At 41.5% G+C, this 71722-nt stretch overlaps 4 protein-coding genes across 6 annotated transcripts in view; 2 read left to right on the top strand and 2 right to left on the bottom strand.

Annotated features, from left to right (window-relative positions):
- The window catches only part of LOC117263352 (CMP-N-acetylneuraminate-beta-galactosamide-alpha-2,3-sialyltransferase 1-like), a 12213-nt gene extending 11880 nt beyond the window's left edge, over nt 1-333 (bottom strand). Inside the window, exon 1 of the mRNA XM_033636627.2 lies at nt 228-333. The gene's annotated coding sequence lies outside the window, so the exon portion shown is untranslated. The remainder of the gene's footprint in view (nt 1-227) is intronic.
- A 9482-nt stretch (nt 334-9815) lies between these two features.
- LOC117264028 (CMP-N-acetylneuraminate-beta-galactosamide-alpha-2,3-sialyltransferase 1-like) lies at nt 9816-25435 on the top strand. 2 transcript variants are annotated; one of them, XM_033637821.2, is made up of 7 exons: nt 9816-9925; nt 13822-14094; nt 15887-16083; nt 16235-16405; nt 21011-21056; nt 21175-21294; nt 24620-25435. In XM_033637821.2, the coding sequence occupies exons 2-7, from the start codon at nt 13843-13845 to the stop codon at nt 24785-24787; spliced, it is 954 nt and encodes a 317-aa protein (XP_033493712.1). In that variant the 5' UTR covers nt 9816-9925; nt 13822-13842; the 3' UTR covers nt 24788-25435. The 2 variants fall into 2 exon arrangements, with proteins under 2 accessions (XP_033493712.1, XP_033493713.1); XM_033637822.2 differs by lacking the exon at nt 9816-9925 and having other exon boundaries at nt 13692-14094.
- Nucleotides 25436-34611: 9176 nt separating this feature from the next.
- On the top strand, nt 34612-49816 carry LOC117263325 (CMP-N-acetylneuraminate-beta-galactosamide-alpha-2,3-sialyltransferase 1-like). The gene is made up of 8 exons (XM_078175713.1): nt 34612-34712; nt 35751-36030; nt 37832-38028; nt 38517-38684; nt 43490-43529; nt 43670-43789; nt 44370-44539; nt 48606-49816. Exons 2-7 carry the CDS (start codon nt 35785-35787, stop codon nt 44535-44537), a joined length of 939 nt encoding a protein of 312 aa, XP_078031839.1. The 5' UTR covers nt 34612-34712; nt 35751-35784; the 3' UTR covers nt 44538-44539; nt 48606-49816.
- Nucleotides 49817-55122: 5306 nt separating this feature from the next.
- LOC117263240 (CMP-N-acetylneuraminate-beta-galactosamide-alpha-2,3-sialyltransferase 1-like) lies at nt 55123-68814 on the bottom strand. 2 transcript variants are annotated; one of them, XM_078175623.1, is made up of 7 exons: nt 68676-68814; nt 65099-65373; nt 62149-62345; nt 61749-61916; nt 58719-58758; nt 58459-58578; nt 55123-56137 (listed from the first exon to the last, which is right to left on the bottom strand). In XM_078175623.1, exons 2-7 carry the CDS (start codon nt 65345-65347, stop codon nt 55970-55972), a joined length of 942 nt encoding a protein of 313 aa, XP_078031749.1. In that variant the 5' UTR covers nt 65348-65373; nt 68676-68814; the 3' UTR covers nt 55123-55969. The 2 variants fall into 2 exon arrangements, with proteins under 2 accessions (XP_078031749.1, XP_033492351.2); XM_033636460.2 differs by lacking the exons at nt 65099-65373; nt 68676-68814 and adding an exon at nt 66635-68646.
- Nucleotides 68815-71722: the final 2908 nt, after the last annotated feature.

Raw genomic sequence — 71722 nt, 5'->3', positions numbered from 1 at the left:
AAATTATAATCCACACTTTAGTTGCCTCTTTGCCAGAAAACTAGACGATGACAGCGCAGAAATAACTCAGTAATTCAGAATCAGATCAGAACTTCATCACAGCATTTGAGCCTTCAACATATTAAAACAACAGGCATCGTATGCTACCTTCATTTTTTTTCTCCAATTATAAATCAGTACATCACCATCAGCTGAAATATATCATATAGATTTCATTTTTCCCTTACCTGAGGAGAGAAAAAAACAAGTAGGTGAGAGAATAAAAGTAATCCTACAAACACCTTGCAGTTGATGAAGCTGTGAGATATTCACAATGAAATGAACTGATTAATGGCAGGCTGAAGAACCAAGGAGGACGTGGTGACGGTTCGGCATCAGTGCCAACGGGGTGTGTCAGAAAGACTTGGCATTGCTTCACAGTGATACAGGCTTTGTCTGTATTTTACATGACAAATGTTGCAACAACATTTGTATTTCTATTTTAAGTTTTTAAAATTGTCCATTGTCACCCACTCTGCCCACACTTCTTATCTGTATCTGTTTAAAATTTTATTATGTAAAACACCTTATCTCCCTTCTGTGTGAAATGTGCTCTATAAATAAACCTCCCACACCTTGCCTGTATTATTAATTTCACATCAATCTACAGACATAATTATAAACCTACTAGTCTAATACTTGAGTTCAAAGTTACATATTGTTTTCCTTTGCAGTTATTAGTTTAGTAAATGAAATAGAATATTTCAGTAAAAAAAAACATAAAGTTAGGTTGAGTGTGGCAGCCTGAAGTACGATAATCCCAGAAATCTTCATAATCAGCTTGCCATACTCTTGGTCACGCTGCATAAGTGATGTCAGTTTTTGTAATTCCTTTTGTCTGTGCTCGTCTCACCGGTTAAAGCGGGTGTGTCTCTGCACAAACCAGACTTAACAACATATGAGTTGCAATGAGATGACTGTTTGGGGAGTGTTGCTTGTGTTGAGAGGCTGCATCTAATCTAGTCCAGCCACAACCACTTTGTTTTTGTGTTCAGCTCTTAAAAAACAAGCGTCTTAATATTTATTGTTATACACAAATACTTAAGTTAAACTTAAAATGCTTTTGTTAAAATGTTTTCATCTAGTAGCACGGATTCAGCAAAAGTAGGTAACTGAAGCATCGTCTTGTTTTGGTAGTTTATTATAACTCTGCATGAGCAACAGCTGTGGCCAGAGGTAATATGTATTCAGGTCATCTGTCTGTGAGTCCATCCGTCTGTCCCGTCCTCAGGAATGCGACATCTGAAGAACACCTCAAAGGAATTTCCTCAAATTTGGCACAAATGTCCAAAAGTCAAGGTTACTATGACATGTCTCACTGTCTCATTCTTGTGAACATGAAATCTCAAGAAGACCTGAAGTGAATTTCTTCAAATTCGACACAAATGTCCACTTGGACTAAAAAATGAGCTGATTAGAATTTGTTGTTTATAGGTCAAAGGTCAAGGTCACTGTGACCCCTTCTGTCTCATTCTTGTGAATGGGATGTCTCAAAAACACCTGGAGGGCATGTCTTCAAATTTGGCATAACCATCCACTTGGACTAGACAATGTACTGATTAGGATTTGGTGGTTGAATTGTTGTTCCGAAGTCCGTACCGAAATCATCATGATGCCCTGTGGTTAAGGTCCGGTTAGGTTTAGGCACAAAAAACACTTGGTTAGGGTTAGGGTTAGGAGAAGATCATAGTGTGGGTTAAAATGAAAAAGAAAGTGACAAACACATAAGCCGTGAGCCTGCTTCGCCTCAAGCCTTTCCCAGCTGACCCAGAGCCGGTCGCAGCGCACCATCAAGGCAGAAATACGTCCGCCGGGAGCCGTTCAGCACCACGGACCGTCAGACTAATGGGATGTCGGACCAGTGGGCTGTCAGACCAATGACATGGACCCTTTCTAGCTTTGATGTTGAGAAATAAAGTCTCTTTGAATGCAAAGCACCTCATGGAACCGGTTTGTAGGACACTCGACCACATTCATGCATGGAAGCCTACTTATCTATCACAGAGCTGTTCAAGCATTGTCAGACCTTTGTGTCCTTTATATACAGTACAATAGGCACTGTCTGATAGATAACGCTGTATTTGCATTCCTACTGCAAAGAGCACTGTGCCTCACTGTCCTGTCCTGTGAACAGCACCCATGAGCAATACCAACCCAGATGGAGTGATTCACCATTTTCTGGCAGAGAACCATGGCCTCAGACTCAAAGGTACTGACTCTCTTTTCCGACCACCTCACACATGGCTGCAAACAGCCTAGTGCTTGCTTGAGGTCAAAGTCTGATGAAACCAACAGAACTTTTTCGAGGTCAACCAAAAGTTCTTCTTCATGGCATCCCCAGTCTCCTCCAACCATCACACCTGCGTTTTTGCTGTGGCTGCACCATAGCCGCAGCCTTTCTGACCAAATGACGTTCGTCTGCTGTCTCAGGGGCCTCAGCCAGATGTTCCCACTTCACCTTCACTACACATTCGGGTTTTCCAAGTCTGTCCGGCAGCTTTCTCCCACCATCTGATCCTGGAGATCAGTTGACAACTCTGCTCCTCACCTGAGCGTCTAACAAAGAATTATTTATTTAACAAAAGTAACTTCAGCACATAACTGAACATAAACGAGATGTGGAGTGGGACTGTCGGTGGAATCAGTGGTGTAAGGTGTGCGTGAGGGATGAGGCAGTGTGTGACTGTCGTAATGTAACAAAAGACAACTGTGTGAAATGTCTTTAGCATCTCTGCATTGTTATAAACACATCGAGGCGGCACATCACCATGGCAAGATTAACTATCTTACAACTGCCTAGTGGAATAGCAATGTTGATTGACCTCACATGCGAGCCCTCACCTCAAGCAAACATGCGACTGTGTCACACACAAAGGCAGTGGGCGGGGAAAATGAAGGTCAACAATACACGCTCCAGATTGGGTTGCGGGTACCATTATAATTAAGTGTAATGTGTAAAGGAGATTATAGTGAGATCATAGTGTCCTCTAATCTAGTCAGGCAACACCTTTCCCACACAGAAACACCCATTTGATTTACCACTATGAAATTAGGAGGTTAGCAGGTATGCTAATGCCAACTACACAAGACATAGATAAGATAGCTAATGTTATGCTAACTGAATGCTACAAAACACTGTCTAATCATGCATAATTAATCTAAAGCAGAATGAAACACGTACCGTTTGCCTACTTTTTTGTATGTGACTGTATACTGTAGCCTATATACTACATTTGGTGTTTTTGCATCTAACTCACTGAGTACTGTTTTGATCTGTACTTCCTCCACCTCTGCATTAGCTTAAATTCATGTGTGGACAGCCCCTAATTAAACTTGATTCCTCACCTGAAGAGCTGATTTTCAGAGCTACGACTCACTAAGCAATATCTTTTTATAATGATGGGGCTGTGAGTTGTTTAGCTCGTTTAGGATATTTCTCGACCTGAACAACAACTTTTTCTTCCATCCAAAGTTCAATTAATATTTGTTAACATGACCAACTTTGGGCGGCACGGTGGTGTGGTGGTTAGCACTGTCGCCTCACAGCAAGAGGGTTGCATGTTCTCCCCGTGTCAGTGTGGGTTCTCTCCGGGCACTCTGGCTTCCTCCCACAGTCCAAAGACATGCAGGTTAATTGATAACTCTAAACTGTCCGTAGGTGTGAATGGTTGTTTGTCTCTATGTGTCAGCCCTGCAATAGTCTGGTGACCTGTCCAGGGTGAACCCTGCCTCTCACCCAGTGTCAGCTGGGATAGGCTCCAGCCTCAAGACCGACCCTCAAGAGGATGAAACGGGTAGAAGATGAATAAATGAATGACCAACTTTTTCTCAAAGGCAGGCACTTTTTCACTAAAGTCTCAAACTTATGACAGGGTTCAACGCTAAGGTTTTTTTTCACTTGCCCGAAGTCAGTTTTTACTTGCCCTATAAAAATTGTTTAATTTAAGCGGCTATCAAATAACAAAGACTGCAGTTATTTTTATGTTATGTAATCTTTATTCACACTGTATTTATTAATTAAAACAACATATGTCATGTATTGTAGCTTAATTCCTACACAAAAATGACAGTGTCAGGGCTTAAAGTGAAAAATTTGTCAATCGTTCTCCGTCTATAATTTTGCGCCCTACTTGAGCCATGCCCACCTCTATTTATTTTTCACCCCTCTCTCCAGTTCTGCTGTATTAACGCTGGGTTTAATATATTTTGCTTCCATCTCTCTGCCCTGCTCTACTGTACTTCAACGCTACTTAGCTCTCTCTCTACTCTACCAGTAGACTACCACATCCACCTGTTGCACAAAACGCACACAGCAGTGTTTCCCCTAGGATGGAGTTGTAGCAGTGGAGGTGAAGCACACGCATGAAAAATAATTTTCACATGCGTGAAACTTTTTTGTATGCTTGCAAAGCACAGCCTGCTGGGATGTGTTGTATATCTACTGGCACCAGAAGGGCTCTTTAGGACTAAGTACAGTACATGTGTGCACAGTAATGAGCAGGTGAAATGTCTGTCTAGCTTACATATGAGGTGTCTCAAGATTTAGGAACATACAATTGTATTGAATATAATAAAAGTAAAAAGTCACTTGACATGCTGCTGTTTTGTGCTATGACCTATTTAAGTGTTGGAAGTTGTTATTTACGTGACAACGTAAACGCAACGTGAACGCAACACAAGTGTTTGTCTGTGCGTAACAGCAGTCTGTTGGTTATTTACACAGTGTCCATAACAATAACTTTGTCAGCTGACAAACTGCGCCGGGCTCGGGGTCAGGTTTGATCAGGAAAATGCGGCCCGAGCCGCTCTAGCACGCTCACCTGTGTGTGTGGCAGAACTCCGCCGTGCGTGATACAGAGAGCAGAGCAGAATTGTTAACGCGTGACCATGTAGAGACAGAAATGACACGATGGCATAACACCATAAATAGTATATTGTTATGTTATTATATGAAGCGTCTGTCACGCAAAATAATATCAATGGGAGCAGAAGTTTTAAAATACGTTTTAAAATACATTTATTTTATCAATTAGTTAATAACTTTTACTATTTTTAGCAACTTGCCCGATTGGGCAAGTGAGTTGTTAGTTTACATGCCCCGGGCAATTGGGCAATCCTTATTGTTGAGCCCTGTATGATGTCACAGAGTATAAAGTCTGGAGCTGCTCCACAGACAGTTAATGGGAGAATGGTTTTATTAATTTCATACCCAAATGAGCTTTATTCTATTGTAATGTCCCTAATTCTGAAACAGGAAATGTTCCGATATACTCAGAGCATTCCCCTGGGTGCTCTCAGTTTCATCTAGAACAGGGGTCGGCAACCTTTACTATCATAAGAGCCATTTTTGACCAAAAATAATTTTCAAAAATCTGTGTGGAGCCACAAAATATATTTGAGACTTTTAATGAAGGTAAAAAGGCCTATTAAGTCTAAATCAGCCTATACTAATAGTCTAAATGATCATTCATGTCTTACCACAAGGGAGCGACTCTACAGGGCACTGTTCATGATTATTTGGTACTTTATCTTTGCAGAGCTGGCGGTGGAAGCAAACAAATCTGTCCGCACACTACTAAATTCTCTATTTGATTCTGAGACTTTTACTTTTTTTGATCTGGCATCCATAGCTAAGCAGCTAGGAGGACTCAAGACGAGCCTCTGCTGTGGAGGTTTGGCACAATTTCAAGGCAAATGTGTCAGGCAGTAGATGTGTTGCGCACATTTTAGTTATTTTCATTTGGTCTGGAGGCTTCACAGTTTTACAATTGGAGAATGCAGGAGTTTCTTTAGGCCTACAACACTGATATATAAAAAAATAAAATGTTAAAAAACATAACCATTACTCATTTCCATGTATTTTTTTTTTTGTCAAGGAGCCACTGGAGAGGTGCTAAAGAGCCACATGTGGCTCCGGAGCCTCAGGTTGCCTACCCCTGATCTAGAACATCTTTCACCAATCATTGTCTATGGAGCAGGTCCACACTTTATACCCTATGACATCACAAATTGGAGTTTTAGCACTCTAGTTTTTGGATTTGGGGGAGAGTTGTTCATGTTGACTAATATTTTTGGACTGTCTTAGACCATACTAATAGCATATAAATTTTGAAAAATGGCCGTAGTTCCCCTTTAATACCTGAAATCAACTGGACAGGACTGGAGTTGTTAAAGTTACAGTAGTGGCTGGACTGGAAGTCTAAGTGGCACAATGATGCAGTTGCCTTGCAATCAAAAGATGCCTTGAAACGTTCGTTCAATCCATGGCAGCCCTTTCTGTTCTTAAGACCAGGTAATGGGGAATAATTACAGGCTCAGTCTACTGCACAAAAACCTGTACCCCATGAGATCTGGTCGTCAAGGCCTTGAAGAGTCACCTGAGATCCACTGTCTTGAAATAAACAGCACTTTATGGACATATTACACATTCCACAAGGAATCTGCTTTGTAGAAGATAATCATCTAACACTATATGATCGGTGCAAAGTTTTTGTAAACAAAACATAACAGACTACATACAGTATTTAATGCAGATTGCATTGTTTTCAATAGGCCTTCGTGCAAAAAAATAAAAAGCCACAGCAGAAAGAAACGCTTTCAAGAAGCATAACAAACCCGCAAAGACAGATATATTCCAGGTGCAGCGTGACTGAAATGATAAACCTCTACCTAGTTCAGCCTGTCTGTTCAGTTATATCTCAACCATGGCATATTTGTTCCCCCCTCAGAGCAAAAAGGCACCAGGACAAGATTCAAGTTCAAGTTTCTATTGTTATACAAGAAGTCGTTGGCAAAGACCTCATTGTGGAACTGGTATTGCAGGGTTAGGTGTGCGGGTACAGATTGTTCATAGATTATTCATAGATCATTTCTGAGGCTGTCTCTGTGGTGGAAGGAAACATCACACAGAATCATTTGAGCTCCTGTTTTTAGAATATCTTACTGATTTTAAAATGTCCTAGTGAGTAAAGTTTGACCTGAGATTGTCATTGCAGTCAGGCGATGGTGATGGGCCAGAGACTCGGGTGTGTTACGCTGGTTGTGTTGAGATTCTTTTTTTATATGCAGACAAACGCTGACAAAGTTAGTTTTGGCAGTTGGTCAGACGTCATGCAAAAAACATTCACATACAGTCTCTAAAAATAAACGCACTACATCAGCACAAAACTGCAAATTGATGTTTTTTTTTCCTTCTCTAAGGAGTTTGGCTCTAGAATCTTATGGGACGTGAACACTGCTCTCCTGGGTAAAAGTTGGTGTTTGTGGGACCCATCCATCACCCCTCCGACCCGCCACACTTGGACTTTCATCAGCTTAACTTTCGTCCTTGTCCCGCCACGTTTCCTCCTGACACCGCTGGATGCCATTAAAATATAATATAATAATATATAATAATATAATGGTCGCGTATCATGCCAACGTTAAAGGATGCCTTTTTTCTGTTGGTTTCTGATGCTGCAAGTCACTGCCCAAGTGTCGGATTTCGAAGACTTCAAAGTGAGACCAGGCTCATTAATAAGTCAGATGTGTTCATCTTAACAGGTAAAAATATAACATGTTAACGTATCATCAGCACATTTCTTGAAATTTTACGTTTTTTTTGTTTAGGTTGAAATGCTATTAATAAGCTGATGGCACACTAAAATGTAAGTGAATTCCACCAGAGATAAAAACTCATAACTGTACCCCTCTCATATGGTTTTAAGAAAACTTTGATGAAATTGGCCGAGCGTCCTGTCTGTCTTCCCCACTTGAGAGGCCTCCGACTAACGTAACCACTCGTGTAACCAACAGGGAAATCAGTTGGCGAAAGAAAGAATATTGCTATTACTGATGCAGCTTCATCCTGAGCTAAAAAGGGACAGGTATTTTTAGTTTGCCTCTAATGTAACATAGGCTATAATGTTAAATGACAACACAGCATCCAGTTGCTAACGGTTAGCCTACTGTAGCCTAACACTGCCTGAGCCTCTGTATTATCTGTCTTGTTTGTTGCCAGTCACCAGTACTATCTAACGTTAGCGTTTACGTTATATTAAACAACTCATCAGTCATCACTGACCCCAGATAAGTTTCAAAACTCCGGGGTTGCGTTTGACTGTGCAGGACAGGTAACGTTATGTTTAGTTTGCCTCTAATGCAACATAGGCTATAATGTTATATATGACAACACAGCATCCAGTTGATAATGGCTAAAGTTAGCCTACTGTAGCGTAGCCTCTGAAACACTAACATTATCTTCCTTGTGCGTTTCCACTTACTAGTAACGTGAATGCTACTATCTAACGTTAGCACTGTAACCTTATTCTAAAACTCATCATCACTCGTCATCACTGACTCCAATTGAGTTTTACAACTCCAGGGTTGCGTTTGACTGTCTTGGTTATAACGTTACACTCACTCTCCTCTTCTGTGTATCTAACGTTACCATGCCAACGCCTAAATCTATCATAGACGTAATGAGGACGTAACGGAGGAGGGGGGAGTAGGCCTTTGGAGGGAGGTGGAGTTGCAGGAGGAGGGGGATGGGACTTTGGAGGGAGGCGGGAGTTGTGGATGTTCAATTTTTTTCCAGGTGCTGTGTGAAATGCAAGAAAGGTAAGAGTTGCTTTAAGACATTAAACATTTACATTAAAGAACATAGAGCTTCCATGCCATTGATTGGCATCAATATACCCATTGATGTAGGGACTGTGTTGGACTCTGATTTGCCTATGCTCTGGCCTAGTGGGCTCTTATTAGTGGGTATGTTTTTACCTACCTATCACATGCTAGCTAAGTTGGCTGAAAAGTCTATTTCCACTTCACAATGATGACTAAAAATGTTGCCGTCTGTTGATCTTTGTTGAGGGTTACTGCTAGAATGGATGGTCAGGAGGGACAAATCCGCCTGTCCGGAGGGTAGGGGCATAAAAAGTCCATGGAGGCAAGTCGACAGACCCCACTGATGTCCTGCTCTCCCTCTGGTTCTTCTAGCAGAGGAGCAGAACACAGCCTGGGTCAGCGGGGTTAGCTGGAGGCTCCTTAGGGGTTAGAGCCAGGCTGCTCGTCAGGCGGATTAGTTCCTCTGGACCATCCATTTTAGCATTAATCCTAGTCAAAGCATTACCAGAACACAGCATTTTGATTTACCATTGCTGTTGTTAAACATGGTTCCCAGTCAATCAATAAATCAATGTATTTGCCTTTGTCTGTGGAGGCATGCAAGAAAAGTTTCTTAAAGGTAACACAGCAGACTCACTGAAATACAAATGGTCATTGTGTGGGTGAAGTCTTCCTTTAACTAAAGCCATTGTGTGTAGCTGTCAGCAGCCTTGTTTCTTCAGAGCTAAACACACAAAAACCAGGTTGATGTGGTTTGATCAGATAAAATGCGGCCTTTCAACAGAAGCAACACTCCCACAACAGTCATCACATTCCAATTTGAACGTTGTTAAATCTGGACTGTGCAGAGACACTCCCACTTTAAACAGGTGAGATGAGCACAGACCAAAATAATACATAATTATCATAAGTATATAATTCAATATAATGACTGGGTATTAAATAATATAGACAGTATATTTATAGAGCACATTTCATACACAAAGAGGAGTCAAGGTGCTTTAGACAATGGACCATTTCAAAAAATTAAGACAAAATGTTGTTACATTTGTTTTGTAAAATTCAAACAAAGCCTGTCTCCATTTAAAGCTATGCCAAGTCTTCCTGACACACCCCATTGGCACTGACACCAAACCTTCAACACTTCTTCATTCCTCAAATCCCTGGTTATCATTACATTGTGTAGGCTATATGTCACGGGTTCATCATCTGCAAGGTGTTTCTTTTTTTCCTCTTGCTTCACCTGCCTGTTTTTTTGTTTTGTTTTTTTTAATGTCTTCAGGTAAGAGAAAAATAAAATATATTAACACATTTCAGCTGATGGTAATTTATTAATTTTTTAATTTAAAAATATGAGCCTAGCATGCAGGGACAAAATGTAGCCTGTTGCTTTAATATGTTGAAGACTCAAATGCAAAGCAGAGAAGATTTGCCTGTGACGTTATTTTTAGAATGCTTTATTGATGTACTGTGATCATGCAGCAAAGAGGCAACTAAAGTGTGGGATTGTATCTTTTAATAGAAGAAACTAGCAGAAGGTAAAACACTTTATTTACCGTACATGTGTGATTTTAAGCTCATTTATTAACTGAGTAAAGCTAATTATTGTGACTATAATGCTCAAAGCACCCATGATTAAATACTATCTCTCCTGTCTCACACTATCTGAAATCTAACCTGCTGAACTAGTTAAGCTGTGTGTGAGTTTTGGATGAAGTAGAGCAGCAGGGAAACATAGGACCTATGTATATATTTTTAAACTGTAATGTGAGGTTTAGTGCATTGCGTTTCCTCTTCTTTTTTCTTTTTTAATCTTCTTTTTTAATCTTTATTATTTTGTCAGTTCACACCCTCATAGAGACTTCTGTGTTCAGATTGTATAAATATAGCATTATACTTTTTAGTAGAATAAACTGGTAAAAGGTAGAACACTTTATTGGCTTATTCAACTCACATTAAAATAAAAATGGTGTCATTTGCTGTGGGCTGAATGCCCTCAAATACAAATCCATCCCCATCAGGATTTTCTTAATGTTGTCTAATGTGATTAAATGATACGATCCGGTAGCTAGTTTTTAGTTTGCTCCAGCAAGCAGTCATACCTGTTGAACATAAAAGCAGCAGTATGAAAGGATGAAAGAGAAACTAACAGGAGAGAAAGCAGCAGAGCTCCCCAAACTAGATTCCTTTGGATTTTGTTGTCAGTGGGGTGTGTGTGTGCACCTTATAACTAGTGACTATAGTAGCATTAAGGCCCATCAAAAAAGCATGCAAGATAGACAGATAGATAATAACTTTGATTTGGTTCTGGCATTCATGTGGATACCACCTGACGTGTTCCACCCACTCCCGACATATACGGGACATTTGAGCCGTATCTGTCCTCCTAAAGGGCGACTAGGTTTTCCGTTTTTGTTTAAGACACTTCATCGTTACATCCCTAGTCTGGCATAGGGATGTAACGATATGGAAAATTTGATATCTCGATTATAGTGACCAAATTATCACGGTAAACGATAATATCGCAATATTTTTTTAAGCGCTGTAAAATGTCCAAAAAACATACATTGAAATAACTTCACTAAATCCAAACGCTTATATTAAAATGAAACTTTCACATTAAAGGGGAAAGGGATTGGCACAGCAACAGAAAAATTTATTTTAAATGAACAAAATATGTAAACACATTACAGGAACAAAGCTTATTTGTCTGGTGCTTTTTAACAGTCAGCAAAATATGTAAGCAACTTATATGTTAATTATTTATTTATTAGCACGAGAGGAAAAATATATATAAAACAAAACAATGCAAGAGTAGAACAAAAGACATACAATATATAGAATAGATATCACAAATGTGCAGGAGAAACCAAAAAAACCCTAAGGGCAATGGTCATCATTACACAGAATAATTCACACATTACTAGTGTGCATGTGAGTCAGAGGATTACCTGTATGAGAAAAGGAGTGCATGCTCTCGTGTGTGTGTGTGTGTGTGTTAGGTCAAGACTATGAGCAGTGAATTTAATTAACCTTATAAAACCGAGAGCCCCCATTATGGCTCTCGGTCAAAGGTTAACACGGCAGCGTTTTATGTTGTTTCCTTGAGCTTATGTCGAGAAAGCATAACTGGCCGTCTGTATCGATTCTAGCTCGCCATACAATCACCATAATCACAGTGATTCAATCATAGTTGATCTCAATTAGCGTTACGTTATGTCGGTTTCTCCGCTCAGTGTTTTCAGCTCCGTTTCGTTTTGAAACACTTAGCAACATAGCTGCTAATACGGCTATTAGCTACTCAGCTAGTTTCTTAAACGAAAATGTAAAACCTAGTCGCCGTTTAGGAGGACAGATACGGCTCAAATGTCCCGTATACGTCGAGAGTTACACATTATGACAATCTTAGTAAAACCGAAGTCCCTCCCACAATAACTAACATTTGCATGGCATAACTTGCATTGGCTGTAAAGCTGTGGATGATGGTCACGGAGATGAGCCAGCAGATTTGTAGTGTTGCTACCCTTCGCAGCAACTTTCTTTCTGCATGTTCTGCACACAGGATAGTTGTCCTCCACCAGCTGTCCCTCAGCAGTCTTCAGAAACCCAAAGTACGCCCAGACCTCAGACTTTGTGCATTTAGTTGGGGGGGAAATGTCCTGAGTGCCGCTATCACCACCTTCCGCCATGTTTTCATTCTTTGTGTTTACACATGCTACGCATTCACGCAGCGCCTGCATCGCAAGACTTGAATGAGGCTGTTATTACATATCCTGATAATCCACCGCGATAATGTAATTAATTTAAACATAAACGGTAATTCTTACCGTGTAAAAATTAACCGAGATTTACCGTAATATCGGTAATCGTTACATCCCTATGCCAGACACAGCAGGACATTCCCAGAAATCCTGTGTCCATGCCTGGTCAGGTCAGAGCCAAGTCCGATCCAAGGAGGCCCCACCTTGAATTAGGAGTACATCTGGGGTACCAGCACATCACAAGAATCCTTGAGCAGACTGGGACCTGGGAAATTTAGACGCCAGGTCGACACCTTGAGCTTTTTGTCACACTCCACGGGACATTTCTAAACAGTTTTTGTAGTGTGGCGTAGTGCATTATCCTGCTGTGGGGCCATGACGGGGGGTACTTGGTCTGCAACCGTGTTTGAGTGGGTGGAACATGTCAGGTGTTATCCACATGAATGCCAGAACCAAAGGTTTCCCAGCAGAACAGTGCATTGGAACAAAATAAAGTTATTCACTTCACCTGTCAGTAGTTTGAATGTTTTGGCTGATGGGTGTATATGATGTGAGGTTATTTGCTTATTGCTCTTCTTTTTGTTTACTCCTTGTCTTCTGTGTTCAAATTGTGTACATATAAACAACACGTGGGACACAAATATGTCCACAGAACAGTCAAATCATCGGACACAGCAGTTAATATGCTGCTTTAAGTAAATAATTGGGTACTTTTTAATTGATTTTATTGTTATACTTTCATCTTTATTGTCAAACTGCTCTATAGGAGTCTTATCGCTTCATCAGGGTCAAACACAAGTCTCTCAAGGAGGCTGATATTCACTGTAGAAACAGGAACTGCCCATTGGTTCGACAGCCCATTGGTTCGACATCCCATTGTTCCGACCATATTAAACCCATTGTTCTGAAGTCTGTTCCGAAATCATCATGATGCCCTGTGGTTAAGGTCTGGTTAGGTTTAGGCACAAAAACCACTTGGTTAGGGTCAGGAAAAGATCATGGTGTGGGTTAAAATGAAAAAGAAAGTGACAAACACATAAGCCGTGAGCCTGCTTCGCCTCAAGCCTTTCCCAGCTGACCCAGAGCCGGTCGCGGCGCACCATACGCCCGCTTTGAGCCGTTCAGCACCGCGGACAGTCGAACTAATGGGATGTCGAACCAATGGGCTGTCGGACCAATGACATGAACCCTGTAGAAACATGACTGTAAATTTATTTTAAAGTCTCTTATCCGCCCACAGCTATAACCCAAGGCTCTATGGATAAAAAAAAACAAGTTGGTTTTAGATAGGAAAATACAGTGATCCGTCTGTTGGTTTGATTTCCCTTTGATGTCTTAACAGTCTCATCCTCAGGCACATTCGCACATGTATATGAAGTGACTCACCTGTGTGCCTCATCACATTTTGTATCCACAGATTGAACGCCACGCTGCTGAGATGCTTTCAACTTTGGGAAAAACCAGAATATTCTTATCCATATTGTGCATCATTGGCATTGGGCTGTTGTCTAAATTTTCATGGAAGTATTGGGTGTTTTCTCTGGATGGTCAGAGCTCAAGTTTTAATACCTACATTAACAAATGTTTGCCAGAGGATGATCCATGGTTTACGACGCTTATCAATGCAGCCCCTCCACCCTTTTTGACAAAAAACTATACACCCTCGGAGAGCGATTTCAACTGGTGGAAGGTAAGTGTCATCTTATCAGCAACTATTTTAGGTTCTCTGCACTTTTTCATGTTCCTTTTCTAAAAGAGAAAGGGCTGTTTGTTTAACTCTAAGAGGAACCTGTTTAGTGTCAGTGGTGTCTCTGTCAGCTGAAACAACACCATTTTTGACCCATTGGAACATATGATTGCGAAACAAGTCATTAAGGCTGCAACTAATGGTTATTGTCACTGTTGATTATTATTTTCTCGATTAATTGATTAGTTGACTGTTTTATAAAATGTAAGAAAATGGTAAAAAAAATTAAAAAATGATGTTGAATATTATTCCCTTTGTGGCAAGCAGGAACTGGACAGCACCTCACATTTCAAACGTCACACCAGTCCTTATTCACCATAAAGCACACGACTCTTGCCGTTCTCTCACTAGAGTCCTCTGCTCTGTCAGAACAGCATACAGAAAAAGAGCCATCTGGTTAAATGGCGCTGTCCAGGATTTAGCCAATAGTCAGTGAAACAAGGGATATTACAGTCCCTGATAAATGAAAACTGATATTTGCATAGAAATCATCAAAGTTATTGTCCGACGCCTGTACAATGGTTAACAGGATAGGTCGGTTGGTGCCCGTCTTCTCCGTCTTTTCTAAGCAGACGTCAGACACACTTAGAGACCAGCTAGTGAACGCAGTCAAACATTGAGCATCTTAAGAGACAGATATTCCTCAGGAGCTGGTGGAGACCAAAAAAAGAATTAAAAGAATAACACATTCTCACTCCGGCTTCATCACATATTAGCCCCTTTTATGCTGCCAGATTTTCTGCGAATGTTGGCCCGTTTTGCCGGCCAGCTGTGAGCGTTTATACACACAGAGGCGGAATGGCGAGTTGATCCAAGGTGCCCAGTTTTCCGCCTGGTAGGGTAGTCATATTGGCGGAACCTTTTTAGTTTAAACAGACCGAGGCGGCCTTCCACAACGGGAGGGATAAACGGGAAACAGCTGATAGCAGGAATTAGCGAGCAGCTAGTAGCAAGAGGGAAATTCAAACCTGACAGACACTGTAAAGATGAGCAACTGAGGAGACAAGGAATTGCGCGCCCTCCTTGTCCTCGCAAACGAAGAGGCCATTAAGATGACGGGGACAGTGAAGAACGGGGCGATTTACGAAAGAATTGCCGCCTGACTATAGCCACGGCTTCCCTCCCACGTCACTGTTTACGTCACACGCTGAGCTACATGTTTTGTTACTTGCCCACGTCCCCCATTGCCCCAAAAAAGGTGCATTCTGTATAAACAAAAGTAGGTAGGCGGCATTTTGCTGCACTCCCCGATTTTGTTTTTATACTGCCAATGCTGAAAAAAGACTGATCGGGCTTTCCTGCAAATTTGCACAATTCCTATCTAAAAGGGATATTGACATTTTGGTCATGGACTTTCCACGTCCACATACGACATGCAAGGTACCCTGGGTGTGTTGGTTGTTGGCGTTCTGGGACACCGTGTCAAGTTCTGCCTGTTACATGCATTGTCTGTTTTCAACATCCACTTCCGTTTTCACAGGAAATAAACCCACTACGTCGGTACAACACCGTGATTTTTTTTTTCCTTCAACAACAAAGCACGTGGTTAGGTTTAAGAGAAAAGAATCAGGTTTGGCTTTAGAATCTTACGGGATGTGAACACCACTGTCTCTGCTGAAGGTTGATGTTTGTTGGAGAACCTTGAAGATCATAGTTTTAAAAACCACAGCTCTGGTTTGTGATTAGATATTGAACTGCTGCTGGAATAACTTTCTTTTTCTGTTATGTGTGTCAGCGCTTACAGGGGGAAAAACGCAACTTCACTTTCTACAAAACAACAGTGGACAGCCTGTTCAACATCTTCCCACCCATTTCAGATATTTTAGAGTCCAGCCCTGTCCGCTGCAGGACTTGTGCTGTGGTGGGGAACTCTGTTAATTTAAAAGGATCACACTATGGACCTCTCATAGATATGCACAATATTGTAATAAGGTAAGTCATTACTGCTAATGTCATATGCCATATACAGTAGGATGAGCAACATTTTGATTCAGGATTTCCATGTAATGTGAACACTGATCACCACATCATTGTTCTTTAACTACATGACATTAATGAATATGTATTCCCCTGTATCCTTCAGAATGAATCGTGGCCGTACGAAAGGCTTCGAAGAGGATGTTGGGACCAAAACTACTCATCATGTAATGTATCCTGAGAGTGCCATATTTTTGGACAATGACGACATCCATCTCGTGCTGTTTTCATTCAAGATAAACGATCTACTGTGGCTCCTCAAGAGATTCGATCCAAGGTGTGTGTGATGAGGAGCCGCTGTAGATACAGAGCTGTGATTGAGTGAATAATTGCATTGAATAGATTTGTTTGTGTGAAATCTACATTTTGATGACGAAGTGTTGTAGCTGACTGTGGGAAAAGTACACAGTGACATGGTCCTCACAGTGAGCAATAGTTTCTCCTCTGAGTAATAAAAATGGATTTTTATTACAATCCAGTGGTAGCTCAGCTGTTAAACTGTCCTCAGATTCACTAACAGAGAGGCAAATACCAAAGAGCCGGTGGAGAGAGGTTCTTGGTGTGAGGGTGTGACAACAGTCTCCAGACTTTCTAGGACTTTTGCTCTTGAATTACTCATTTTTGCTATTGTATTTAGAGAGATTCACTTTGTTATCACATTAGCATACCATTGTTTCTTTAGAGAGACAGAGCAACACTAGCATTAATTTAAAGTTGTGTTTCTGGCCATCCAATTAATATACGTAAGTAAATAATCTGCCTCTTTAGCTGCTAAAGCTAATTGCTAACTTTATCTGCTCATTTCGTGGTGGGAGGGTGGCCCAAAATGTGTTTATTAGTTTGGACTGAGTCATACGATTAATTGACCTATGGCTAAGCCACGCCCCCTCCACTCACTCGGACAAACTATCAACATTCAGTGACCGGCGCTATGGCAGGTGTCACAGTACACGGCATTTCGCAGGAGGCAATTGATGATTTTTGGAGACATAACGATCAGATGTCATTGAGAAATAACCAAAAGGGCCTAAACTACGCATTGGAGGGATATATTCATCATTTTATTGTTGAGAAGGTCGATGAAAAGCTTAAATTACAAGCCAAAATTTACAGGTCACAGTGTACGCTTGTGAACCGCATCTGGTTGCCGTCACCATCAAAGACAACAAGTTAAAGTGCCACTGAAGTTAAGGTTTTTGGCTCAGAATATGAGAAAAGGATAACGGCCTTTTTACCATCTTTACCAAGAGTGTCTCTCCGTTAGTTTGGTGCTACAGTATTTACACTGAATCATTCAGCATAACGTTTGCCAACCTTTGTTATCGCTGCCATTACAGATAAGTTAATGAAGCTAAGCTCCAGAAGTTAACGTTAGCTTAACTAGAGCCCTTTGGACAACAGCTAACAATGATGTACGATCACCAAAGTACAAAACTAGAACAAAATAGGCTAATGAACTCCCAGCAAACAAGGTGACATGATGAACAACGCAGCTAGGAGCTAATGTTAGGCTAACTTTAGCTAACGTTAGCTAGAGATGTTAAAGATAACTTTATATTTCTTTCCAGCAAAGTGACAATATGTTGCCTCAAACACAATGTTGACTTACCTTAGAACAGATGTAGACATCATTGTTAATCTTATTCACGTTGAGTTGATGTTGTGGTCTAACGTTACCACACAACTTTATCCAAAGGATTAAAGTGTGTAAAGTGTAAAAAATACACCTCGTCGCCCAGCCTCTCAGGATACCTTGTGTCAGAGTTGCATGTACCCCATGCACACCATTTGACCATTTTTAAACTTCAAATCTCAGAAAAAGCTCATAAAACCGAACAAAACTGACTTTCTGTAATGCATTTCAATGGACGTCCAGGCAGAGAATGTCCGAGTGTATGGGAATGGCTATACGCACTGTGATTGGCTCATCACGTTTGAGGGCGGGTCTTAGCCATAGGTCAATTGTAAGTATGGCTGTAATCACCAATTCAGCGTTGGGGGTGACCATCTTTTATCGACATCCTCTGTCATCCAACCCTCCAGGGGGATCTGGGAGGATTCCTCCCACGAGAGGCTTTCAGAAACTTCAGAAATGGTAAATGGACTGCACTTGTACAGCGTCTCAAAGCGCGTTCACGCTACGTTACATTCTCCCATTCACACACACATTCACACACTGCTGGCTGAGGCTACCGTACATGGTGCCACCTGCGACTCAGTAACACCCACTCTCACACATCAATGGAACAGCCATCAGGAGTAATTTGGGGTTGGTGAATGACCTGCACTACCTCTGAGCCTTAACTGCTTAACATTTTGAAACAAAATGTTAAATCAGGACTTCTCAAAGTTTTGATGACAGCATACATCAACATCAACTATAACATAGCGTGCGTACCACTCAACTTACATTCTAGTTTTACATTTTTTAGCCGAATACATTTTAAAGTGATGAAATAGAGACAGCACAGTGTCTGACATTGATTGTACCCACAGCTGTCGAGCAATAGCTTCTGCTGGGGTATGGTATGACCACTTGCACAAACCACACACAGAACTGCAGTACAGTGTAACTGAATTGGTAGTCCAATCCGTCCATTTTCTGTAACCGCTTATCCTGTTAGGGGTCACGGGGGGCTGGAGCCTATCCCAGCTGACATGGACAGGTCACCAGACTATCACAGGGCTGACACATAGAGACAGACAACCATTCACACTCACATTCACACCTACGGACAATTTAGAGTCACCAGTTAACCTGCATGTCTTTGGATTTGGAAGACATGGATTGGGAGGAAGCTGGAGCACCTGGAGGAAACCCACGCTATTTTTATAATAAAAGTAGGACAAGAATACTCCAATGACATGTCCGAGACAACCAGGGATGATTGGCTGATCGTGGACCCACATGTACTCTGTCATGTCTTTCAGCTGAGTCACAGCAAGATTTTATGACTCCACAATTACCTAATCTGACATGACTGTCGGAAAAGACAAAACTGTTGTGCAGTCTAAACCCAGCCTTAGGCTAATCCATTCAGTAATCATGTGCTTGCTGCCAACACTGTGGGTGCTCTTCCCTGCCTGAGCTGAGACGTCCTACGAACCTGCAACCTCAGTTTGTTTTGTTACAACATAATTTTAGAGCATATTACATGACGAAAACAGACAGACACTTGAACACATAGTTTTTATAGGCATAGGCGGATCATGATAACCCCCCTGTGGCTTCTCCCCACAGAGCTGAAGGCCCAGCATTGCCAAGAGTACTGAGCCTAAGTCCCACAGATAAACTGAGGGGACAGAAACACTCATTTCAAATGTATCATGATGGTTTCTTTGTTGCATCTTCAAAGTGAATGTTTAAGTTTCAGTGTCTAGGCCAGTGGTCTGGTGGGTCTGGGGACTAAACCCCACGCTCCTTTCTCTTCATCTTTTTCCCCCATTGCCCAATTGGAGTTCGGCGGCGGTGGCGGACTCCGGGGTTTTTTCTGACCTAATTGTATTGCGGAGTTTTGCACAGCGGCAACCGGATCTTTGATCTCAAACCACAAAAAATGTGATGGCACAACAGTCTCCTTCAGTACATTATTCTATGCTTTCTTTTGATTTTCACATTGGCTAGTCATCCTGTCTTCTGATTAAATCGGAACCGTTGAAACAAGTTGTAGGAAGCCTCTGCAAGTAATTGGCTGCTGGCAGACACTCTGTGCTGCAATAAAATGGTTGGCCTGAATAGAATATAATGTCTATAGCCTTACTGTTGTGTGTACAGCCTTTATAGACTGAGCTGAGTAGTGATGCGCGGGTCGACCCGTAACCCGTGGGACCTGCAAATGGACCTGTGGGTTGGGCAGCAGTGATCGTCTGTTAAATCGGTCTGTAAATGATATTTTGACATTATTGGCTATTATTGTCATGGCATCCGAAGGTACTGATGCGTTGAGCAGGTGACAGTCCGCGGCCGTTTTCAAAACACACTTGTGTCACGCACTCCAAAAGAAACTTGTTGAAACTTTAAACAATAATTTATTTTACAAAATGGGGGAAACAAACGTTGACAAAAACGGTTCCATAATTCATATTAAATTCAAAAGATAACGAAAAAACAGCTACAAGTTAGAGGAAATAGTGATAAAGTGGTAAAACTTGGCATTGATCCACAGCCTCAGACGGATGCGCTCAAGCGTGCCGTGCACACAAGCTCCGTTGGTAGGCGATACTATTTTTTCACATTTTTAACAATGCAATTTAAAAGTTTTGATTTTTATTGATAACCTACATTTACCAACAACAAAAAGACTACATTTAGCACCAAAAAAATATGTAAAAAAAAAAAAAGTAAATAAAAAAACGAATATTGAATACCAAATTTTCATAACAAATACCTACCCATAGAAACGAATATTCGAATATCTGAATATTTGGGTACAGCCCTAGTACCCACACAGATCTCTGTTTATCTGCTGACAGCCTCTCACCCTCAACCAGAGCTACAGACAGTACCCTCAGTACCCAGGAACTAGCTATCTGTTATTGACATATATAACTAAGCCCTTTGACAAGAAAAGCAAAGTTAAATAAGTGACCCCATGCAGAGGCTCTGGCTCAGGGGCCCCCTGAACCCTTGGACCCCTGAGCCTGGGAGGCCCATTCAGTAATACACCCATGCATCTAGGAACCAGATAACAAAAACCACAAGCTTTACTGACAGATGAGGTGTGTAGAAAAGTCAGAAGGAGGCTTAAGCTTAGTTATTAATTATAGGTTTTACCATGGCCTGTATGAATTTATGAATTTATTTAGCAGTGTAACTGGCACATGGTGTTATATAATCAAAACTAAATATGCTTCATGTTCTACCAAATGTTCCCTCCAACAGGGAAATCAGTGCTGGGAAGTTAAAGAAGATAGCGAACAAGGATCGGGTGAGTACTCATAATGATTTTCTACGACACTGACATATTTGACAAGTCATCCAGTGACACACTGTAATGACTTCACTGCAGACAGGAATGGTTCATTAACAAGTCTGATTCATAACAGGTGATGATCGTCAATCCAGCTCTCCTCAAATATGTTCATGAAATGTGGCTGGAAAAGAAGGGCAGGTATCCATCCACTGGCTTTCTGACTCTGGCTCTCAGCCTGCAGATTTGTGATGCGGTGAGTTTGTAATTACACGTTATACCGACAATTTCATGCTGTTTCACTGACTCCAGTCCACTCACTGACAACTAACAACAGAAAGAAGAGCTCTACATAATCATCAAACTTTAAGGGTGGGCAACGTCCATTCCGACATCCCACCACTCCGACATGGGCCTCTAATTGTCTAAATGGCAACACTTAATTTTTTATCAAATGTCCCATCATTCCGACGATTTTTTTCTCCTATGGTCGGAAAGACGGAATTTCTTTTTTTTTTTAAACATCCTGCCTTTCCGACAATTCTTTTAATGGCCTATTTTTTTACCCAAAAGATTTTGCACTAATGATATGCCAGTGCAAATACGCCCCTAACTCCACAACCTTGCAAACCAACTTTAATAATCTATTATCAAAATCTCCTGAAATGTCAATATCAAAATACAGGTATTAATGTAACTCGGGCGAGTCTGAAACATGTTAGATTCATGTCTGAATCACAGGGATCACTGACTGTAAGTAGAAATACAGTGTCAGTGACCTGTCACAGCAGCCAGCTGGAGCGGAGCTCTCCACAGAGCCCATGCGTCTTTATACACGCTGGCAGCATATGCAACAATAATAATTGCAATTACAGATAGCCTATAAATGACAGCGCTCCAGTTACACACCTGAAATCACTGACTAATTCCAGCGAGAACATGTCACCTGGTACAGAGGTGAGCATCATTAACATGCAGAGACTGAGAATAATTGAGATGTCCGTTCCATGTGCAAAAAGTTGGAATAAGTTGGTTCCTTCTATTCTAAACTACTATTCTCTGGTGACTACAGGTCAGGACAACTGAACCGTGAACTAGTGTCTGATTACAAAATTACTATCACCACCACTAACGAGCGATCTCCTCCCCTGTCTATGGGGTGCCGTTTGTAAAGTGTCTCACGCTGAAAATAACATTTAAAAAAGTATTGTGAATTTTTTAACATCACCTTTTACCACATTTACAGCAATATTTGTTAACATGGTCAGACTGTGTTTATAGAATCAAATAATGAATTAAAACCAACTTATCGGGGGAAGTGAACACTTGAACATACATTAGCGTGGTAATAACTACCTAAAATAACAAGAAACATGTTTGGAGAAATTTTATTTGACGTGTACTTTGGGTTGTTAGTGTCCCTTCGGACGAACTAACAACCTAAGCTAAGCTAACAACCGTTCGCTCTTAGCACCGTTAGCAGTGTCTGTAATGGCTCATTAACTCTTTGTGTTGCGATGTGTGGTATTTATTCAGTTTTGGGAAATCACAATGTCTAGAAAGCATCAGTGGCTGCAGCAGCAGCAAAGCTAACATCAGGAACAGAAAGAAGGGAGTCACCTGTTGAGTAACGCACATTTCCTTATATGGAAAGCCTTGTCGGAATGGTGGGACGTTTGCATGTCAGAATAGGGGTATGTCAGAATGGCATTATGTCAGAACAGTGTTATGTCGGAATGGTGGGACGTTTGCATGTCGGAATAGGGGTATGTCAGAATGGCATTATGTCAGAACAGTGTTATGTCGGAATGGTGGGATGTCGGAATGGTGGGATGTTGGAATGACAGCATGTAACCCACATCTGTGATACTAATCCAATTCATTTCTTGTTAAACTCACAACTACATTCTCCTCACAGTCTGCTTGCTGTTTGTTCTGTGTGCACGGAAAAAGCTGTGGTGTTCAAACACAACCCAGGCTTGTTACATGGGAAACAAACAAAGTGGCTTTGACCGGGCCATAAAACACTATTGTAGCCACAGCCACAGGGAGAGTTCATGCTCGTGCACAGGACAGAGGAAAGATCGTGGGAAAAGAGAAAGGCAGTTAGAGTTAGAGGAATGGTAAATCCAGCAGCACACGCCATGGCGCTGAAATCCACAGTGCATGATCAAGGAGGAGAGATGTAAACATCTACAGAGGAGAAGGTCAGATAAACAAGAAATAAAAAGCTTTAAACACTTGGTCTAACCGGCAAAGGGAAAGTTGGTGATCCGTCTGTCCGGCAGTCTGGGATCAGACCACCAGCGCCAACACATTCTCAATCCGACCTCGTCACATATCGACATTTGGTCATGGACCTTCCACGTCCAGATATGACCTGAAAGGTACCCTGGGTGTGTTGGTTGTTGACGTTCTGAGACACAGTGTCAAGTTCTGCCTGTTAAATGCATTGTCTTCTTTCAAAATACACTTCTGTTTTCAGTGTTCAATGTACTGTTTACATACAGTTTCTTTCAAAATAAAAGCACTACGTCAGACCAACAACGTGAATTGACTTTTTGTTCCTCGTGGTTAGGTTCAGGCAACAAAAACACGTGGTTAGGTTTAGGAAAAAAGATCCGGGTTCGGCTTTAGAATCTTACAGGACATGAACACTGCTCTCCCTGCTGATGGTCGGTGTTTGCTGGACCCAATCACCACCCCTCCCACCCGCCCTACTCGGACTTTTGCCGCCTCAACTTTCGTTCTTGTCCCGCTGCGTTCCACCCTGACATTGCTGAGCACTGTTAAACTATAACAGTGACCAACCGCTTATCATGCAGATTTTAAAGGACGCCTTTTTACGTCAGTGTCTGACGCCGCAAGTCACTGCCCAAGCACCGGTTTTCGATGATTTCGGAATGAGACCGGGTTGCCAGCGCTGGGGTTTGCTTTGGCTGAATTTGAGTTGCTAGAGTGGCTAACTGGAGTTACTTGGAGTTACAAGTGTTTACCTGTATAATATTAATTATCGGGACTGTGGGTTCTGCCACATTGCTCGTTCGGTCAGCCGGTTAACCCGTTGATAACGTTGTTGTAACGTGTGTTTGTTTGGGTTTTGAGTTTGATTATCAACAGTCTTTCTCCAAAATCATAGACTCCACCTTTAATACAAATATTTCATAAGAGGAGAAATGCATTTGTGTTGATCACAACAGCAATAGTTCAACATTATGGGAACCTAACAGTGTAGATTAGCATGACGAAGGGGGAAAAACAGCTAGCCTGGTTCTGTCCGAACAAAACCGAATTCTTCTCTCAGTGCTTACACACCACCAATTAACACACTATATCTTGTTTGCTGAATTAAAACAAGCACATAAATATGAGTAGTTCACCACACTACTAATTTCCCTGTTTCCTGTCTTTGCTAAGCTAAGCTAACTGTCTCCTGGCTCCAGATTCCTTAAGGATAAACTTTTCAAAATGCCAAAGTATATAAGGTTAAGGACAACAAAATGTACAAAAAAAAAGTTTAGAAGCAACAATTATTTAAGTTAAATCCAGCTGAGTTCATTGTAACATTTTTGTTTTCCCAGGTCAGCGTTTTTGGCTTTGGAGCAGACAGCGCTGGAAGCTGGAGCCATTACTTTGAAACCTTTAGATTCAAAAACTTTAAAACTGGAGTTCATGCAGGACCGCATGAATATAATGTTATTCAGCAACTGTACCAGAAGAAGAAAATTCTTTTTTTCAAAGGATCTTGAATGTAATTTTTGAGCTGAGTAGTTAACTGCTTTAACTTAAAGGGACGGTTCACATACAAATCAGACATATGTTTCCTCTTACCTGTGGTGCTATTTATCAGTCTGGATTGTTCTGGTGTGAGTTGTCAAATGTTGGTGCTAGCAGCCATACACATGTCTGCCTTCTCTCCAATATAATGCAACGACATGGCACTTGGCCTGTGATGCTCAAAGCACCACAAAAATACATTTGAAAACCTCAGTGTTAAAGTCTCTTTCCAGGAAACATGGTTACTCAAGATAATCTGCAGACCTTGTTGTGGGCAGCTTCACATAGGGACTATTTTCCTTCTACCAAACTACACCAACTGTATTACCACAAAGAAGAAAACATGCATCTTCTTTGCAGTTGTCGAACTACGTGTAGTCGTATCTATTGAGTCTTTAAATGTGTTAAATGTTCAGGTCATTTTCAGTTTTGGTGTCATAGAATGAAGTACTGTTGCACAAACTGTTTTTTTGTCAATCATATACTCAACTGTCTAACATATGGAAAGTAGCCTACCGTAGCAAACCACCCATTATGTCTACAAACAGGTGCAATATCAGGGCCATATATTTATTATCTGTTAAAAACACAAAGCAATAAAAATATATTGTCTCTAACAAGTATGGCTCCCTGGCTCTGCTCACACTGGTTGCCTCAGTTCTTTGACTCACTGGCTTGTGGCTGCCGTTCTTTTACAGGGTCGTGAAGGTGCTGACACCGGGCGAGAGGCAGGGTACGCCATCACAGGGCAGACACACCACCATTCACACCTACATTCACACCTGTGGGTAACTCAAGAGTAGGGGTGACCCCGAATGGTCGATGATTCAGTGATTCGACTGGGAGAAGTCTGATTTGACCGCCAGTCTCGCCATCGAATTGTCGCAAAATGTGGTTATGAAACAAGACCGTACCATTCTGACTATATGGGGGTGCTCACTGCTGCTGAACATCTTGATTTGACATAGAATGTATTTGTTTTCTAGTAATTCATGATATATAGCCTATTTTGATACAAACTTCAGCCTAATTTCTGTTAATAAAAAATTGAAAATGACACGTGCGTTTAATCAGTACGTATAATCATTACTACGCATGAATAAATCACCCAGCTGCTCGATCCAAATAAGCTGAGGTGAGTGAGTGCACTGCAGGACCATCAGAGCAGCAGCGAGGCCTACGGTGATTTAAAGTTAAACCTAAAGTCCCACTGATTGTCACACACCTGAGTGTGTGAAATTTGTTCTCCGCATTTGACCCATCCCCTGAGGGAGCGGTGAGCAGCAGCGGTGCTCGGGAATCGTGGGGTGATGATTTACGGTGGTGGAGCGCATAAACAAACACTTTGGAGGAGGTATGTGCTCTCAAATCAAATTTTTTTGGAGGATTATTCGTTTACCTGAAGTGTCTTGAAACAAATTTCACCGCTGATTGTTGTCTTGATAGACTCTGATTTTTTATTTGGCTACTTTTTTTTCCGACAATTGAGAGTGGTGATGCACGGTCCGTGTGGATGAACTTGTATGAACCTGAGTTGATTAATGAAGTAACTTGAAGTCAGAAAGAAGGAAAACTGTTTCTAAACCTTTTGATGATGTTTTTGGATGTTTATTTGTGAATGAAATGGCAAGTTCTGACGAGTCAGAAACGACTCCTGTTAAAGACATGGATGAGGCTGCAGCGCGTCTGCGCTCATCTAGAGCATCATACCTTGATGAAGTGAAAGGAATAAAGATAAAGATAAAATGATAACCCTTTTACTTTTATTATTATTATCTCATTATGCCAACTGAAGAATTAAATTTGTTTATTTGGGTGTTTTAGCTCTTTTTTCTGGAGTGGAAACTGACGCAAATGAGCTCATTAATCAATGAGAGGGAGAACAACATGATTTGACGATTAGTCGGCTAAAGGAAAAATCTGTCAAATCAGATTTGACTATGAAAATTCTTAGTCGGGGACACCCCTATTGACACAGGGAGAACATGCAAACTCCACACAGAAGGACCTGAGTCAGTCAGCTCTTTTGACTTTGTGATGTTTTTGTGTTCGAAGAAAATACGAAAAATTAAATAAACAAAAACACTTGTCATGCACAGCAGGTGTGACTGATAATACTGATAATGGCTGTGTTCCATTTGGGTGTGTCAGTATGATGACTCTGGTATCACGTCCAACAACATACTGGATACACAGCTACTGAGTTAAAATCAAGGTTTCCTGACACTGATGGTGACAGGCCCTGACTGTGTAAACTGTGAAGCCATTGGCTGCCAGACCTCAAGTGATAATGCACTAATGGAACCAGTTTTCCCAGTGTAGCAAGGTGTGTGCACAATGCTTCTTCATGGGACACTGAAATGCTTTATTTAGAGAGTTAACATGTGACATCGCTGGCTTCATTAAGTTTGTGAAGTGATGCTTTTTGTCATTTGGCCTTATGTGACTTTAAATGTTCCTTACAGCTTTACTCAGTTAGAATGGGCTGAAAAACAGGTTTCTAAATTAGTAAAGCATTCCAACATTTGTAGTGTTATAGGGTCAGAATGATGAAGACAGATGGAAAGCAACAAAATGTGATGAAGGCTCACTCATTAATTTTCCGTAACCAGGGCTGACACATAGAGACAGACAACCATTCACGCTCACATTCACACCTACAGACAATTTAGAGTCACCAATTAACCTGCATGTCTTTGGACTGTGGATGGAAGCTGGAGCACCTGGAGGAAACCCACGCTGACACAGGGAGAACATGCAAACTCCACACAAAAAGGCTCCTCCATCCTGGGTTCAGGGTGGAGGCAACAATGCTAACCACTGCACCACTGTGCCGCCCCGAATAATGTTCCACCAGACAAATGTAAATGCGACAAATGATGTTAAGATTTTTAAAAAGTCTGTTATCTCCAGCTTGACAAATAGTGCACATATAGCTGCTGTTAATGGGAAAAGTTTTCCACAGAGGAGAGAGGATAAAGCCTCTATCCTTATCACAACCATGACGGGTCATTCTTATCATCAGGATATCCGTGTTGATGGGCTGATTGCAGCCAGCCTGGTGTGTTTGACTGTCGTTTTTGGCACAGAGATGTCAACATGGGCGAGGTGTTATCTCATAAGGATATCTCTTGTATGCAGAGCAAACACTGATCCTCACAGTAATTGCAGTCGTACAACTCAAACTGTATTATCATGTACAGGCATAAACTGACACATAAGAATTTATTGTAATATCATTATATCATGTCTTAAGACATATATACATATACACACATTCTTTACAAACACACATACATCCATGCATGTCAAGTACTACATTGGTAAGATTTCCCAAGGGGAGCATGCCCAAGCATCAACCTCCAGAGTGAAAAATGAAGCCAGTGCAGAGGTGCCAAAAACTGCCGTTCCTCTAATGGCTCCAAAAGCGAGTCAATCCTTGCTGACCCCGTGTTAAAATGCCCAGCTTTACAGTGACATCAAAGTAGCTACATCTAATATTTCATACAGTCTATGAGCATGTCCTCAGATGCGCCTCCAGGTTTGGGCTGAGCCCCGAATGTTTCCAACATCTGGCTCTGTCCCCGACCACTGCTGGTGGCTCACAGTCAGTTACGCTGGCACTGGAGTGCTTGAACTGGAATCCAGCATGCAGTCACTTTTTCAAGTTGTTATCTGAGCCCTCACCAGAGCTCAGACAGCCTGTAGAATCCAGGATGTTGACAAAGTTTCTACCTTCTACCACAGAAATGGCGGGTCATCTTCATCACCAGGATATCCGTGTTGTTGGCTGGTTGCTGTCAGCTTGGTGTGTTTGATTTTCATCATGTTTGGCACAGACATGTCTCAACATGGTGTTATTGCAGAGGTCTCCCTGCAATAACACCATGTTGAGATATGTCTGTTGCACGCAGAGCAAACACTGAGCCTTCAAATAACTGTCATCCTTAAACTCAACCTGTATCATCACATCAAAGTCGTACATCAGAGGTTTATATATCCTACTGTCATGTTTAAAGACATATATATAATTTTTTCTCTCTGAGTAAAGAGACAACCCCTGATGTAGTAACATATTTTATGGATATTTCATATTATTTTTAATGCATAACAGAAACAGAACAGAGCAACTGATACACTGTGTATTTTTTTAAAGATATTTTTCTGGGCATTTTAGCCTTAAATTGACAGGACAGGCGAGTGTGTGTGTGTGTGTGGGGGGGAGTGATGCTGTGGCAACAGCCTTGTACATGGGGCGCCTGCTCTATCCACTAAGCCACCGACACCCCGACACACTGTGTAATTAACCCAAATACCTAACTGTAGGAAGTTTGTGTAAAATAAAGTTATATTGCATTTGAGCAGATTATTTCCTGTGAATATTGCATCAGAGATGAGTTTTCCTGATATTTTAATGAACTTTCTATGTGCTTCTCTATTATAAATATGTTTTAAATTATTTTAATCAAACATAATTAAAAGGCTTCTTTCCTTTTGCTTTCCCAATGTTCTATCAGCTCTTTGGTCGCTCTAAATGCATACCTCTCTAATCCAGGAATAATCTAAACTTTAAAAATAACAATTGTATTAGTTTTCTTCACAGATATAAACGAAATGCTAAGAAACAGGCCTACTGTATATTTTAATCAATCAATAAATAAAGGTTTGTAACAGCTGTTAAAACCAAAAAGGCCTCGTGACCCCCCCACCACATGTCGGGAACCAGTAAAGTATCTGTAACTGTGATATAACAACAAAACAAATATTTCATCCTACAGCAGGAAATTACAGCAAATCTAGATAAGCTATGACGTCACTGAATAAAAATAACTTTGAATCCCAAGTTTTAATATCGTCAGGATCTCACATTTATTTATTCTTTATTATAGTTTCTTGAAAATAATAATGTTTGAGAAATCAGCTTTCTCTGGAATATCAAAAAAACACATCAGTGCTCAATAATATCTATTGATCATCTTCCAAACCTCAAACAGTGAGAGAAGCTGAAGATAACAGGATCACTTGTTCAGATAACTAATCTGCCCCCTGCTGCCAAAAGGATGTAACACTCATTCTCTATCCAATGTATTTCAATATGATATGAATGAGAGGTGATATTGAGAGGTTATATTTTCAGACAACATAAAATGATACAGATTTGATTTTACAGTTCACCACCCATTTATATTTTCTAATGCAACAAAAACCAAAACTATCTGCAGAGTTTTTGATCATAGTTCTCCACAATAAAGGGATTACAGACAGTAGCTGCACACAGCAATGCCTTGTACATATGTCCTAATATTTTAAGTTTCCCTCGACATCCAATATATCGTTCACAAAATAAATATGATTATCTAAAGGTAGAGACCAGCGTACAGATTTATTATCTGTACAAGTATGTTCATTTAGCCATCAGCAGCTGTAGCTGGGCCTCCACTCAAACTTTAGGCAGAAGAGAATTAAATGAATTTATAAACAACAGAGAAAGATTTGGGAACAAAATGTCTAAATGAAATAATGATTCACGAAAATAACAGATACATTTTTCCCACATATGGACAGACATAGCTCGGATGAAAACCAGTTACGGTTTTTATTCAGTCTTTGTACCCATGAAACTTTCAGCCTGAAGACATTTCAAACATAAACCACTTCCTGTTTATTATATAAATAACTGCGCTTGATTTGATTTAATTTATTTATTTAACCTTTATTTAACCAGGAAGTTCCACTGAGACTGAAAATCTCTTTGACAACAGAGACCTGGCCGAGGTAGCAGCCAATCAGAACACATTAAAATGCAACAGCTACAACATATAATACAGAAATCCACAATACAACAACAACTATTCAAACATGGTGGCCTCTCAAGAAAAACAAGCACGCCTCTGTCACCACATTCTTTATGATGCCCTTAAAGATATAAGGGTTTCTAATATTAGATCTTTTCGAAGATTGTATGTTCTCATCCTCCAAACTGTGACAGATGGAAACACTTTATGCTGCCATGCCATGTTTTCAAAGTGTGTCCTCTCCCATTTTTTCCTTTAAATCTTCCCTCTTTGGTTCTTTGAAGAGTTCTGTGCAAAGGAAGAATGCGTGTGTATTTATTTGAAGGTCCAAATCAGATTTTCGGGGGGTATTCTCATCACCTGATGTCACTGTCTGCACACTGTGTCTTGCATATTTGTGGATTTTTCAGGTTTATCATTCCAGATGCATCGAAAAGATTCTTCTCATACGCTTTGAAAAAGGTAACATCAGGAGAAGGCAACGACAAAAGACACTCAATAGAGACTATCATGGAATTAATTTCTGTATCTTTACTAAACATTGACGATTGTTTACCCCTCCGAACCTGGAGTTTTATCTACTTTGCTAAGATTTATGTCATGGTTTATGTCGTCCTAAAAGATTCACAGTCTGTCTGACCATTTAATAGGGGATCTGAACATTTTAATTGAATCATCCAGTTCTAAAGATACAACAATTTTCATAATTTGTCTTGAAGCCTGATAAAAAGGAAAAACTTCTTGGATATGTGTCTCCAAAGAGAGGATATCTACCTTTACATGGAAGGAAACATCTGCATAAAAGAAAGTTTTTGACACATTCTTTTTATTTTAATGGCCGATATTTCAATAATGAGAATAAAGGAAATAAAGCTGAGACAGCAGCCTTCTCTTAGCCTTTCAGAAAGTTTAATTTTGTCAGTAATATATCCCATATTCAACATTATTTTTGATAAGATTTTGACACAAGACATGAAGTTAATTTGATGAAACAATCACCGAGGCAAGCAACCTTACTACATCTGGCTCCAGGCTGTGCCGTGTGAAGTCGCTGCTAACAAAACTGGAGGTTAAGTTTAAAGCTAAGTGTTAAAGTAAGAGAGAGAGCTGCAGAGACCGTCGAGAACAACCTTGGTGTTGATGATATCTTCATCCTGAGGTGGAAGAGCCTTCTCCCCTTCTTCATCCAGGCCTCACAAAGAAGAGCAGTATCTGATGTCCTCCTCATCCACTGCTGTGGAAATGACCTGGGAGATGTCTCAAGTGTCGATCCCACCGCTGCAATAAGGAATGACCTGTACAGAGTCCACCTGCAGTATCCAAACAAAAAGATCATCTCCCCTGGTGCCACCCAGAGATGCAGCTGGAGGGCTGGATCCAGTGTGGGGAAGACTGGCAAGGCCTGCAGGTTTGTGAACACTGTCATGAATACATATGTTAATTGTTCCAGTGGCAGGTTTGGACATAATGTTTGAGACTCCTGCGCTATTTTTACATGATGGAGTTCATTTAACCACGAGAGGAAATTATATTTTGTAAAGCAATTTATCTGAGTCCATTAAAGATCAGCTTCGTCAAGGGTGAAATGTTCATGAACTGAGAGTTTATTCACTGTTGAAGCTGAGCTGGAATTGATTTTTTTAGCCCACAGTGTCTGACCACGTGGGATGAGTGCTGTTCTTGGTTAATTTTTCTTTCGATTTAACATTGCTCTTCCTTGTTCTCTACACCCTCTGTTCTCCCGTCTCATTCCCCTACCACACCAGTCTTACCACGACTATACATTCTAAGCCCACTAGATGGTGCTCCTTGTTCAGATAAAAGGCTCAAAGAATGGCACTTAAGTGACTTTTGTTGATCAGAGGGCATTATCCAGAGGGCTCAGAATTTAAGCTGAGGCCAATAATGTATTTTCAGATACCTGTGAGGCTCATCTAATAAGAGTGCTGCTTCTTTTTCGCTTGGCCATCACTACCTTCCACCCCATGATCGATCTTTGACACTGTCTGTCTTGATGTCTGACGTAGCTGTAACAAATTCTAAATATATTAATAGTCGTGCGGCATCTCAAAATGGAGGTGAGCGCCTGGCCTTTCCACTGACACCTCACTTGAGCCAATTGGACCTTCCAGTGCTGTTGCTATGGCCTCGATAGCCAACCAGGGTCTGAGCTGAAAGAACACATTTCTTGTAGTTTAGAGGTATTTAGAGAGCCAGCGATTGGCCCACCTTACCCGAGGATTATGGGTCTTGTAGTCAATGATAATCCAAAGTTTAACAGCTGTTTTTAACCCTTTGTTGTCATTATTCACTGTTATAAAAGCACATAAATGATAAACAAATGGTTCCTGTGTTGTCTTGAGGAACTATTTCAGTTTTCCAGAAGCGTTGTTACATACAGCACACTCCTAAATATACACTTCTGTCTATGTTGATTAGTTTTTCACTCAAAATCACACATTCAGTACATTGTTTTACCCTCTTATTTTGAAAGGCGCAGGGGCAAAACATTAGAAAAACATGTCAGACTTTTAGATCTTCAGTTCTATTGTTATCTACTTTGCATTTGGACCATGTGAGGCTCAATCATATGGCTCGGTTGTGTTTTCCAGCTAATACCGCCCTGTTCTAGTCATTTGCAGCATATTTTTTTCAAGAAAATATTAAGGCAAGAAAGAAGAACTTCTATTTCAGTGTGTTGAAACTTATATAAATAAATGACAGGGTTACTTACAGTGATTTTGACTGTTTGGAATAAAACTTTAGGGTGTTTCCTTTCAGATGAGACTGTCCATGTACATGAACTAAAATGGAAAAGACTGGCGTTCAGTTTACTTTGGGTATGACTTTGATAGGCGTTTTAGGTGAATTTACAGGATGCATATATTAGATTAAAACCTGCTGAAATACACAATGGACTCAAAGATGGGCAATCTCTGCAGCAGATTAGCATGCCTTTCTGGTTTTTTTTTTGTTTTTACTGCTGTGTCATGCCAATGCCACGGACAGGCTGAAAAACAGGTTAAGTAAGCAGCATGGAAGCCAGTGAAAACGTTACATCTTCTCACCCGTAAAGGAGCTAATATTAGCTCGTTCACCCAGGCATTGTATTTCCATCACCGCTGATCAGGGCCAGAGCCGATAAATACATGCAACTACTACAGAGGCATTTGACCTGGGTGTGAATGCTGATTGTAACCTTTCCCATTACATACAGAAGCATACAAGATGGCAGGGGGTGTTAGTGGGTTTTTGGTGCAGTGGGAAAGTCGCCTGTTCACTGCTTCCTAAAGACATGCATGTGTTCATGGAAGTATTGAGCATACGACTGGACACAGAACAAGTTGTGTGAGTTTATACACAAAGGAAGAAGATTTACTGTTGCTGTTGTTGAACATGGTTCCCAATCAATCAATAAATCAATCAATGTATTTGCCTTTGTCTGTGGAGGCATGTGGGAAAGTTTTCTTAAGCCGCTGTGTGTATCTGTCAGCAGCCTTGTTTCTTCAGAGCTAAACACACAAAAACCATGTCGATGTGGTTTGATCAGATAAAATGTGGCCTTTCAACAGAAGCAGCACTCCCACAACAGTCATCACATTCCAATTTGAATGTTGTTAAATCTGGACTGTGCAGAGACACTCCCACTTTAAACAGGTGAGACGAGCACAGACCAAAATAACATACAATTAGTATATAATAAGTATATAATTCGATAAATAAATGAGTGGGCATTAAATAATAGCCATAGGCAGGTTTATTTGCAGAGCACATTTCATATAAGAGGATTTTAAGGTGCTTTAGATTTAAAAAAAAAAACATTAATAAATTAATAAAATTAAAAACACACAGATAAGACGTGTGGGCAGTATGGGTGACAATGGACCATTGTACAAATAAAAAACTGATGTTGCCTGTACCACCGTGAAACAAGTCTTTCTGACACACCCCTTTGGCACTGATGCCAAACATTCAGCACTTCCTCTTTGACTCTTCAACCTGCCATTAATCAGCTCATTCATTGTGTACATTTCACGGGTTCTGCAAGGTGTTTCTTTTCTTGCCCCACCTGCCTGTTGTCTTTTTTTAAATCTATTGTCGGGTAAGAGAAAAATAAAATCTATTTAACTCATTTATTAATTTTTAATTTTAAGAAATGTAGCCTGTTGTTTTATTATGTTGAAGACTCAAATGCTGTGATGAAGCTCTGATCTGATTCTTGAATTATTTAATTATTTCTGCGCTGTTGTCTGGAAGAACAAGAATACTTTGTTAATGTGGTGTAGTGTTATGGCAAAGAGGCGACTAAAGTGTGGGATTATACTTTTTAATAGAAGAAACTGGTAGAAGGTAACTTAAGCTTTATTTAATAATGTATTTTTAAAGCTAAATATCATGACTATAATGCTCACAGCACCCACTATTAAATATTCTCCTTCTGGTCTCACACTGCTCTGAATCTAACCTGTTGAACCAGTTTTGCCGTGTGTGACTTTTGCTCGAAGAGGAGCAGCAGGGAAAGATACTCTTTTCATTTTTAATGTGATGTAAGGTTTTGCATTATATTTCCTTTCTCTTCTTTTTGACTCCTACTACAGTCTTCTGTGTTCAAACTGTGTACATATAAACAACACGTGGGACATGAATGTCACAGAACAGTAACAGCAACGAACACAGCAGTTAATTTGCTGCTTTAAGTCATTTATAGAATTTTTTTAAATTGATTTTATTGTTTTATTTTCATCTTTATTGTTGAACTGCTCTACAGGAGTCATATCACTTCATCAGAATCAAACACAAGTCTCTCAAGCAGGCTGTTATTCACTGTGTAGATGTCACAGTGCTCTTGAACACACACAGCTGTAACCTGATGCTCTATGAAAACAAGTTGTTGGTTATAGATCAGAAACTACAGTACATTGAGCTGCCTGTTGGTTTAATTTCCCTTTGTTGCCTTATGCTATTTGGGTTAATAAGAAGACCTAAAATGAGACAATGTAATTTCCTCCTGTAAATGTCAGATGTGTCTCTATCATCGATAACAGAGGGCATAAACAGCAGCCAGTCTCTTCCTCTGGCACATTCACACACATGTATGACGTGACTCACCTGTGTGCTTCATCACATTTTGTATCCACAGACTGAACTTCCTTAAAGAGCGTCACACTGCTGAGATGCTTTCAAGTGGAAAAACCAGAGCAGTCATATCCATACTGTGCATCGCAGCCGTTGGGGTGTTCTCTAGATTTTCATGGAATTTATCTGGATTTTCCCTCGGCCATCACAACTCAACTCTATGTGCCTGTCGCAAATGTTTACCAGAAACTGATCCATGGTTAAGGGATCTTCTCAAGGCAGCCCCTCCAACCTTTCTGTCACGAAACTATACACCCTCAGTGGTGGATTTAAAATGGCTGCAGGTAAATTTCAACTTATTTTTTAAGACACAGAGCAAATGTTTTGCTTTTGGTTCACTGTTAATTATTTCAGACACTCTGCAGCAAAATAATCAGCTGTGTCTGCCAATTTTTAACCTGCAAACACCCACTAACATCTGGCTTTAAGAGTTTTAATCAGCATTCACCTCTGGGTCAAATGACTCTGCAGTAGTCACAGTTATTTATCAGCTCCGTCTCTGATCGGCACTGATGGAAACACCCACTAATTTTAGCTCCTTTATCAGCGAGATGCAATGATACGCCACCACAAAATACCGTCTGTTTCCGCCAAAGCAGCGCTCAAACATTGGCCGAAATAAGTTGCCGCCAAGTTTGAAAGAGAGACTGAATAAGTAAGAGAAAAAAGTAAAAAATAGTAACCACCATGAGGTTTTTATTGAGCTCCTTTATTGCTCCTCTCTACTGTTTACACTACACACTGTTGTAACACTTAAAGCACCTATACTTGATTATTGATTGATTGATTATTTGCAAGCAAAATCAATCAAGGGACATGTATAAATATAAAGCTGCAGCAGTACCACAATTAATTAAACCACAGTTACTACAGTTAATGAAAGAGGCAACAGATAGGATTTTTTTTTTTTTTTTTTTTAGCTTGGCGCCACCTAGCATCAGTGCTGTTGCGTCGCACTGTCGCAACGACCAAATTGACCGTGGGGATCAGAGATAATCAATAATATGACTCTATTAGACTCTAAATTAAATAAAATGTAGGCTGTAAAGCCACCAGTATACCTCTATGTATATGTAGAATGAGAAGGTGTGTGGACACTCTACTAAATAAATGAGTAAAGAGACCGAGGTTGGAGCTCAAATTGAATGGGAAACAAAGTCCAGTGTTCACTTAGCTGGGCGTAACTTAGCTGGCGATTAGTCCGTTGATAGCTGCCTCCGTGAGAAGAGAACAGAAGGAAGGGAGGGGGGTATCACTGTCCGAGGGCTGCAGTAGAATGGCAACAGGATGTCAGCCGACCAACACTCGCTACCCGCTCCCTGGTTGCAGCGATTTGCGATGCTGGCCAGCTAGGAATGAACTAGCAGCCAGTACAGTACAGTCCTCTCTGGTCTAGCTAACATTTAGCCGTGTTACTTACTGATCCATTAGAAAGAAAGCTAGCTGGACATGGGTTTTGAAGCCTCTTTGGTCACGGAGCTCCCTCCATCTCTTGAACGCCTGACTGAGGTTTACTCTTGTTTTTCCTCTTCTTTTATCACTCTCCTTTTTGCTCTTCTTTGCCTCCTCACACAGAGGAGCTCCTTTTCTTTCTCCTTTTCGGCTTTTCTTTTTTCACTTATCTCCAAACTTTGTCCGTCTGCCATTGTGCTCTCATGCCCAGCTCCTCATAAGGACCAGCTCCAGTCCCTGATTGGCTGACCGACCAATTTCGCAATACATGACACATTTCCTGCTGTAAAGCAGATTTTTTCCGCGAAATTTGGGCACCGGTGGCAGAAGCTTATTGCAAAGATTGCAAAGCCACTAAGTAACCTATGTAAACGCTGATAGTCTGATTTTACTGTGGACACTACCCTGTGCAACCCACATTATTTTCATCATGATATATTTAGGAAACGATGCTGTCTGTTGCCTCTTTAAAGAATGTAAATACACTAGAAAGAAATGTGTCAATAGTGTGAAAAACAATGTTTGATTTCAGGAGAATCTTGAGGATTATAGTTTTAAACCCCACAGCTCTGATATGTGATTAAATTGTAAACTGATGCTGGAATAACGGTCTTTTTCTGTTATGTCTGTCAGCGCTTAAGGTCGGATGGACACAACATCAATTTCTACAAAACAACAGTGGACAACCTGTTTAAAATCTTCCCATCCATTCCAGATGTTGTAAAACCCGGCCCTGTCCGCTGCAGGACTTGTGCTGTGGTGGGCAACTCTGGGAATTTGATAGGATCACACTATGGACCTCGCATAGATATGCATGATATTGTAATAAGGTAAGTCATTACTGACATTTGAACACTGATGTTGACACAAAGACAAATTCTAAAATCTGCTGGTTCACACCAGTGCAACTGGTTGAGATGGTGTATCACCTCTGTGCAACAACTCTCTGTACTTCCGTTCTGATTTGCACCTTTTCAGACTTATTTTGTGGCTGAGTATAATTTGTAGCTTCTTAGAAATATGAATGAGGATAGTGACAGTGAAGCTACAACTGGCTACAGTTCCATTTGTAGAAGTGACTAATTTGAACCGAGCTCAGACCGGCCAGTTCACACCACTGCAACTTTTATCTGTAACGTTCTAAAACGGTTCTGCCTCGTAGCGAATCTTTGGTCTGAACTGGACTTAACAAATTCATAATCAGTAGAGGGTGAGCATCATTCAGGATTCCCAAAGACTGTGAACACCAATCACCACATCATTGTTCTTTACAGTAACTACATGATATTAAATACATGTATTCCCTTGTATCTTTCAGAATGAACCATGGCACTACTAAAGGCTACGAAACAGATGTTGGGACCAAAACAACTCATCATGTAATGTATCCAGAGAGTGCTGTTAGTTTGGACAACACTACTCATCTTGTGATGTTTTCATTCAAGATGAGCGATCTACTGTGGCTCCTCAAGAAATTCGATCCAGGGTGGGTGTGTGACAAAGAGTTGCTACCTGTAGACAAATCTGTGACTGAATGAAAAACCTACGTAGGTAGTAGGTAAAATAATTGAATAGATCTGTTTGTGTGAAATCTCCATTTTGATGACTAAGTAACATCTATGAGGAAGTGTGAAGGAGTTGATTGGGAGGAACTGCCTGCCTGATCTGAACCTGAGTGGTGTGATGTTATTTGACTTCTGTGCTAGTCATGGATTCAGCACAACAAGCACCATGTTTGAGCATAAAGAGGTTCATAAGTGTTCTTGGTATCAGAAAACATTTAGGGGTACGTCCCAAGTCTCTTATTTTATACTGCTAACTCCTAACTCCTTACTTGATCCGGAAGTCATTCGAGCTCTGCCATCTTTAAGGCCGTCTCATGTCTCTTATTCCTGCCAGTAAGGAGTTAGCGTTAGGCGTTAGGAGGGATCTGTTAGGTGCGATGAGTAAGGTAACACGAGAGGTTCCTAACAGGAAGTCTTTTTCAGCTTGAGGCCATGACGTATAAATACCCACCCCCTTCGTCTGTCTCATTTGAACGAGATGGCGGAGAAACAGCGCAAGTGTAGCCGTTACATGCATTCTTTGCAATGAAACGCTGTAATTCACATGCCTACGTGACTACAAAGAGTAACGTTAATGATATTTCATGCAAGACTGTCATGTTGTAATTAAGTTTATTTCATTCACAACCCGTTGCGGTGTTCAGCGGACTGTCTGTGATGCGTGGCTGTTAAATGTGCAGCTGCTCGAGTGATATAACACCACGCACACACACATACACAAACACATTTGCCCATCATTAACTGTCCTGCATGTCATGTGAGTGGAATAATGTTTAATAGGCTGTAGGTAATATTAATATTAATTATTATTATTACTTTCATTAATGTTGTTGTAAGCTACTGTCATTACCGTCTGTCCTGCATCTCTCTCTCTGTCTCTCTCTCTCTCTCTGTCTGTCTCTCTGTCTCTCTCTCTGTCTCTCTCTCTCTGTCTTTCTCTCTGTCTCTCTTTCTGTCTCATTGTGTCATACGGATTACTGTTATTATGCTGATCTGTTCTGTACGACATCTATTGCACGTCTGTCCGTCCTGGAAGAGGGATCCCTCCTCAGTTGCTCTTCCTGAGCTTTCTACCGGTTTTTTTCCCTGTTAAAGGGTTTTTTTTGGGGAGTTTTTCCTTATCCGCTGCGAGGGTCCAAAGGACAGAGGGATGTCGTATGCTGTAAAGCCCTGTGAGGCAAATTGTGATTTGTGATATTGGGCTTTATAAATACAATTGAATTGATTGAGGTAGACTGACAGGTCTGATATGTCTTATTCACTCAGCAGCTGACTTGCTGAATGATGGCGAGTGGATTTAATAATAGTGATAATAATGATGATGATAATAATGATAATGATGCTCATCACAGTGACAGTGGCAGGGCTACAGACCGTTCTTTAATTGCCACAAACTTCGGCAAATGACTCAATAACAACGAGAAGCAATGTAGATTCTGTCCTGGTCGTGGAACAGTGGACCGGCACTTTACCCCTGCAGGACTGCTGGAGGGGTCATGGGAGTTTGTTCATCCAGTCTACATGTGCTGTAAGGACTTGGAGAAGGCAACCGTGTCCCACAGGGAGTCTTGTGGGGGGTACTACAACAATACAGGGTACCGGGGTTGTTGCCACAAGCCATGCAGTCCTTGTATAACCAAAGTGAGATCTGTATTCACATACTTGGCACAAAGTCAAACATGTTTGCAGTCGGTGTTAGCCTCCACCAGGGTTGTCCCTTGTCTCCGATTCTGTTTGTGATGTTCATGGTCAGGATCTCAAGGTACAGCTGGGGGAGGAAGGGGTTTGGTGACCTCAGAATTGGTATCTCTGCAGATGATGTGGTTCTGTTGGCTACATCATAGCCCTCCAGCATGCACTGGGGATGAGAGTCAGCACCTCCAAGTCTGAGGCCATGGATCTCTGCTGGAAACCAGTGGATTGCCCCCTCTGGGTTGGGGGAGAGTTGCTGCCTCAAGCGAAGGAGTTCAAGTATCTCTGGGTCTTTCTCACGAGTGAGGGTAGAATGGAACGTGAGATGAATCAGCGGTTTGGCGCAGCATGTGCTGTGATGCCAGCGCTTTCAATTTACTAGTCCATCTATGTTCCAAACCTCACCTATGGTCATGAGCTCTGGGTAATGAACGAAAGAATGAGGTCGCAGATGCAAGTGGTGAAAATGAGTTTCCTCCATGGGGTGGCTGGGCTCAGCCTTAGAGACAGAATAAGGAGTTTGGACATCCGGAGGGAGCTCGGATTAGAGCCGCTGCTCCTTTGTTTTGAAAGGGGTCAGTTAAGGTGGTTCAGGCATGCCTCCTGGGTGCCTCCCGTTAGAGGTGTTCTGACCACGTCCCACTGGTAGGAGGCTGGAGGGATTTTATATCTCGTCTGGCCTGGGAAACCCTCAGGGATCCCCCAGGAGGAGCTGGAAAACGTTGCAGGGCAGAGGGGTGTCTGGAGTTCTTTGCTGTAGTGTACAGAAAGATGGTTGTTACAATGAGCAAAAGTTGCTTCTCTGAGCAATTGAAATTTTAATTTTACCGCAATTTAGTTGTAGCTCAGCTGTTACACTGCCCTCAGATTGACTAACAGAGAGCTAGCCAAGAGGAGGAGGTGGTTGGTGTGAGGGAGTGACAGCAATCTCCTGGCTTTCTAGTACTTACGCCTTTGAATTAATGAGATTCACACGTTATCACCTTATAAAGTTAATATGGTGAATATGTTGGATGTTAATATGAACATATTGATTAGAGCAGTGTTAATCCATATTGTTTACATTCTAACATGTGTGTAAATCAAAGCAGCTCCATCATATCGGTAACCGATATGATGTAATGATATGCTTGCTGCTAACACTGTGGGATCTCCCCCTATTGTCACATCACCTTGACAGTAATTTGAGAGTATGTGTTAGTAATTTGTGATAAACCAGACAGACAATCGAAACCCACAGTGCCATAGTTTCTACAGGCATGGGCAGATCATGATACAATGAGGCACCTCCAGCAGGGCTGTTTCTCCCCACAGAGTTGAAGGGCTCATATTGCCAAGAGTTCTGAGCCATCGTTGGGCCTTCTCCATTGTCACTCTTGGTCGCGCTGAGTCAAAACATGCCGTGCATATTGCATTTCCTTTGTCAGTTTTAACACGCTGAGCTGAGCATTGCGTGCTGTGCCAGAGATGGCTGATCTCTGGGGTAGGGCCAAAAGGGTGCCTGCCTGCCTCCAAATGGGTAGGGGTGATGTCTTGGTGACAACAGCCAACTACCGACGATCCCCCTTTCTCTCCCTGAAACAACCATGTGTGTTGTGACACTGAACTCACCTCTGTCTGCAGGAGACCAGAGAGAAAGGCGTTTTTAAAAGTCTCTGTGTGTTCAGCTCTCTGTACGTCTGCAGCTTTAATTGAATCTCTGTGGTTTGGAGTTCAGTTTCTCTCCTGCGTCCTGTTTTTACTTTAGATATCTGCATCCGGTCCGTCGTGGTGAAGAGGGAGCTGAGCTGGAAAGCAAAGCTTTTGATTTACTGGTCCATCTATGTCCCAACCCTCACCTATGGTCATGAAGTCGGTGTAGTGACTGAAAGAATGAGATCACGGATACAAGCGGTGGAAATGAGTTTCCTCTGTGGGGTGCCTGGGCTCAGCCTTTGAGATAGGGTGAGGAGCTCAGACATATGGAGGGAGCTCGGAGTAGAGCCACTGCTCCTTCGCATTGAAAGGGGTCAGTTGAGGTGGTTCGGGCATCTGAGTAGGATGCTTCCTGGGCGCCTCCCGCTGGAGGTGTCCTGGGCACGTCCCACTGGCCCCGGGGCAGACCCAGAAAACGCTGGAGGGATTATATATCTCATCTGGCCTGGGAACACCTTGGGGTCCTCCAGGAGGAGCTGGAAAGCGTTGCCGGAGAGAGGGACGTCTGGGGTGCTTTGCTCGGCCTGCTGCCCCTGCGACCCGGCCCCGGAAAAGAGCATGAAAATGGATGGATGGGTGGAATATAGGCTTTATTTTACTGTTTCATGTTCACTTTCAGTCGTATGAGTTAAGTGTTAAGGGACTTTTATTGTAAAGAATCAGTAGGAAATGTGTTCAGCACCTAATTAGTGGAACTTTGTCAGCGGCTTTTCTTTAATGAAAAAAAATCTACTCATACAGCAGGGAGGAAGAGTAAAAGCAGAAACAGCCACAGGCTCCTACCTCACCTCTACAAACAGCCCACCTTCAATACAAAAACTTCTTTTACCTGCCATCCTGTGTGATGGAGAGACACTTCAAGCTAAAAATAATGGGGGACTTAAGCTGTGGATCAGCTGGCTGCTTTCACACTTCATCATTTGAGACAAGCTGTCATCAGTTAAAGACATACCTTTAAGTGTGTAGCCCTGTTGTGATGGAGTCACAAATCCCTGCCGCGCTGGGCTCAAGGGTCAAACCAGACCAAACCAAGCCAAGCCAGTCCATGACTGGATGCCATACATAAACTGAGGACAGGACAGAAACACTCATAGGGGCCCCTGAGTCCTTATGCTACTAGGTCTGATACAATACAGTCATGCATGTAGGAACTAGATAACAAAAAACACAAGCTTTACTGACACATGAGGTGTGAAAACATGTAGGACGGAAGCTTATACTGGCTTCACATTGTTCATCATATTTATTAATACCTACCCAGTTATTGATTATAGGTGTTGCAATGGCCTGTATGAATACTGCAAAATACTTGGTAATCAGTTCATTTTATCTCCAACAGGGACGACAGTTCTGTGAAGAGGATAGCTAACAAGGATCTGGTGAGTATTCTAGATGATTTTGCATGGCACTGACATATTTAATACATCATCCATTAATACATTGTGTTGTATTGTGCATTGACTGCAGTAAGGAATGGTTTATGAATGTCAGTTTAAAGGCCAAATCTGATTCACATCAGGTGATGATCCTCAATCCTGCTTTCATGAGATATGTTTATGAAATGTGGCTGGGAAAGAGGGGCAGCCATCCATCCACTGGATTTCTCACTCTGGTTCTCAGCCTGCAGATTTGTGATGAGGTGAGTTTATAATTACACATCATAACGACAATTTCATGCTGTTTCACTTACAGCTAGTGGCAACAGTGCACCTAGAAACAATGATGCGCCAGCAATGAAAAAATGAAACATAGAAATACAATACAAGAAATGAGCAAAAGTTCAACATTCGAGGATCCAGTTAGCGTAAATTAGAGTGAGGACTGGGGAAACAGCTAGCCTGGTTCTGGAGTAACAGAATTAGCCTCTCAGTGCTTACATGACACCAACTCACAAACTGTGTCCTGTGTTTGTACTAATATAAGACTGTAAATATTTATTTTGCCACACTACTAATATTCCTGCTGCCTGTCTTTCCTGCTAAGCTAACTGTCTTCTGGCTCCAGATTCATTTATCATACCAACACCAGAGTGGTGTGGATCATCTTCTTAAGAGAATAAGGATGAACTTTCCAAAATGCCAAAGTATTAATTTAAGGTTAAAGACAGCAAAATGAAGCGTTTATTTAAATAATAAGGTCTACATTTAAAAAAGTTTAGTGGCAACAATAATTCAAGTTAAATCCAGCAGGGTTCATGGTTTAATTTTTTGTTTTCCCAGGTCAGCGTCTTTGGGTTTGGAGCAGATAGAAATGGAAACTGGAACCATTACTTTGAAATCCTCAAAAACAAAAACTGGAAAACTGGACCTCATGCAGGAATGCATGAATATAATATTATTCAGCAACTGTACCAGAAGAAGAAAATTGTTTTCTTTAAAGGATTTTAAATGTAAGTTTTGTTTCTCTCTCAACTGCATGAACATGAACAGAGCTGAGTAGACCCCTGCTCTAACTTTAAAAGGACGGTTCATCTACAAAACAAAAACACATATTTTTCCTCTTAACTCAACAGCAAAGTCTCTTTCCAGGAAACATGGTCACTCAAAATAAACCACAAACACTGTTGTGAGCAGTTTCACGTAGGGACTATCTTCTTTTTACCACTGTGCAGAAGGAACTGTGCATCTACTCATGGGCGAGAGGCCCATGTTCGTGACAGTGCTAGATGTAGACATTAATGGCATCCTCCTCCGCTGAGCTGTAATCACAGATTTTAGAAATAAACATGTTGGCCACCAGGATGGCGCCCCGTCATTCCAGTGGAGTTGCTAACCTGGCGCTACGCCAAAAAAGTTCTCTAGCTTCCAGGTTTACTTTCATGCCATGTGGCCCACTGAATTTGCACAGCAGTGTTTCTCCTTCTGGCCCCGCCCACAAGTTCCTGCTCTGCTCATAGACTTTACATTGTGATCATGTCACAGAGTTTCAAATTGCTTTTCTTGGTTGAGCAAAGTTTGGGGAATACAAAACCACCATGGTTCAAAAATCATAACTGACCTTGTTTGCTGTTCAGGTTCTGTCAACAACTTTACAGATGTCTCTTTTACAATGATTGCCTATGGGGAAAATGCTTCTTTGGGCTGCAGGAGATGTTTTCGCTGCAATATTGCTAGTGGCCACTGGGGAAATAATTCACTGCAAGGCTGGACTTCTTTCCTGGGGCCTGGATGTGATGTGTAGTGCTGTGTTGTTCACGAACGAATCGTTCAAAACAATGAATCTGTTGAGTGAACATACTTAACTGAATCACCTCCGGAACTGATTGTTTCATTTCTCAGTTCAGTTGAGCTCAGCAGCGAGCGTGCAGGCCGGGAGTGGAACTACCGATTAGTTCTGTGCGAACAATAAATCACTCGTGAGTCGGGAGGCAGCCAGGGTGCAGGGATGGACTGCCTACCGCGTGACGAATCACTCGATGAACGAATCACTCGGTGAATGACGTAACCCCAATCCCTGAGTGATTCAGATCATTTCTTCTCAGCGATACACTTTCATAGGGACCGTTTTCTCCAAGCTAACGGCTAATGTAGCCAGGAGGAGACCACATACCTCCCCATTGTTTTAACAGAGTTAGTTTCCAGATAAACAAATGATAAAACAGTTATGCTGCAGCAGCTCAGCCGCTCAGTGAACGAATCTTTTTAATGAACTGATTCTAGTGATTCAGTAACATCTAAAGAACTGCTTTGCCCAACACTAGTGATGTGGGCTTGTTCTGTGGTGCTAGGTGAGCTAGCAGGAGAAGCACACTTCCTTCTGTAGGCATCTGTCACTGATATCTCCAACACTGTAACTCACACCAACAATCCAGACTGATAAATAGCACCACAGCGAAGAGGAAAAAGACATATTTTTGATTTGGGGGTGAACTGTCCCTTTAAGAGAGCATTGGAAAAAATCATTTGCACTTGATTTTGCCTTTTATTAGCCATATTTATTGAGCATTTAAATGTGTTCATGTTTAAGTTGTTGTGAACTTCAGCTTTGGTTGTGTAGAATTAAGTCCTGGTGTACAATCTGTTATTTTGTCCATCAGTACATAATTTAAACCGTTTAACATATGAAAAGTAGCCTACTGTAGCAAACCATCCACAGTGTGCACCAGGAATGAGTCCTAAAACCCGGAAACAAGTTAGCATTAGCACTCCTGGTTCCCTCGTCTTAGAGTCAATGGACTTTTAATTACAGTAGATGCCTAAAAAAGGTCTGTGGTTAACACAAGCTTAAGAGTGTTTCACATTTTGTTGTATAACATAAAATACATCAGTAAGTACCCAACTTGTGAATTCTGAAGCTTTATTGTGTCTTTAAAAAGGCAGTTGCTAATAAGTGGCTAAATGAGACGACAAACATCATCACCTCAAACACACTTTACAGCCTCGTTGTGTTGGCGACCTTGAAGTCATGCAAGTCTGGTGTACTTTGTTTATAGCCTAATGTTAAAGCCTCAGTGTGTAAAAATGGTGAGTAACAGTGACATCAGCGGTCAAATTCTAGATTGCAGCGCTCACTCGCGCTCCCTCACTCACCCCTCCCATCAGGTAAGTGATGGTGGCCTCGTAGGACAAAAAGCCTTGCGCAGACAGCAGAGTTTTTCAGGAGTATTTAGCGACGAGGTGAATATTTATTTAGGAATCTAAACCATGTTACAATATGTTATAGCTTACCAGTGAGATACAGGTTATCTGTGAGATACATGTTAGGAGTGTTTTATCTCTAATTGTTTTGGTAACACCAGCATTAGCACAGTAATGCTAAAATAACACATTTTATGTGATAGTCACGACACAGTGTGGCAAATATAGGTTGGTACAATTATAATATATGTGTTTCCAGAGTGTTCTTCCACAGGACACAGGGAGATGAGGAAGAGGGAGAGAGAGAGGAGGAAGACCAGGGAGAGGAAGAGGGCGAGGGGGTAGAGGCGGTGCAGGAACAGCCAGGCGAAGAGGTTTGTCTCGGCTACCCAGAGGGAAGAGGAGGAGGAGGAGAGGGTGGCAGCCTTCGCAGCAGCGCGAGAGGAATCAACAGATTAGGCTGTAGGCTAAGCTAACCATTTAGCTGTAAGTAAGTAAGTAAGTAAATTTTAGAGGACTCACAAAGTGCTTCACTAGATAAAATACAAAAAATACAATAACAGAAACAATGCAAAATACACAAAAACAAATAAAAAGTAAAGTGCAGCGAAATACAGAGATGATACAATGGACAATTAATGGAACGCATGCCTAAACAGATGTGTTTTTAACTGCTTTTTAAAAATGTCCAATGGAAGAGGCCGCTCTCAGCTCATGTAGCTGTAGCTCTGGGATGACGTTAGCCAAGGCTAGGATAACGTTAGCACGTAAACGTAACCGTTACTCGAACTTAGCCGAGAGGGAAAAGTAGTTGCGAACATGAAGCCAAAATGATTTTAAAATATCAGATTGAATTACCTGTCTAGCAGAAAGCAGGCAACCTCTGCATCCCTTGTGAAATCCTTCTCCTTCAGGAGTTCTTTCCACATGGAATAAGCAACGCCGATATTCACCTGCGTTTTGTCCCGTCCTCGCTTATCGGATCTTCATCTCTTATTTGGTGGCGTGGTTTCCCTCTTACGGGGCAAAACATATGTGTGGTCCTCCATTTAAAGTGTGACAGAATCATAAAAGTACAAAGCAGGTTCACGCAGAAGCGCCCCGAATTGATCTTCACCTTAACCATCTCCAGTGACGGCAAGTTCTAGGTAAACGCGAAAGGCAAAGCGCGTATATCCCTTTCAGCCACTGTATTCAAATATGGCGATGCAAGAGGGCAGCCTCCAGCAGACCACGCCCTGCCTGTGTATATATAGAGAAATCATTCTAAGCCTATGAGAAAGCTTCCATTTGTATGTGAATTGCATTACACTTTAGTAAATATATATTTATGAAAGCAATAGTTGATATTTGCTAATAAACAACCACGTAAATTACACATTGTAACTTTAACTTTTTACTTCTGCTGATTGCATTAGGCTTCAAAATCATGAAAGTGGTGTTCATTTGTGAACAAACCATGCAAGTATCAAAAACATTTATTCGTCACACAGCTTATTTTCTGTAATAATCCAAAATCCAACTGAAAAAAGATCCCAGAGACTTTTTGACAAGGGAACCAGGGCAACACTAACTTCCGTGCCAGCCTAGACAAAAAAATTGTCATCCCTGGAGCAATCCGTCATGTCTACAAACAGGTGCAATATTTTTTTGTCAATCATTTACTCAACTGTCTAACATATGGAAAGTAGCCTACCATAGCAAACCACCCATCACGTCTACAAACAGGTGCAATATCAGGGCCATATATTTATTATCTGTTAATAACACAAAGCAATAAAAATATATTGTCTCTAACAAGTATGGCTCCCTGGCTCTGCTCACACTGGTTGCCTCAGTTCTTTGACTCATTGGCTTGTGGCTGCCGTTCTTTTACAGGGTCGTGAAGCTGCTGACACCGGGCCAGAGGCGGGGTACGCCATCACAGGGCAGACACACCACCATTCACACCTGCTTTCACACCTGTAGTTAACTCAGAGTCAACAGTTAACCTAAGCTGCATGTTTCTGAATTGTGGAAGGAGGCTGACACGGGGAGAACATGCAAACTCCACACAGAAGGACCTGAGTCAGTCAGCTCTTTTGACTTTGTGATGTTTTTATGTTTGAAGAAAATATAAAAAATGAAGTAAACAAAAAGACTTGTCATACACAGCAGATGTGACTGATAACACTGATAATGGCTGTGTTCCATTTGGGTGTGTCAGTATGACTCTGGTATCACGTCCAACGACATACTGCATACACAGCTATTGAGTTACTGCCATCAGATATACCTGCGTGATTGGTTTGTTGCAATGTCAAGTTTTCATGAAGAATACGGTGAAATTAAAATCAAGGTTTCCTGACACTGATGGCGACATGCCCTGACTGTGTAAACAATGAAGCCCTTGGCTGCCAGACCTCTGATAATGCACTAATGGGACCGGTTTTGTTGGTGTAGCAAGGTGTGTGCACAGCGCTTCTTCATGGGACACTGAAATACTTTTTTTAGAGAGGGAACATGTGACATCGCTGGCTTCATCAAATTATTATTATTAGGGAAATTATGTTGTGAATATATGCTTTCCTCAGACGTGACAGGACATCTACAGAAAGTACCATGCACCTGCAGGATAGTTGGCACCTGATGCCTGGTGGTTTTTAAAAGGCATTTTGCTGTTGCTGCCTACTTTATAATGTCTGATGGACACATGCAAGGAATGACAAGACGTTGAGGTGGAGCCATCAGATCATTCCAAGCATGGTTTCAGTGTGTGCGCATCCAAGGGGTGGTGTTCTGTAGATTCCTGTGACAATGTTGACTTGAATGTTGAATAATTTGAAGACTGTTTGGTGGACGTGGGTAGAGTTAAATCACAAAGTTAATTTATTTATCCATGCAGTTAGCATGAATGAAGGTTGAAAATACAAGAATGAAGTGCTGGGCTGGTTATTACTGTGATTGTATGGGGTTTCTTTCACATTGTTTGCCACTTCTGCCAAACTGTAGCAGTGCTAAATCTCAGGCACAGTGTTTTCTGTACAAATGTATTTATGTTTTATGTTGCCATCTCCCCTTTGGAGACAATAAAAATTTATCTAAAAATCCATAAGTCCCAAAATGAATTTTCTTGTGGTTACCGCTGCAGCACCCACCCTTTGGTTTGCCGGTTACACACTTAGCTTTTGCAGCACTGTTGCCATAGTTTAGTGCTGTTTATGGAGTTAGCACAGTTAGCTGCCTCTAGACAACTCATCACAGAGTCTTTTCACTCAAAGATTAGAAGGAAAAAAATGGAGCTACATGCTTGCAACCATAGACTGTATGATAAAGATGGAGAGCAGCAGAGCATTGTGGGGGAGAGGTGAACGGTGGCACTGATGAAAAAATGTAACTGCAGGATGAATCGTTGCAGGCCTGCTTCCAAATAAAGTGGGATCCATCTGTGTTGCTGGAGTTGGTGAGTGCAGGTAGTGATGGCCAAGTGAAGCCTTGGGAACCTCTTTCTTTATTTTCGGAGCTGTCTAGACAGCACTCTGTTTAACAAAAGGCTGAAAGCAAGCAGAATTGCCACTTCTTGAGTATTTTTTTGTGAAAATCAAGAACACAATCGAGAGGGCTCAGAAAATAAACAAAATGGTTCCCAAGGCTTCGTTTGGCCGTCACTGGCTATGGTTACAGGATGGCTTCTCATTCAGAATGAAATAAATCTGAATGAAATCATTCAGAATTAAAGTCTTTCCAGGTAGTTTACATGGGAAATATTCATTCTGAATGAGGGTTTACACGGGAGATCAGTTTAATCGCCTTTTTATCGCCTTTATTTGGGTCTGCACAAGGTTTGGGGCAGGGAAGGTTTCTGATTGGATAGGGGGCGGGGCGGATGTTACGTGTTTACGTTTACCAGAAAAAACAACACATTGACTCGCTCCGGATAACAAGATGCTTGATGATGCCGTTCTTAGTGCCTTTTTCGGGCTTGTTTTGCTTATATTCTTGAAGCAGCAGTACGACAGCAACCTTGTTCTGCTAATGCTTCGTCTGTTGAGGAGGAGAAGGGAGGTAGAAGGTCGAAGAAGGGAGATAGAAGACCGTGCTGTGGCGTATGGAAACCGGTGAGTGCAACGAGTCCGACTGCTCTATCTCAGCCCGTTGCTATGCGCGCTATATACGTCATGGCGCCAGAAGGGCAAGGAAACGAGCATGTGCAGAAAGACCGGAATGAACTTAAAGAGGAATGAGCGTTTACATGCAGACAAAATTCTTTCATTCGGAATGACAAACTGAATAAACCACCCCCTTTAATCGGATTTAATTTTCAGTCGGAATGACCGTTTAAATTAAAATTAAACTGTCCATGTAAACGTACTGACTATGTACAGGATCTACAGCTTGAATAAGATCCTCAACCAGACAATTGATACACAGTTAAGAGTTTGAGTGGGATCGATTACCAACTAAACAATCATAGACGACACGTTATAAAAGAGTAGTTTCAAAACTTGATAGAGCAAAACAGGCGGCAGCGCCTACGCAGCAACAACCCACACCTTGCCTCACAGCACGGTGCCATATGTTCTTTTCAAAATGACAAGTCTCCTGGATTAGATGAAATAACTGTGAAAGTCTGTAAAAAACATCTTTCCTGAAATTAAGGAGGATTTATTAGTCTGCATTTATCTTTTTTCTCTTTTGAAGTTGGTCATCAATCTAATTTCCCAAAAGAGGGGTTGATTTCTTTATTACTGAAACATGATGCAGATGGCCAAGCAAAAGATCCTGTGGAGTAAACAGCTGCAGATGTTTTTTAAAGTGATAAAATCAGGCCTCTGTTAAAATAATTGAGTATCATTACAGGGATAATTTACCTGGTTTGATATTTGTGCCTGAGTTCAGAGAGACTGCTCTTTCAGCCACAGTATCAAAAGCTCTCTTTTATGCAGATGTTTCCTTCCATGTAAAAGCAGATGTCCTCACTTTGGAGACACAGATTTAAGAGTCAGTTGTTTTTTTTTTGCCTTTTTATCAGGTGTCACATAGCAGTTGAGAGGAGGACCATGCAGTCCAACAGACTGCTTGAGTCTTTAACAAAAAGCGAGCTGTAATGCAGCTGATCGAAAACATTCAGTGCAGGGAGGCAATGAAAAGTCCCAATGAAAGCAAAACAAAAAAACAAACACAGGGATGAACCCGGGAGGAACACAGCAGCAACACAGCAGGAAAACAGACAAACTGACAAAGGGAAACACACAGGTATATATACACAGAAAACTAATCACAAGAACGAGACACAGCTGGAGGAGGAAGACATGGGCAAAGGAGGGAAATGGAGATTGGCTGACAACAAGGATGGAGCAGACAAGACTAATACAGGACAGGTGTGACGGGAAGACTCTGGGAAACAGGGAGGGACTAACGAGACAGGTGTGAAAGAAAACAGGCGGGTAAGTAAGTAAAACTGGACTCAACACATGAGGAGAGAATCTACAAAATAAAACAGGAAGCAGATTAAACGTGACTGAAAACATGAAACAGAAAACAAAACCAGGATCCTGACATCAGGCTTGTATCTTTCTCTTAAAGATATTTAATATTAGAAACCCTTATATCTTTAAGGGCATCATAAAGAATGTGGTGACAGAGGCGTGCTTGTTTTTCTTGAGAGGCCACCATGTTTGAATAGTTGTTGTTTTATTGTGGATTTCTGTATTGTATGTTGTAGCTGTTGCATTTTAATGTGTTCTGATTGGCTGCTACCTCGGCCAGGTCTCTGTTGTCAAAGAGATTTTCAGTCTCAGTGGAACTTCCTGGTTAAATAAAGGTTAAATAAATAAATTAAATCAAATTAAGCGCAGTTATTTATATAATAAACAGGAAGTGGTTTATGTTTGAAATGTCTTCAGGCTGAAAGTTTCATGGGTACAAAGACTGAATAAAAACCGTAACTGGTTTTCATCCGAGCTATGTCTGTCCATATGTGGGAAAAATGTATCTGTTATTTTCGTGAATCATTATTTCATTTAGACATTTTGTTCCCAAATCTTTCTCTGTTGTTTATAAATTCATTTAATTCTCTTCTGCCTAAAGTTTGAGTGGAGGCCCAGCTACAGCTGCTGATGGCTAAATGAACATACTTGTACAGATAATAAATCTGTACGCTGGTCTCTACCTTTAGATAATCATATTTATTTTGTGAACGATATATTGGATGTCGAGGGAAACTTAAAATATTAGGACATATGTACAAGGCATTGCTGTGTGCAGCTACTGTCTGTAATCCCTTTATTGTGGAGAACTATGATCAAAAACTCTGCAGATAGTTTTGGTTTTTGTTTCATTAGAAAATATAAATGGGTGGTAAACTGTAAAATCAAATCTGTTATGTATCATTTTATGTTGTCTGAAAATATAACCTCTCAATATCACCTCTCATTTGTATCATATTTAAATATATTAGATAGCGAATGACTGACAATAATATCTGTTGCAGGGAGACCTCTGCAATAACACCATGTTGAGACATGTCTGTGCCAAACATGATGAAACACACCAAGCTGACAGCAACCAGCCCGTCAACACGGATATCCTGGTGATGAAGATGACCCGCCATTTCTGTGGTAGAGGGTAGAAACTTTGTCAACATCCTGGATTCTACAGGCTGTCTGAGCTCTGGTGAGGGCTCAGATAACAACTTGAAAAAGTGACTGCTTGCTGGATTCCAGTTCAAGCACTCCAGTGCCAGCGTAACTGACTGTGAGCCACCAGCAGTGGTCGGGGACAGAGCCAGATGTTGGAAACATTCGGGGCTCAGCCCAAACCTGGAGGAGCATCTGAGGACATGCTCATAGACTTGGGTTTGACATTTCAGCCATTGCCATCTCGGTTTTTTGGAGCCAGAAGTGATCACATTTGAACGAGAGGGTGGAGCTATGGCTGAACATGGGGTGGATCTTACTCACAGGGTGTAGCGAAACCATGCAGGCCCCGCCCTTAAATATGAGCAACTTTACGCTTTAATAAAATGTAAGTGGTTGAGTAAAATGTCCCCTCTGTACAGTTGACATGAGGGAGGAGATTAACTACAGAGACCAAAATTGTTTTTGGTACCAGGCTGTAAACATGATTATTTCTGCTGTAAAGCAGGGCATGTGGGTCTCTAACGATTGACTCGCTCTTGGAGTCAGCCTCAAGTGGCCATTAGAGGAACTGCAGTTTTTGGCACTTCTGCTTTGGCTTCATTTTTCAGCCTGAAAGTTGCCACTTGAACAAACTCCCTTGGGGCAATTTTTTCCCATTGACAGCAGCTATATATGCACTATATTTTGAGCCATTGGAAATAAAATAATGCCTAAATATCTGTGCATTATTGGGAAAAACATGATAGGGGTCTGATTTTCAGACCCACATCAAATTTGTCACCAAATCTGCTTTCCACCACCTGAAAAAACATCCCCAGACTCCGACCATCACTCACTGACTCAGTTGCAGAAACACTCATACACTCCTTCATCACTTCCTGCCTGAACTACTGCAGTGGTGTCCTGTTCAGGGTTCAACAGGCTCCTATATGTACAAAACTCAGCTGCCAGGGTCCTCACCTGCACCAAGCCCTGGCAGCACATCACCCCCACCCTCATCCATCTCCACTGGCTCCTGGTCAGGTCCTGCATTATCTACAAAATCCTCCTCCTCACCTACGAGTCCCTCCATGCCCTCCACCCCTACACTCCGTCCAGATCTCTGCACTCCTCCTCCTACACCGGCCTACTCTCTATCTCTCACTCATGCCTCCGAACTTTTGGTGACCAGGCCTTCAGCGTTGTTGCCACCACCTTCTGGAACTCTCTCCCCCCTGTAACCCGCAATGCCCCTTCACTGGACATTTTCAAATCCACCCTCAAAACTCATCTGTTCACCATGGCTAATCACTAATTTAGTAATGCTGTTTTTCAACCCATTCTAACTGAATAAAGCTGTCAGGAACATTTAAAGTCACATAAGGCCAAATGACAAAAAGCATCAATTTACCAACTTAATGAAACCAGTAATGTCACATGTTTACTCTCTAAATAAAGCATGTCAGCGTCCTATGAGGAAGCAGTGTGTGCGAACACTTTGCTTAAGTGGCAAAACCGGTCCCATTAGTGTGTTATCAATTATATCAGTTAGGGTCTGGCAAACAAATGCCTCATTTGCTTAGACAGTCAGGGCAAACCTTGATTTTAACCTGGATTTTAATTTCACAGCATTCTTCCTGCAAACTTGACACTGGAACAAAATAAAGGCACATATGGGTCTAATGGCAGTAACTCAATAGCTGCGTTTCCACTATGTCATTGGACATGATAACAGTCATCATACTGAACCACCCAAATGGAACACAGCCATTATCAGTAATATCAGTCACACCTGCTGTGCATGACAAGTCTTTTTGTTTATTTAATGCATCATAAAGTCAAAAAGGCAAATGCAACATAAACATGTGGGAGGAAAAACAAACAAACACAAACTCATGACCAACAGTGCAATACTATATATACAGGGGAGCAGGCAGCATGTCTGAGTATGTATGTTACACCACGATCAACTGAGGATATCATTACAGTAATAACTATACTGCCTGGCTTTTGGGGTTAAAACTCAAAGCAAGAGGGTTCTGGGTTCAGATCCAGAGGCCGGCTGGGGTTCTTTTGGAGTTTTCATGTTCTCTCTGTGTCAGCGTGGGTTTTCCCTGAGTTCTCCGGCTTCCTCCCACGGTCCAAAGACATGCAGCGTAGGTTAATAGTTGACTCAAGTCCCTGCGTTTTGTCAGCTGGGGTCGGCTCCAGCACCTGCATGACCTTGTGAAGAATAAGCGGCTACAACTATATGATTGAGCCAAACTAAGGAAATAAGTGTGAGAAGAGCCACTAGGAAGCCATACTGATAAATGATGATATGTTTTATTGCTTTGTGTTTTTATCAGTGTTAATATAGGGCTCGGATATTGCACCTATTTATAGACATGATGGATGGTTTGGCTATTTTCCATATGTTAGACAGTGGAGTATGTGAAATGGTGGACGAAAAAACAGATTGAACAATAGGACGTGATTCTATGAAACCAAAACTGAAGTTCACGAAATGACTTGAATGTAAACACATTTAGATGCTTAATAAATATGACTAATGAAAGGCCAGATCAACTGCAAACGACTTTTTCCAGTGCTCAGTTCTGTTTGTGTTAGTGCAGTTGACAAAGACAGAAACAAAAATGGATTTTAGGATCCTTTAAAAAAACGGATTTTCTTCTTCTGGTATAGTTGCTGAATAACTTCATATTCACGTGCTCCTGCGTGAGGTCCAGTTCTCAGCCTTTTGTTTGTGAGGATTTCAAAATAATGGCTCCAGTTTCCGTCACTGTCTGCTCCAAACCCAAAAACGCTGACCTGGGAAAACAAAAATGATACCATCAAGCTCAGCAGGATTCAACTTAAAGTACTGTTGACAGGAAACTTTTTAAATTTGCTATTTCTAATAAATAATTCATGAATTTTCATTTTCATTTTCATTCATGCACTCCACTGTTAGTAATTAGCCTTTTGAACAATTTGTTGTCCTAAACCTTAAATGAATACTTAGGCATTTTGGAAAATCTATCCGTGTTCTCTTTCTTGCTAAGAGTTAAGATAAGAAGATCGATATTGCTCTCATGTCAGTATGGTAAATGAAGCTGGAACCAGGAGACAGTTAGCTTAGCTTAGCTTAGCATAAAGACAGGAAACAGAAATTAGAAACGTAGCAAATCATCATATTTACATGCTTTTCATTCTGTTGGACTGCAGTGACCAGATGTCCTGGTGTGTCCAGGATTCTCTGATTTGGAGTCTGGGTTTTTTTCTGCTGTTATAGCGCCACCCAGTTGCCAATTAGAGTTAAATTTCTCCAGTCACCTTGAGGCGTCCTGTTCTACATATCTACCAAGTTTAGTAAAATCCATATGGCGGTTAGGCCTAGATAAGAAATGAGCTCTCTAGCGCCCCCATTTTGTTTGATGGGGTCAATAATGGAGGGGTCCCCTCAGATTATGTGTGGTCATATGCCTACAAAGTTGCGTGGTGATGGGTGAAACCCTTGAGATGTTATACACCTTTATGTGATGAGCCACGCCCTCCGCAATATTCATTGCCTTATAGAAGCTCAGTTTTAGTAAGTTTTCCAACTTTTGCCAAGAGGGAACTTTAGATATTGGTCCCTAGATTATGTTCACCCAGTTTCATGCAGATCGCTCAAACTTCCTAGGAAGAGATCCATTTGAAGTGTTTTTCAAAAAATTCAAAATGGCGGAAAATCTATATAAGCGGAAGTTATGGGTTCTTGAGGCAAATGTGTTCCTCATGAGGAGAGGCATCTCTGTGCAAAGTTTCATGTCTCTACGACGTACGGGGCATCAGATATGCCCATTCAAAGTTTGACATTTCAATCGGTTGCTATAGCGCCCCCCTTTGGCCAATTGATGTAATATTGCTTCATTGGCATCCTCCCATGACCCTCTACCACTGTGCCAAATTTCACATGGATTGACCAAGTCAGTGAGGAGAAAAACGTGGAACAGACACACACACAGAGTTTTTGTCATTATATAGTAAGTCCCAATCTACACCACAACTAAAATATAAGCTCACACTTGTTTTCAGCGCTCACACAAACATCTAACATGTTCTCTCACACTCATTATCACCTGACCCAAAACAAACACAAACTTTTTGTTGTTGTTGTTTTTAAAACCAATTGTTTTAATACTGTGCAAATAAATAATACGAATAATACGAACACTGATTTGTTCGTCAATCCATGTGTCATTGTCAGGAGTGTTGCTATGATGCTTGCAACACTTCCTGAAAGAACCGTCAGTGCTCTGACAGTTAGGCATTATGCTGAAGATAAAGTCAGTCTTACGTAAAGATCATCTCCCTTCATTAGGCACCTGCCAACAAAAGTGCTGCATTCTGGTCACGCTGCAGGGGTACATTTTCAGTCACGCGTGGTGGAAATGCTGATTGAAAAGATCACAATAAGGTGGCTGAACAAAAGCAACAGGTATGAGTGGGAGGCTGCACCACTACAACCCTCTTTAGCCGGGCAAACACTGATGACAGGCATCTGAAACTGGTAGCTCAGGACTTTCCTGCCATCTAGTGAAACACAATCAGAGTGTTCAATCATTGGACTGTGTGTTATAGTGTTATTATACAGTTTTAAATGTTTTGCTGGTTACTGAGAGACTGAACCTGGCCGAATGACCCCTGTCCATCCACCCCTATCCTGAAAACGCCTGTGGTGTCGTCTCATTTCGGCACGAGTTAGCAACAACCTTTTTAAGACATGTGAAAGCCTCCAAACAAAGAACAAATGTAAAAACCTTTTTTCAGGCATCCAATCAAAAACCCATTGATTACAAGAGGAGGGAACCAGGAGTGCTGAAATCAAACTCATGTCTGGATTTTAGGTCCCATTCCTGCACCACCATCTAAACTATCTAAGCTCATCTACAAATTATTGCTACTGTGATCAACACAAACACATTTCTCATGATATATTTGTATTAATTTGATGATTTTTTGAACATTTTAAAACTTGCATTAATCTAGCAGTCTTCTTCTCCCTTCCCATTACTGGTGCATCATTGTTTCTCGATGCACTGCTGCCACCAGCTGTCAGTCAGTGAAACAGCATGACATTATGGGTATCTTGTGTACTTTGAACTCACCTCATCACAAATCTGCAGGCTGAGAACCACAGTCATAAAGCCAGTGGATGGATACCTGCCCTTCTTCAACAGCCAAGTTTCATGAACATATCTCATGAAAGCTGGATTGAGGATTATCACCTGTTGTAAATCAGATTCGGCCTTTATACTGACATTCATAAACCAGTCCTCTCTGCACTCATTGCACTGTACAACACAATGTATTAATGGATTATGTATTAAATATGTCAGCGTCATGCAAAGTCATTTAAAACACTCACCAAATCCTTGTTAGCTATCCTGTTCCCAGCATTTTTTTCCCTGTTGAAGGCAACATTACATTTGGTAGAAAATGAACTGATTAACCAGTATTGTTTGGTAAAAATTATGCAACACACATGTTCAGTTCAATCAGGTCATTGCAAAACTTATAATAATGAGATCAAGCTGCCTTTGTACATGTCTACTCACCTCATGTGTCAGTAAAGTCTGTGTTCATTGTTATCTAGTTCCTACATGCATGGACGAATTACCAAAGAGGCCAACATATTCTCACTCCGACCTCGTCACATATCCACGTGTGGTCATGGACGTAAGACATGCAAGGTACCCTTGGTGCATTGGTTGTTGACGTTCTGGGACGCCGCATCAACTTCAGCTGATTACATGCACTGTCTGTTTTCAAAATACACTTCTGTTTTCACAGGAAATGTACAGTTTGCATACAGTCTCTTTCAAAATAAAAGCACTAGGTCAGCACAACACCGTAAATTGGTGGGGGGGGTTTTCTTTAAAGGCCCTGACACACCAAGCTGACGGTTGGCCATCGACCAAAGTCGGGCCGTTGGTGAGCATCTGTCGGCCTAGTTTTTGCGGTGTGTCCCGCACCGTTGGCACTTCGGCGTCGGCAGCTTTTTGGCCAATTGAGCATGTTGAATCGGCGGTGGAGCTTGTCAGTGAGAGAGATCACTCTAATTGGCTGTTCAGGTTTTATTCCCTCACCCCTGTAACGAGTGAATCTGCCTGCAGTGAAACCGGGGCTAACCGGTGCTTCCTCCTCAGGCTCCACTTCACTCAGCTGCCTGACAGACCTGCTGCTTCTTCCCACTTTAACCTGAATAACAAACCGTAGCTAGCTGGGAGCGGCTAGTGGAGCATTAGCCACAACATGACCAGAGGGAAACACAGCCAGTTAGCCTCCGCTAGTCTCTGAGCTAGCCCCGGCTCTCAGTTTGGATCCAACCGGAGCACCGAGCCCTGGTTTGTTATTCAGGTTAAAGTGGGAAGAAGCAGCGGGTTTATCGGGCAGCTGAGTGAAGTGGAGCCTGCGGAGGAAACACCGGGACCGTCTGGATGTAATAGTCCGTGGAGGTGCTGTGGTGCTCGGCTGCACAGATAGGAAACCCCTCGCCTGACAGGATGTACCACTCTCTCACTCCGCTCTCTCTCACACAGGCACAGAGCGTACGTGCTACTTGGCTGCTGGATGTAGTCCGTGTAGTGTGTTCAAATACAACTGACACAAGGCGACGTGAGGCGACGTAGACGACGCAACAGTTGGCTTTCGTCGCTGCTAGTTCTTTGATGTCGGTTTGGTGTGTCTGCACCTTAAGAACAAATGCACACGGTCATGTTTAGCCAAGACATGCCCATTGTTGAGTTTAGGAAAAAAGAACAGGGTTTGGTTTTACAGTCTTAACCGGAGGTGAACACCTGCCTCCTAGGCGAAAGTCAGTGGTTGTTGGACCCATCTACCGCCCCTCCCACCCGCCTCACTCGTACTTTCACTGCCTTAACTTTCTTGTTGTCCCACCATGTTTTCCCCTATGCCGCCTGGCGCTGTTAATAATAAAGGTGACCAGCCGTGTATCATGCTGATGTGAAAGGATGGCTTTTTTACTCTGTGTCTGATGCCGGAAGTCACTGACTAGGTGCTGTTTTTTGGCAACTTCAGAGTGAGACAAGGTTGAACGGTCCTACCAGGCCCAGGAGCCCAAGGACTCAGGAGGTCCCTGGACCAGAGCCTCTGCATTAAATGACTTTTATTAACTTTGCATGTCTTGTCAGAGGGCTTGTTGATAATACAGCCCCTTCTTAAAAATACCTTAAAAAAAGAAAAACTGAAGGAATAGCCGAATCATTAAAACCAAAAAATTAACTTTGAGAGCCCAGTCTCACTCCAAAGTCATCAAAATCCAGTGCTTGCGCAGTGACTTGCTGCATCAGAAACTAATGAAAAGGGCATCCTTTACGTCGGCATGACACACAGCTGGTTGCCGTTATAGTTAAACAGCACCTGGTGGCATCAGGGGAAAGGGGGACGAAAGTTCAGGCGGCGAAAGTCCAACTGGGACAGGTGGTGGATGGGTCTAACAAACAATTCCTTTTACCCAAGAGAGCTGTGTTTGTGTCCCACAAGATTCTAAAGCCTAATCCTGTTCTTTTTTCCTAAACCTAACCACGTGCGTTTGTTGTCAAAGTAAAGACAGACTGTATTTTGAAAACAGTCAATGCATGTAACAGGCAGAACAACCAAACGTCGATATGTGACGAGGTCGGAGTGAGAATGTGTTGACTTTGAAGATGCAAGGAAAAAACATCATGCTACATTTTAAGTGAGTGTTTCTGTCCCCTTTAGATGGGCTGAGTACTGTGCGTAATATGTGCCCTTTAACTCTGTGGGGAGACATAACAGCATGCTATACAAGCCGTGCTGAGAGGAGCCTTTTATGCGTCCAAGCCCAGGGGCCCATTGTATCATAATCCACCTACTCCCTGATGGTTTAAACTATGAAGCTATGTGTTTCAAGTGTGTGTCTGGCTGTGTCCCGAATTACTAACATGTTCTCTCAAATGACAGTCAAGCTACTGTTACAATATGAGCTGAGGCTGCAGGTCGTTAGGGCATCTCAGGTCAGTTAGGGAGGAGCACATTAATGCTAATGTTGCTCTGTCTCTATGAGGAAGCAACTGTGTACTAAAATGTTCACCATATTTACGTAAGGTAAGGTGATATCATGTAAATCTTCTTAATATGATAGCACAACAGGGTAATTCAAGAGCTGGGAAGTCCAGAGGTCATTGTAACTGCCTCACATCAATGATCTCTCTCTCGTAGCTCTTTGGAATTTGCTCTCTGTTAGCGAGTCTGAGGACAGACAAACAGCTGAGCTTCCTTTTTTTAACGTTTCCCCAAGTTAACTACATCACTTCCTCATAGATGTCTCCTAGTCATCAAATACATTCAATGCATTTTTTTCAGTCAATCAAAGATCTGATTAAAGGTGTAGCTGCTCATTGTGCACACCCACCCTGAATCAAATTTCTTGAGGAGCCACAGCAGATCCTTTATCTTGAATGGAAACAGCACAAGATGAGTAGTGTTGTCCAAACTAACAGCACTCTCTGGGTACATCACATGATGAGTTGTTTTAGTGCCAACATCCGTTTCGTAGCCTTTAGTACGGCCATGGTTCATTCTGAAAGATACAAGGGAATACATGTATTTAATATCATGAAGTTAAAGAACAATGATGTGGTGATTGGTGTTCACATTACATGGAAATCCTGATTCAAAACATTTTTCATCCCCCACCGTATGGCGAATGACATTACTCAGTTTTTGTTAAACTCCAAAGATAAAAAGTTCAGAATTTGTCTTTGTGTCAACATCATTGTTCAAATTTCTTAAAGATGTCAGTTATGATTTACCTTATTACAGTATCATGTATATCTATGAGAGGTCCATAGTGTGATCTCTTCAAATTAACAGAGTTCCCCACCACAGCACAAGTCCTGCAGCGGTCAGGGCTGAATTCTACAACATCTGGAACGGGTGGGAAGATCTTAAACAGGTTGTCCACTGTTGTTTTGTAGAAAGTGAAGTTGCGCATTTCCCCCTGTAAGCGCTGACACACATAACAGAAAAAGAACGTTATTCCAGCAGCAGTTTACAATGGGAACTGCCCATTAGTTCGACAGCCCATTGGTTCAACATCCCATTGTTCCGACCATATTAAACCCATTGTTCCAAAGTCCGTTCCGAAATCATCATGATGCCCTGTGGTTAAGGTCTGGTTAGGTTTAGGCACAAAAACCACTTGGTTAGGGTTAGGAAAAGATCATGGTGTGGGTTAAAATGAAAAAGAAAGTGACAAACACATAAGCCGTGAGCCTGCTCCGCCTCAAGCCGGTCGCGGCGGGCGTATGGTGCGCCGCGACCGGCGAGCCGTTCAGCACCGCGGACAGTCGGACTAATGGGCTGTTGAACCAATGACATGGACCCGTTTACAATTTAATCACATGCCAGTTGTCCAGTTAAACCTATTTTTGACACTATTCATAATTTACATTTCTTTACTGAAAGAAATTCAATGTATTTTCATTCTTTAATCAACCCCTCTATTTAGCGGTTCTGCTGCAGCTTCATATTGAAAGCATTGAAAAGTAAAACATAGGTTGCTTTTATTGTGAAGCACTCACAGGAAGTACAATAGTTGGCTCTTTTTTTTTAACAGTGACGGTTTTGAAAATTGCAGGAAGTAATGCTCATTTCACAGGTTCAGGTTTTAGGACGTTGTCAGTCGATTTGTTCCTGATGACTTCATATCATTGTTAACTGTTTCTGTTTGCAGTAGTGGTTTTAAAAAAGTATCAGTGTACTGATGTCCTAGAGGGCCTCAGTCAGAAGAACTCAATTCTACCAATGCAGTTTGAAAACATGGAACTGATTAATGAATTGATATTTGCCATGGGTTTTAAGCACCGCAAACTATCTCAGGGTTGGTAGAAGCACAGACACAGACTTCCTCCTATGCTTTGTCGACATTCCAAAACACTTTCTAAGATAACATGATATTCAAAAGTTTTATGACAATGAAATTCAATTAATCACTTCAAGGAGAACGCCATCTGCTGCTGTAGACGTCCAACACTCTGGAAAATCTACTCCAAAAAGGTTTTACCTTTGCTGAGCACCATTCCTTTAACATTATGTAGAGATGGAAAAATCTAAATTTTAATTACATTTATTCAACCTTTATTTTGACAGGATGTCATACGAACACCAAAGTCTTTTACTACTTTCGTATCAAAAGAAGTTTGATTGACTGTGGGTTTATTTCAGTTTTTTATATTGGGTTCATTGTTGGTTTCAGCACACAAATACAACACAAATTATGTTTATTTGTAATTACTGAACTCTTAAGGCCCTGACACACCAAGCCGACGGTCGGCCGTCGACCAAAGTCGGGCCATCGGTGAGCGCCTGTCGCCCTAGTTTTTGCGGTGTGTCCTGCACCGTCTGCACTTTGGCGTTGGCAGCTTTTCGGCTGATTGAGCATGTTGAATCGGTGGCGGAGCTTGTCGATGAGAGAGGTGACTCTGATTGGCTGTTCAGGTTTTATTCCCTCGCGCCGTAGCAAGTGAATCTGCCTGCAGTGAAACCGGGGCTAACCGGTGCTTCCTCCTCAGGCTCCACTTCACTCAGCTGCCCCACAGACCCGCTGCTTCTTCCCACTTTAACCTGAATAACAAACCAGAGCTAGCTGGGAGCAGCTAGCATAGCGTTAGCCGCAGCATGACTGGAGGGAAGCACTGAGCTAGCTCCGGCTCTCCGTTTGGATCCAACCGGAGCACCGAGCCCTGGTTTGTGATTCAGGTTAAAGTGGGAAGAAGCAGCGGGTTTATCGGGCAGCTGAGTGAAGTGGAGCCTGTGGAGGAAACACCGGGACCGTCTGGATGTAATAGTCCGTGGAGGTGCTGCGGTGCTCGGCTGCACAGATAGGAAACCCGTCGGCTGACAGGATGTACCACTCTCTCACTCCGCTCTCTCTCACGCAGGCGCAGAACGTACGTGCTACTTGGCCGTCGGATATAGTCCATGTAGTGTGTTCAAATGCAACTGACACAGGGCGACGTGAGGCGACGTAGACGACGCAACAGTTGGATATCCCTTAAAGGATACTAGAATCAAATCATGGTAAATAAGCTTCTAAATACTAATGTGAATTGTACTTGGAATAAAAGTTGCAATTTGTGTTATGGACAAGTATATATTTTGGTTTTACGCAATATGCAAATTATCGTAACCTTCCTAAAGTACTACTAATCTTTTTTTTTTCTGTCAGTTGATAGTCCATTGACATGAGGGTTACATCAAGGCTACTTTATTCTCCATTTACATACGAAAAGAGATACATCCATTTCAAACACTGTAAACGTCACTGCCCTCATACTTCCATGCGTCCCTTATGTTGGCATACATACAGCCAACAGATGGCCCAAAGGGCGAAGTCAAGTTTCACTCAGCAATAAACTAATTTGATAAGCAATGAATGGGTTTGAGTGATTTCATCAAAACAAGTCAAAACTCTAATCAACTAATCAATTAATTGAGAAAATAATGACAATCAAGAATGGCAATAACAATCAGTTGCTGAAATTGATTTTTACTGCTTTTTAATGTCCCCCTGTGTCAAATGTCGTTTTGTTTTTGCTGACAGAGAACACCACTGACACCACACAGGTTCCTCCTCTGGTTAAAGCCCTGATTCTTCCTCTTTTAGAAAGGGAATGTGCAAAAATGTGTCTGAAACGATTAACCGTGAAACAGAAGCAGAACATTTGTGCTGTGTATACGTAAAGAAAAGTTGACATTTACCTTCCACCAATTGAAATCGTCCTCTGGGGTTGAATATGTTTTTGACAACAAGGGCTGAGGAGATGACTTGATCTGCTCCCTAAACCACGGATCACCCTCTAGTAAACATTTGCTACAGGCACAAACACTTGAGTTCAGCAGGCCGAGGGAAAATGTAGATAAATCCCATGAATATCTAGACAACAGCCCAACGGCAGCGATGCACAGTATGGCTATAACTATTCTGATTTTTCCCAATTTTGAAAGCATCTCAGCAGCGTGATCTCAGAGTCGATCTGTGGATACAAAATGTGATGAAGCACACAGGTGAGACACGTCATACATGTGTGTGAATATGCCAGAGGAAGAGACTGGCTGCTGTTTATGCCCTCTGTTATCTATGATAGAGACACATCTGACATTTAGTGGTGTAAATTCCCACACTGTCTCATCTCAGCAGGCACACCTGTTGTTCACAGGTGTCCTCATGCAGGGCAATAACAGAGGATGACACAAAGGAAAGTAAACCAACACAAAGCTCAAAATATTTTCTGATCTACAGCCTGGCTGGCAACTTGGTTTTTCATAGAGCATTGAGTTACAGCTGTGGGCATTTAGAGAGCTTCAAGAGAAATTTATATTGTCTATACAATAAATAATATTCAAGAGACATCTGTGTGACTCTGATAGAGTGATATTAAAAATAACGATAAAACTGATAAAAATATTATTCAATAAACTAATTAAAGCAGCATATTAACTGCCGTGTTCGATGACTTTACTGTACTGTGGACATATTCATGTCTCACGGTATTTAAATGTAATTTGAACAAAGAATAGTGTCTCTATGGGTGTAAACGTGTAAACTAATAAACCAAGTTATTGTTATTACATCAGTGGCAGCTCTTAAACTTTGCTTTGGTGCCAGGCTGGTGTGGGAATGGCGAGTCCCATAAAAACTCATCTTATCTGTGTTGTTTGACCTTTGACTGAAAACTACTTCCACTTGACAAGAAAACACACATTACATGATGTTGAATGATGTTTCTTTTATCCAAATATGTGCTGTGTTTCTGGTCTCCAAACAGACTATGGCTCTGTCTTGAGTCCAACTTTGGTCCAAGGTAACATTATGATACACTGCCAAACTGAGCAGGGTCAGACCAAAGTCTCACCCGTTATCACTGATCAGACTGCAATATAACGAGATCGAAATCGCTCTGATTAATATTCTGGCTGGCAATGGCGGTTTGGCCCTCTGTGGCCCCCCCGCCGAAGAGTCGGAGGGGCAACGTGGAACGCGGAACTAAATCGTCTCAACGGGTTGCTGGTCGGACCACCTAAAGCGGCGCACCAACCGAAAACATCAGTAGAGAATTGTGTGGCTGTATTTAAGACAACTCTGAGCCTGCACGACACCACACAGCACCATTGAAGTAACTCTGGAAAATTTTTCTGTCTCATTTGGCTCATGGTAGTTACATGTCACATCATGTTGATGTAGTCATGTGAAATACAATCTGGAGTTTTCATGGGTGTTTTATTGTGAAAACTGACCGGATACTCTCGTCTTTGCTGAGCCTGGTGCGCCGTTAGATGTCTTGCTAACTGGAACTGCCCATTGGTCTGACAGCCCATTGGTTCGACAGCCCATTGGTTCGACAGCCCATTGTTCCGACCATATTGAACCCATTGTTCCGAAGTCCGTTCCGAAATCATCATGATGCCCTGTGGTGAAGGTCTGGTTAGGTTTAGGCACAAAAACCACTTGGTTAGGGTCAGGAAAAGATCATGGTGTGGGTTAAAATGAAAAAGAAAGTGACAAACACATAAGCCGTGAGCCTGCTTTGCCTCAAGCCTTTCCCAGCTGACCCAGAGCCGGTCGCGGCGCACCATCAAGGCAGAAATACGTCCGCCGGGAGCCGTTCAGCACCGCGGACCATCGGACTAATGGGCTGTCGGACTAATGGGCTCTCGGACTAATGGGCTGTCAGACCAATGACATGGACCTTTTGCTAACAAGTGGTTTAATGAGAACGCCATAACACTGACCACGGCTTTACAGCCTTGTTGTGTTGGCGACGTCAAGTCACGTGACCATGATGTAGTTTGCTTGTGGCTTAGTTAGTGTTTAAAGTCTGGTGATTGCATTTATGTTTCAAAAATCATAAAAGTGGTCACTCAACAAAATGTGCAAGTATCATAAACTTTTGTTTGCAAACAGCTTAAACCTAACCCACAGGCTTTTGACGAGGGAACTGGGGTGACGCTAACTTCTGCTTCAACCTACAAATAAACATCATCCCTGCAGCAATATATTGATGATATTAAAGGGGAACACCACCTTAATTAAGAATCCACAGATGTAATTTCCATGGCCAAGAAAGTTCAATCAAGATTTGTGAACATGAGCTACCCTCTCTCAAAGCCAGGAACCAGAGACGTAAATCTCAAACTTGTGATGTCACAGGGTATAATGTTGGGAGCTGCCTGATTTTGTGGACCCACAGAATGTTTGTTTTCTTTTTTGTACCCAAATGAGCTTTATTGTATTGTAGTGTTCTCAGATCGGAAACTGAAAATGTTCCGATATACTCAGAACACTCCCCTGAGTGCTTTCAGTGTCGTCTAGAACATCTTTCACTGCTATCTGTGGAGCAGCGCTGGACTTGACACTTGATGACATCACAGATACGAGTTTATGCACTCTAGCTTTTATGATATGGGGGACAGATTTTCATGTTTATTAATATCTTTGGACTGTCTGAGACCAAAGGAAAAATAAGTTCCCCTTTAAGTGACAAGATCTGTAACAATTTGGTGATGGCACCACCTTAGGTCAATAATAGGAAACATTTTGGAGCTGTCGAATGTTAGCCCGCCTGAAAATGTTCTTTGAAGGTTGGTTAGTTATTAATCAAGTACATGTAGCCTGCAGCACTACTCGCTAACAGCAGGTGCCATTAGCTAACAGGGGATGATTTGAGTTAGTTGCTAGACAGACTCATGATCTCTTTGGAAAGAAATACAAAATTAAAGTCAACCTCCCGTAATGTGTGTTCTTTAATTTAGTGGAAGCATCAGTCAAAGCTAAAACACAGATATGATTGGTTATGATGGGACAGAAGAGGCACCGGTCTACACCGATGCAAAATTCAACTGCTGTCACTGATGCAATGACTGACCTCTTTCATAGCTTATGTAACAAACAAGTCATAAAAAAGAAGATACAGGAACACAGTTCAATAAACCTGACGACATTTTGTAAACATTTTTCTTCCCTGCTGCTCCACTTGAAGCAAAACCTCACGTACAGCTTAACTCGTTCAACAGGTTACATTCAGGACAGTGTGAGACAAGAGGGAGAAAATTTAATAATGGGTGCTGTGAGCATTACAGCCATCATATTAACTTTACTCAGGCAATAACTGAGCCTAGAAACACATTAAAAAGTACAATCCCACTCTTATGTCGCCTCTTTGCCTTTGAACTATCATACATTAAAAGGGTGTTCTTGTTCTCTCGTGTTCTGGCTAATTATAAGACATCAAATTACCATCAGTTTAAATGTGTAATATAGATTTCATATTTCTCTTACCTGACAAGAGATTTAAAAAAAAAAAAAAAATCAGGCTGGTGAGGCAAGAAAACAACAAAACAAAACACCTTGCAGCTGATGAACGCGTGAATTGTCAACAATGAAATGAGCTGATGAGCAGCATGTAACAAGGAAGTGCTGCAGAGGCTTGGCATCAATACCCACAGGGGTGTGTCAAGAAGAGGTGGCAGAGCTTTAAAACCACAAAAGCTCTGCCTGAATTTGACATCGCATGTTGTAAAAAAAAAAGAGTTTTGAGTGTGTGACTTTATTTGGGATTCATTTCATTTTTATTTTGTTGTGATATTTCAAACATATTTTTTTATGTAAAGCACCTTGGCTCCCCTCTGTGTAAGACATGTGCTCTATAGATAAACCTGCCGCACCTTGCCTATATTATTAATTTCACATACTGTATATTAGGCTATATATTTTACTTCTTTCAGTTCGTAGCTGCTTAATGTTTTGTAATTAATAGTTTAGAAATTTAAATTGAGTCAGGTTCAGTGTGCATCCTGCAGTAATGTTAATACAAATAAATATTTTGTTTTAAATTCAGTAAAACGTTTAAAGGTCCCAGAAATCTTCTTCACAGCTTCTTATAGAGTCTTTGTTATGTTGCATAGGAGATGTCAGAATGAAATGGCAGTTGTTGAGAGGCCACATGTTATCTGATCAAACCACAAACAGGGGTTTTTGTGCGCTCAGCTCTTTAAAATATTAAATGTTTTACACTAATGCTTTAGTTGAATTTTAGCATGTCTTCATCTAGTAGTGAGGATCAAGCAGACGTGGGTCGTTTAAGCATTGTCCTTTTCCTGGTTTGTTGTCATAATAGTGGTGAGAACTTAAGCCTCCTTGGATGCAAAGCACCTCATGGAACTGGTTTTCATATATAGGCATTGTCAGACCGGTGCTTTGTACACACTATACCTGACACTCTTTGATAGATAATTAGAGCCCAAGCACCAAAGCACAATGGCCCAACGGTTCCTGGCATTCAGAACGAGGAACCTATTGTGTTTGTGCAGATTTTTATTATTAGGGACTTAAGGAGCAGACTCACCAAACAGCTTCAGAAAACTAGCTGTAACGAAAGCCCCCTGCTGCGTCACCAGACGTTGCTGTGTCTCGGCAAAAAGGTTGCACAAGAGCACGCCGCAAAGACTACAGCTGATGGCCAACCAGCGCCTACGTTCTGCAGACAGCAGTGGTCTGTAATCATCATTTAAAAAGGGACACCAGAAGACCGTCTTGATGCTAGTTAGCCAGTAAGCACATTAACAACACAATCCAGTGCCATGCACCAGTGAATAATAACTTAAACCATAGCTCAATGGCTAAAGGAAAATAATCACATCTTACGTAACAAGTTAGTTTGATCCCACTTCCTCTTGAGTTTAGCTGTTTGTTTACTCTCTTCACGTCTGTTTCTCTTCTTGTGCGCTGAGCTGAACTGTCAATCAGCGTGATTTCATTTACCGACAGGCTCTGCCAACACTATCACGGATTCACCATGCTGGATCTGCCACAAAAAAAAAAAAAGCCGACAGGGGCCAACAGTGCGGGACACGCTGGGATGACTAGGGCGGACACTCACCGACAGCCCAAAACTGACCGACAGCTGACTGTTGGCTTGGTGTGTCAGCGCCTTTAGGATGCTTGAAAGCTCATGAAAATCGGCGTGCATGTAAGACGTAGCAAAAATGCAAAGTTCTGCAGTGACTGGGCTCAGGTGTGGCCAGAGGACTCTAAAGTGCCCCAAACACATGCCAGCATGGGATCTAGTTTATGTGATGTTCAGATAACTTGAGTGGATCATTGCTCTTAAAGAATAACAATAAATGAATTGAATTGCATTTTTTTTCACCCAACAGGAAGTCAGCCATCTTTGATTGGGTGCCGTAATTTTCATTTTACAGACACACGTTTCGGGACTGTAGGATGCACAAAAACCTACAAAACTTTGCATCAATGTTATAACTTGTAATAATTTTCATTCAGTGGTGCAAGTGGGCTTTGGTGTGGCATGTTGGCTCTATAGCGCCACCCTTTTACTTTTAGCCTCCCGAACATAAACTCATAAAACTAGTTCATGTGTGTTCCATAGCACCTCCTAATGCTTGGAAGTCTGACCTCAGTTGGAGCAAAGTTGCTCTGATATTCACAAAATTTGGGATGTGCATTCCACATATTTCTCTTGGGTTTCATTTGCTGCACACGAAAGTCAGACATTTTGAATTATATGCGTTTTTCATGTATTTTATGCACACTGGTTTGAATTCCTTTATCAGATTTCTTTCAAATTTGGGTGTGTCTTGTCTTGTCTTGTGATAAATTGTGAAATGGTGTGGCTGTGGGGGGCGTCAAATTTCCATGTTTTGCCATGCAACAGGACGTGATTTGTAATTCATATGTGTCATATCAGTGATTTGCAGAAATGTGCAATGCTGACATTTATTCTGGCGGTTGCTGATCCGTCAGAAATTATAAACTGATATGCAGATTTTATTTAACCTTTCTTTAACTGCTCTCATCCACTTGAGTCCAATAACCATTAACATATCTGAGCAGTCGGCTGTAAAGTAAGGTCTGTGACAGTATTTCCTATGCTGAGTTTTTCTATCAGATTATGTGAAGTAATTCATTTTAAAAGAAAATGAGTTCTGTGTGACCCAAAGTTCAAAATGCCCAACATAAGATAAAGTGAAATGCGTCTCTAAAATGTGTTTTTCTTTTCCATTTGAGTTTATGCAAATAGGTGTCCCTGTCATCCTGCTTGTTGCTCATGCAAACTTTGTGTGTTAACGACTGGTTTGAAGTTACAAACATTAGTCAGCAAAGGTGTATTTACTTTTTTTTTTTTTTTTTTTTTTTTTTTTGCATTTTTTTAAGTTTAACACTCAAAAACAAAATATCAGTGGGCTACTTTTTAAACCTCATCTCATAGAGCCCATTTCCAAACATAATGGCAGCATGTAAGGATGTGTAAAAAACACCAATGTAGTGATAAAATATATTACAAACATATGCAGCTTTCTGCCATT

The sequence above is a fragment of the Epinephelus lanceolatus genome, chromosome 16 (assembly GCF_041903045.1).
Source record: "Epinephelus lanceolatus isolate andai-2023 chromosome 16, ASM4190304v1, whole genome shotgun sequence".
NCBI lineage: Eukaryota > Metazoa > Chordata > Actinopteri > Perciformes > Serranidae > Epinephelus > Epinephelus lanceolatus.
The sequence above is the reverse complement of the archived record's forward strand: the minus strand, read 5'-3'. Positions and strand labels throughout refer to the sequence as shown.

Excerpts from the sequence above, each read along its gene's own strand:
- LOC117264028 (XM_033637821.2), top strand. The coding sequence starts at position 13,843 with ATGCTTTCAACTTTGGGAAAAACCAGAATATTCTTATCCATATTGTGC. Across the intron at positions 14,095-15,886 it reads GCGATTTCAACTGGTGGAAG|CGCTTACAGGGGGAAAAACG; the intron begins GTAAGTGTCATC and ends TATGTGTGTCAG. Across the intron at positions 21,295-24,619 it reads GCCTGCAGATTTGTGATGCG|GTCAGCGTTTTTGGCTTTGG; the intron begins GTGAGTTTGTAA and ends TTGTTTTCCCAG.
- LOC117263325 (XM_078175713.1), top strand. The coding sequence starts at position 35,785 with ATGCTTTCAAGTGGAAAAACCAGAGCAGTCATATCCATACTGTGCATC. Across the intron at positions 38,029-38,516 it reads ATGCATGATATTGTAATAAG|AATGAACCATGGCACTACTA; the intron begins GTAAGTCATTAC and ends TGTATCTTTCAG. Across the intron at positions 38,685-43,489 it reads CTCAAGAAATTCGATCCAGG|GGACGACAGTTCTGTGAAGA; the intron begins GTGGGTGTGTGA and ends TATCTCCAACAG.
- LOC117263240 (XM_033636460.2), bottom strand. The coding sequence starts at position 66,973 with ATGGTGCGCCGCGACCGGCTCTGGGTCAGCTGGGAAAGGCTTGAGGCA. Across the intron at positions 62,346-66,634 it reads AGCAAAGACGAGAGTATCCG|CGCTTACAGGGGGAAATGCG; the intron begins GTCAGTTTTCAC and ends TATGTGTGTCAG. Across the intron at positions 58,759-61,748 it reads CTCAAGAAATTTGATTCAGG|GGAAAAAAATGCTGGGAACA; the intron begins GTGGGTGTGCAC and ends TGCCTTCAACAG.